This window comes from Panthera tigris, chromosome X (genome assembly GCF_018350195.1).
Source record: "Panthera tigris isolate Pti1 chromosome X, P.tigris_Pti1_mat1.1, whole genome shotgun sequence".
Classification (NCBI taxonomy): Eukaryota; Metazoa; Chordata; class Mammalia; order Carnivora; family Felidae; genus Panthera; species Panthera tigris.
Genome location: NC_056677.1, coordinates 51,792,347 through 51,864,435, shown reverse-complemented (window position 1 = coordinate 51,864,435; position 72,089 = coordinate 51,792,347).

Here is a 72,089-nt window from a genome sequence, read left to right as displayed (position 1 = left end):
AAAAAACAGATGAACATAAGGGAAGGGAAGCAAAAATAATATAAAAACAGGGAAGGGGACAAAACATAAAAGACTCTTAAATATGGAGAACAAACAAAAGGTTCCTGGAGAGGTTATGGGAAGGGGGATGGGCTGAATGAGTAAGCGGCATTAGGGAATCTACTCCTGAAATCATTGTTGCACTATATGCTAACTAATTTGGATGTAAATTTAAAAAAAAATAAAAAATAAATAAACAAACAAACATTAAAAACATTTAAAAAATAAAAAAAAACGTGATGGGAAGGGAATGGCCCCAAGGAGGGCCAATGTTCTACATTTCGAAAGGGAATTGAATCAATCTGGAAAGATGTCTAACTTCATTTCCACTCATCCCAGAAAAGAGGCCAGCTCCCTTCCAAAACCTTTTCCACACGGAACCTTCACATTCCCTAGGCCTCTGGATGTCCATATTGTTCTTAAACAGAATTATTTTAGTCCTGTGCAGCACCTATCCCACAGTGACAAGGACTTCACCAGACTCCCCACTTCCAAGCAGAATATTTTCCTGGGAGAGCCCAATTCTGAATGGACCCTAGGGATAAACTCGTTTGAAAATTGAGCAATGTGATTAAAATGGATACATGGAAGAACAGTGTTCTTTATGAGAGATGAGAATTGGAGAATGTTGAGAATGAAGGGACTCTCTCAATAAGCTGGCTGTCTCAGGAATTGCATGAAAGATACTTAATGAGCAGTGTAGCTTCAGGAAGTTAAGGACAAAGCCCTTTCTTGGGTTTAAACATAGGGGTTAAGAATACTTTTTACTACATTCATCCAAAATGCTCATTGACACCTGCTTTAAGCACAGTATAGTTCAAAGCATTTAAGACAAGGCATTTCTAGGACACCTGGGTGGTGCAATCAGTTGAGCCTCTGACTCTTGATCTCAGTTCAGATCATGATCTCACACTTTGTGCGTTTGACCCCTACTTTGGGCTCTATGCTGATGGTATCAGGCTCTGTGCTGATAGTGTGGAGCTTGCTTGGGATTCTGTCTCTCTTTCTCTCTGCCCCTACCCCATTGTTCTCTCTCTCTCTCTCTCTCTCTCTCTCCTCTCTCTCTCAAACTAAACAAATAAAACTTTAAAAAAGACAAGACATTTCTATAATGTTTATGGATTACATTTATGAAGCACTTTTTATTAAATAGCAAGAGGTCCATGCAAGTGGCATGACAAACAGTATAGTTTTAGGCACTTAAGTACATGGCTATTGTCTATTTCTAATATATAGTGTATCAAAAAAGTTTCCTATGAGATAAATGTGAAAACTAATAAAGAATGTTTGAGGTACACTGTATTGTAGGCAGTTAAATGGAAGGCCCTTCCTTATTACTGCACTAAAGCAGTTCAAGAACATTTGCACTTAGGAGTCATTTGGAAACATCATCGAGAACACAGGTATTTCAGGTAGTTAAACAAACACATGGGCATTCCCTAGTGCTTACCAGGAGTTAACCACACTTCTTACTGTATAAATCCAAGAAACTAACTCAAAAATTCTTTAAGTACAGTCTTTTGTCTTCATTTAAACACGAGAATTTAAGGCTAAATAGACAGGGTATAAACAAAAGTTTATCTTAGATGGCCATTAGTAGTTACATGAAAGATGCATTAACCCATGTAGCTTTGAGCAATGGAATTTCCAGTGCTTCTATACTAGAGTCAGAATAGTTCTGACGGTGCATATCCAAAAATCCTTTTTAAAAAAGTGTTAAAGCACAGCATAGTTAGGCAGAGAAGCACATGGCCATTCCCTTCGATAATATAGTGTTTCAACGAATGCTCCTATGAGACTTATGTAAAAGACTACATGAAGAACACCTAAAGCACCAGGTAGTTTTAGGCAGTTAAGAACATGGTCATTTTTTACTGCAAATAGAGTGTTTCAACAAAAATTCCTATGATTGATATGTGATGGCTACATGAGTGATGCTATAGGCACAATGTAGTTTCAGACACTTAAGCCCAAGGCCCCTCCCTAGAGTTTACAGAGAGAGGTTAAGAACACTTTTTACCACATTTATCTGAAACACTAATTAACATATGTTTTAACCACAGTGCAATGTTAGGCTCTTATAATCATGGCCATTCTCTAGAGCTTACACAGAATGACCAGGGAATACTTCTTGTTCCAATGTCTAAGTGGTCCCTCAAGACACTTTAAACAGTTTATTTTTAGGGAGTTAAACATAAAGTCCCTCCATTCTATTTATTTGAAGATTTTGGGAAGATTTGCTACCACATGAACTTAAAATGTAATGAAATACTCGAACACACAGCTTTTTCAGGCAGTTAAGCACATAGGCATTTCCCACTTCTTATACAGAATTATTTAATCACACAACTTACTCGAAAAATCTAACAAGCTAACTGAAAGATTGTTCAGGCAGAGTGTTGTTTCAAGGCTGTTAAACATATGGCCTTACTATATTGCTAACATATTTTTACAGAGAAACAGGAACAGGGACTTAGAGAAAGTGAGAAGACAGAGGAATTTATCCCAAATGAAAGAACAGGGCCAGACCAAAGCCTGAGACCTAAGTGAAACAAATGTAAATATCATGCAAAGGAGAAAGAAATAGAGAGACAAATCCAGAAATAGGCTCTAAATTATAGAGAACAAACTAATAGTTACCAGAGGGGAAGGGATAGTGTGGGAGGCTGGGCCCCGGTGCCAGGCTGAGACCCGGTCAAGCAACGGCTCCCTGTTGACTGAGCCAACCCGGTGGTTCCCCCTCCCATTCCCCCACTTGCAAGGGCATACAAAAGCCTGTCAAGGCTGAGAAAGTTAATTCCTGAAGCCTGTGGTCTGTGGGTGTTGGCAGTAATGTTACCCCCCTTTTTCTACCCCAGGTCAAATAGAAACAAACATGGGAACTCTGTTTTGCTAGCAATCTATCAACAAGGTCTTGTTGTGACCCATTTAGAAAGTTCACAAGGTACACAGAACTAAATGTTTTGGCTGGCAGTGATCATGTGAAACCTGTTTATTCTTAGAATGACCTGATCCATAAGAGTCTCATATTATAAAAGATTGTGTACAGCAACAATAAAGCTGTCACTTGGGCCATCAGCCCAGGGGACCCTCCTGTTCCCAAACTGGCTTCTCTTCTCTCTTTTTTTCTTGCATTCCCCTACCCTCAGGACCCTGATCTCGGTGTTTGTTGCGCCGGTCGCAACAGGATAGGGGATGGGTTAAATTGTTGTTAGGGATTAAGTAGTGCAATTGTCATGATTAGTACTGGTCGGTGTATATGGAAATGTTGACTCTATAAGACACTTGAAACTAATATAAAACTGTATTTTAACAAAATGGACTTAAAGTAATAATAAACTAATGAAGAAAATTTTAAAAAGGGAAATTAAAGCCATTTGAAGCACAGTTTTAGGCAGTGAAGCACATGACCATTCCTATTGCTAATATACACTGTTTCAACAAATTTTCCAATGAGATGTATGTGAAAAGCTACATTTAAGACACTTTCAGCAATGAGTAGTTTTAGACAATCAAGCAGTATGCCCTTCCTTCACCTGTACACATGGGTTAGGAGCACTTCTTCCTACATTTACCTAAAATGCTAACTGAATTTTAGCACACTTCTTAATTCAGGGAGTTAAGGCCATGTCCATTCTCTAGTGCTTTACTATAAGCACTTTTCTGTGTAAGAGGTCTATTAGCATAAGCCACTTGAAACACAGCCTTACCATTACCCATGGCCATGGCCATGCTTTCAAAAATATGGAGTATTAAAACAAATGGTTCTATTACATGTACATGATATCCTACATGAAAGCCCTTTGAAGAACACTGTACTTTTAAGTAGTTAAGCATTTGGCCATTTTCTATTCCTCATATAGAGTGTTTCAACGAGCTTATTTGCATATATTGAAAGTCATTAATCAGTCTTCAAATAGGGTAGTTTATTTTAATTTTTTTTTAATTTTTAACGTTTTTTTTTGAGACAGAGAGAGACAGATCATGAATGGGGGAGGGTCAGAGAGAGAGGGAGACACAGAATCCGAAGCAGGCTCCAGGCTCTGAGCTGTCAGCACAGAGCCCGATGTGGGGTTCGAACCCATGAACTGTGAGATCATGACCTGAGCTGAAGTCAGACACTTAACCTACTGAACCACCCAGGTGCCCCAGTTTCTTTTAATTTTTAAATGTTTTTTTTTATTTATTCTTGAGAGAGGAAGGGAGACAGAGCATGAGCGAGGGAGGGACAGAGTGAAAGAGGGACACAGAATCTTAAGCAGGCTCCAGGCTCTGAGCTCTCAGCACAGAGCCTGATGTGAGGCTTGAATTCGCAAGCCATGAGATCATGACCTGAGTCAAAGTGGGACGCTCAACCAACTGAGCCACCCAGGCACCCCTCAAACAGGTTATTTTAAGCCATTAAGTATAAATGTTTATATAGAGAAATTTAAGAACACTTGTTACTCCATGTATTTTTAAAATATTTGGAGATTTTCTGAGCACATGGGTATTTCGAGTAGTTAAGCCCCTGCACATTCCCTAGTGATTATTTACAGGTAAGCACACTTATTTGGATGAATCTAAGAAGCTAACCCAAAGATGCCTTAGCCACAATGGTGTTTGTGGCAATTAAGTGCACAGCCACACCCTTTTGATAATAAAGAGATTTTTTTTATTTCTTTAATGTTTACTTATTTTTGAGAGTGAGAGAGAGAGAGAGAGAGAGAGATGGAGTATGAGCTGGGGAGGGGCAGAGAGCATGGGAGACACAGAATCTGAAGCAGACTCCAGCCTCTAAGCTGTCAGCACAGAGCCTGACATGGGGCTCAAACTCATGGACCTTGAGATCATGACCTGAGCCGAAGTCAGTTGCTTACCTAAATGAGTCACCCAGGTTCCCCGTAAATAAATTTATTTTAAACAAAATATTCATCTGGATGCATGTTGAAAGCCAAATGAAAGACATATTAAGCACAGTGTAGTTAGGCAGTTAAATAGAAATCCCTTCCATAACGTTTATACAAACAAGTTTAAGAACACCAACAATAGCCAAATCATGGAAAGAGCCTAAATGTCCATCAATGGATGAATGGATAAAGATGATGTGGTTTATATATACAATGGAATGCTACTTGCTAATGAGAAAGAATTAAATCATGCCATTTTCAGCAACATGGATGGAACTGGAAGGTATTGTGCTGAGTGAAATAAGTCAGTCAGAGAAGGACAGATATCATGTGTTTTCACTCATATGTGGATCTTGAGAAACTTAACAGAAGACCATGGGGGAAGGGATGGGGAAAAATTGTTACAAACAGAGATGGAGGGAGGCAAACCATAAGAGACTCTTAAATACAGAGAACAAACTGAGGGTTGATGGGGGGTAGGGGAGAGGGGAAAGTAGGTGATGGGCATTGAGGAGGGCACTTGTTGGGATGAGCACTGGGTGTTGAATATATATTGTATGCATGGTGTATGTGTGGTGTCCATGTGGTGTATGTGTGGTATTTTTGTGTGATTTGTGTGTGGCACATATGTGTGGAAGTTTGTGTGGTATATGTGTTCTGTGTGTGGTGAGTGTGGTTGGTATGTTGTGTGTGGTTTATGTGTGGTGTGTGTATATACTATATGTGGTGTGTGTGGTATCTTTATGGTAAGGATTTGTGCATGTGAGGTATTTGTATGTGGTATATGTGTAATGTGTATGTGTTGAAATTGTGGTTCACGTGGTGTAAGTGTTGTATGTATTTTGTGTATGTGGTGTGTGTTACTGAAGTATGTGTCTAATATGTTTAATGTACGTGTGGTGTGTGTGGTGAAAGTGTGTTGTATATGTTATGTGTGCAGTGTATGCTTTGCTTGACTTGTGTGTGCATGGTACACACAAGCCACAACATGTGTTGTTTGTGTGTTGTGTGTGTGATATATGTGAAGTGTGTGTTGCATGTGGTTCACATGGGTGTGTTGTCTTTATGTGGTGTGTGTACAGTGTGTGTGTACTATGTGTGTGCTATATGTGCACTGTTACTTAGTATGTGGGTTCAGGTTGTGTGTTTGGCATATATGTGTTGTGTGCATTATTATAGTTCTGTATGTGTGCAGGGCATGTGTGTGATACATGTGTTATGTATGAATAGTGTAGCTATGTTGTGTTTGGTGCATGTATCATCTGTGTGAGTGTTGTGTATGTGTGTTGTGTGAGTGGTGTTTGTGTTGTGTATGTATGTGTGTGGAATACATGTCATGTGTCTGTGGTGCCTGTGTGGGGGCTGTGTTTTGTGGCAGTCTTTGTGTTAGTGTGTGTGTATATATATATATTTTTATATATTGTCTGTGGTGTATTTGTAGTTTGTGTGGTACACATGTGATCTGTGTGTGGAATGTGTAGTATATTATCATTGTGTGTATGTTATATATGTGGTGTGCATTTAGTGTGTAGTGTGTGTGTACATTGAGTGTGGCATACACATGGTAATGGTGGTTGTCTCCTTGGTATGTATGTGATTTATGTTTTATGGTATTGTTTCTGGAATGTCTTGTTTGTGTTGTGTGTGTGTGTGTGTGTGGTGAGTACATACAGTCTTTGTGGTGTGTATGTGGTACATGTTGTGCTTCTGATGTGTGTGTAAGTGGTTTGCGTGGTGTATTTGTCAAGAGTGGGTTGTGTTGTGTGTATTGTTATTTTATGTGTGAGGGTTGTGTAGTGCATGTGTCATGTATGTGTTTTGTGTGTGTGTGTATTATAGGTGTGGTCTCTGAATGGTATATGGATGGTTTGTGTGGTATATGGGTGGTGTGGCAGTGCTGTATGTGTTCTCTGTTGATTTGCAAGTGGTAGATGTGTGTGTGGTATATTTTTCACATGGAGGTGTGGTACGTGCAGTTTTGTGTGGTTTATGTATCATGTGTGTGCTTTCTGTGTGGTGTGGGTGTGTGTCCACAGTATATGTTTTAGAGTATGGTGTATGTTTGGTGTGTGGGTGAGAGTATGTGTGGTGTGTGTCTGATGTGAATGTGGTGTGTGTATCTGTGTTTGGAATGAGTGCTTGTGTGTGGTATATGTGGGATGTATATGTGCTGTATGGGGTGTGTGTGTGGTATATGTGTGGTGTATGTATGTGTTGTATGTGTTTTGAGTGTGTGGTATCTGTGGAGTGTGTGTGGAATAGTGGTGTGTTTGTTGTATGTGTGTGGTGTGTCTGTGTTATTTGTGTATGTGTGAACTGTGAAGTTTCTGTGTGGACCTATGTAAATATGTGGTTATTGTGGTGTGTGTGTGTGAATGTGGTAAGTACACAGTTACTGTATGGTGACTGTGTGGTGTGTTTGTGGTACCCATGAGTAGTGTAAGTGTGTTGCATTTGAGGTGTGTGAAGTGTGTGTGAGTGTAGCATACATGTGCTGTACATGTGGTGAGGGTGAAATATGTGCTGTGTGTGTGATATTTGTGTGGTGTGGTGTGGTATATAAGCAGCATATGTGTTTGGTATATTTGTGGTGTGTATTGTGTAAAGGCAGACTGTGGTGTGTGTGGTATATGCAAGGTATATGGGTACATTTTGTGTTGTGTGTGTGGAATGTGTATGTGTGAAATAGAGGTGTGGTATATATGTGATATGTGTGGTGTGTCAAGCTATATGTACAGCATGTGCAGGGTGTGCTGTGAGTGTGGTAAGTTTATTGTGTGCATTGTACATGTGGAGTGAGTGTTCAGTATGTGTGGTTATCATGTGACATATGTGTGGTGTGTCTGTGTGATATCTCTTGTATGGTGTATGTGTGGTGTGTGTGTGTTTGTGTGTGTGTGTGTATTTGGAATGTGTGTGGTATGTATGGTATCTGTTTGAAGTGGTTGTGATATAAGTGTTTTTTGTGTGTTTTGTATGTATGATATGTGTGGTATATATGTGGTGTGTGTGGATATGCTTTTTTTGTGTGGTGTGTGTGGAGTGTGTGTGGTGTGTCAGTAGTATATAGGAGGTTTGTGTGTGTTCATGTGTGCTGTATGGTATATGGGTTGTGATTATAGTATGTTTGGTGTGTTTGTTCTCCATGTGTAGTGTGTATGTGGTATGTGTTGGCACACGTTGTGTGTAGTGTTTGTATGGTGTATGTGTTATTCATATGTGGGGTATATGTGTGGTGTGTGTGTTTGCATGTGTCCTATGTATTGTGTGTGCTTATGTGTGGTGTTGATGTTTGTTATAAATATTTGCTGGTGTGAAGTGTGTATAATATATGTGCAGTGTGATTTGGTTTGTATATTTGGTGTTTGTGTGTTATATATCTCATGAATGGCAGAGATGTGATATGTATGTTGTATATGTGCTATGTGTGCTATATTTCTGGTGTGTATGTGTTATGATTGGTGAGTGTGTGATATATTGTGGAGTATGTGTGTGGTAAACATTGGTGTGTTTTTGGTATATGTATGGTATGCCTGTATGTGTGCTGTATGTGTGGTGGTTATGAGTGAAAATGACTGTAATATACGCATGGTGTATGTGATATATGTTTCATATGTGAGGTGTGTGTGCTATCTATGTGTTGTGTGTGTGATTGTGATAAAAATGTGATGTTCATGAGTTATACTTCGGGTGTGGGTGTGGTGTATGTGTGTATCTGTGTGCCCTATGTATGGTTTGGGCAGTGCATGTGTGATGTGTGTGTGTGTGTGTGTGTGTGATATAGATAGAGTGTCTGTGGTGTGTGTGGTGTGCATATGGTATATTTGTGGGGTGCGTGTGGTTTGGTGTATGTATTGTGTGTGTAATTTTTGTGTTTTTTGGTGTTTATTGTGCATGTACTTTGTGTGCTTAATATAAGCGACATGACATGCTGTGTATGTGTGTTTTATGTGAAGTATATGAGTGATGTGGGTGTGGTTTATGTGTAGTTTATGTACAGTGTGTGGCATATGTGTGATATTTGTGTGTTTTATTGTGATGTGGGCAATACGTTTTTGTGGTGGTATGTAGCATAAGGGTGGTGGGATGGAGTGTAAGTGGTGTATGTATGGGTTGTAAAGTGTCTTGTGGTGTGCACGGTGTGTACTTTGTGTGTATTGTGTGGTATAAGTGTGGCATGTGTGCAGTTAATTTGGGTTGTCTGTGTGTGTTGTATATGTGTGTTATGTCTGTGATGTGTGGGTGTATGTGTGGTATGAGTTGTGGTATATGTGCAGTGTGTATGAAGTATGTGTGGAGTTTCTGTGTATGGCATCTGTTTTTTATACATGTGGTATATGTGTCATGTATCTGAATGTGCTTGCAGTATATGTGGCCATATTGTTTTTCTCATGTTTGATGTGTATATGTGGTATATGTGGTGTGCGTGTGTATTTGTGTGTGTGTGTGATGTGCGTTTGATGCATGTGAGTGTGGCATATGTGCATCAAGTGTGGTGTATGTGTTGTGTATATGTAATGTGTGGTATGTATGGTGTATTTTTGATGTGTGGACTATGTGTGGTGTATGTGAATAATGTGTGTGCTCTATCAGTTGTTTGCATTGTGTGTGTTTTTTTGTGTGTGGCATATGTGCAGTGTGTGTGTCATTTTCCTTTGGTTTTATTTGTGGTGTTTGTGCAAGTGTTATATGTGAGGAGGCTGGGAGAATCTATTTTGTGTGTGTTGATGGTATATTTGTGGAATGTGGGATGTGTGTGTGTGTGTGTGTGTGATGTGTGATATGTGTCTTTGGTGTGTGTGTTGTATGTGTGGTGTGAGTGTGAGAGATGTATGTGTGGTTGTGTGTGGTATATGTCATGTGTGTGTGGTATATGTGTGGTGTGTGTGTTTGCATGTGTCCTATGAATTATATGTGGTTATGTATGGTATTGATGTTTGTTATAAATATTTGCTTGTGTAAAGTGTGTATAATACCTGTGTGGTGTGCATTTGGTTTGTATATGTGGTGTTTGTGTGCTATATATCTCATGAATGTTTGGCATAGATGTGATATGTGTGTTGTATATGTGCCATGTGTGCTATATTTCTGGTGTGTATGTGTTATGATTAGTTAGTGTGTGGTATTTGTGGAGTATGTGTGTGGTACACATTGGTATATTTCTGGTATATGTATGGTATGCCTGTGTGTGTGCTGTATGCATGGTGTGTATGAAGGAGAGTGTAATATATGTGTGGTGTATATGTGATTTATGTTTGATATGTGAAGTGTGTGTGGCATGTATGTTGTGGTATGTTTTGCACATGTGTTGTATCTTCGGTGTTTATGTGTTACAAAGGCACTGTTGAGATTTATTTGTGGTGCTTGTGGCATGTAAGTGGTATGTGTGTGGTGTGTGTTGCATGTATAGATTTGAGTGGGTGGTTGGCTATGTTTGCTATTGTGTGGTATATGTGAAACAACATGTTAGTTTGGTGTGTTAGTTGAAACAATGTTTCTCCAAGGTGTTTTATCACAGAGTTGAGTATATGGCACTTTCCTTATAGTTCCCCTCACAGGATTTCAAACACTTCTAAATTAGTGAAACAAGATGTTAGTTGAAAGATTATCTCTCCACAGTGTTGTTTCACAGAGTTGACTCTACGGCACTTATATTACTAGTCCTAAGTTCTAAACATTACTAACTTAGTGAAACAAGAGGTTATTTGAAAGATTGTCTCTCAACAGTGTTGTTTCACAGAGTTGAATATATGGCACTTTCCTTATAGTTTCCAACTTAGGTTTTCAAAGACTTCTAACTTACTGAAATAAGCTGTTGAAAAATGGTCTGTCGGGGCGCCTGGGTGGCTCAGTCGGTTAAGTGTCCGACTTCAGCTCAGGTCATGATCTCACAGTCCATGGGTTCGAGCCCCACATCGGGCTCTGTGCTGACAGCTCAGAGCCTGGAGCCTGCTTCGGATTCTGTGTCTCCCTCTCTCTCTGACCCTCCCCTGTTCATGCTCTGTCTCTCTCTGTCTCAAAAATAAACATTAAAAAAAAAAAGAAAAATGGTCTGTCGACAGTGTTGTTTCACAGAATCGAGTATATGGCACTTTCGTTTTACTTCTAGGCCTAGGTTTTCAAACACTTCTAACATAGTAAAACAAGATGTTAGTTGAAATATTGTCTCACAACAGTGTTATTTCAGAATTGATTTTAAGGAACTTTCATTATAGTTCTCCATGCAGGCTTAAAATCACTTCTAATGTGGTGAACCAAGATGTTAGTTGAAAGGGGGTTTCTAAATGGTGTTGTTTTTAAGAGTTGAGTATATGGCACGTTCCTTATACTTTCCTGCAAAGGTTTTCTAACATAGTGAAACAAAATACTACTTGAAAGATTGTTTCTCTACAGTGTTGTTTCACAGAGTTTAGTATAATGTACTTTCCTTGTAGTTTCCTCCACAGATTTTTAAACATTTATAACTTAGTGAAACAGTATGTTTGTTGAAAAATGGTTTCTCCACAGTGTTGTTTCACAGAGTTGAGTCTATGGCACTTTCATTATAGTTCCATGCATTTATTTTCAAAGGCTCTCTGCTCCTTCCCTGCTCACATTCTGTCTTGGTTTCTCTCTCTCAAAAATAAGTAAATATTAAATTTAAAAAATAAATAAATAAAATACTGCAAACTTACTGTAACAAGATGTTAGTTGAACAATGGTTTCTTCAAAGTATTGTTTCACAATGTTGAGTATATGGCACTTTCCTTATATTTCACCTCATAAGTTTTCAAACACTTCTAAATTAGGGAAATAAGATGTTAGTTGAGGATGGTTTCTCTGCAGTTTTGTTCCACAGAGTTAGGTATAATGCACTGTACATATAGTTCTCTCAAATGATCTCAAACACTTCTAACTTAGTGAAAAAAGTTGTTCCTGGAAAACAGTTTTCCACAGGGTTGTTTCACATAGCTCAGTATATGGCACTTTTGTTATCATTCTAGTCCTATGATTTCAAACAGTTCAAACATAGTCAAACAAGATGTTAGTTGAAAGATGGTCTCTCAAAGTGTTTTTTCACAGAGTTGAGTATATGACACTTTTGTTATAATTCTAGGCCTAGGTTTTCAAAAAATTCTAACATAGTGAAACAAGATGATAGTTGAAAAATGATTTTTACTGAGTTATCTCAAAGATAAGTATCATATACTCAACTATGGGAACAACACCATGGAGAAAAAGTCTTTCAACTAACTTCTCTCACTGAGTTAGAAGTGTTTGAAAACATATGAGGGAAGTATAAGGAAGGTGACAATTACTCAAGTCTGTAAAGCAACACTGGAGAAACCATCTTTGAACTAAAATTTGATTCACTAATTTAAAAGTGTTTGCAAACTTATGTGGGGAAATATAAGTACTGTATACTCTACTCTGTGAAAGAAAACTTTGGATAAATCATATTTTAACTAGTATCTTGATTCACTAAGTTAGAAGTGTTTGAAAACTTATGCAGGGAAGTATAATGAAAGTGACCTATACTCAACTCTGTGAAAAAACATGGTGGAGAAACAATATTTCAAGTAACATTTGATTCACTAAGTTAGAGTTGTTTCATAACTTAGGTCTAGAAATATAATGAAAGGGCCTTGTACTAAACTCTGTGAAATAACATGGTGGAGAAACCATCTTATAACTAACTTTTTAATTTCCTTAAGATTGAAATGTTGGAAAACGTATGTAAAGAAGTATAAGGAAAGTGTTGGATATGTGTGTGAAACAACACTGAGGAGAAACCATCTTCAACTAACATCTTTTTTTTTTCACTAAGAGAGAGTGTTTGAAAATTTATGTGGGGGGACTATAAGAAGACAACTATATACTCAGCTCTGTGAAACAACACTGTGGACAAATCGTCCTTCAATCAATATCTTGTTTCACTAAAAGTGTTTGAAAATCTAGGGCTAAAAGTAAAACAAAAGTGCCATATACTGAAGTCTGTGAAACAATACTGAGGAGAAACTATCTTTCAACTAACTTCTTGTTTCACTAAGTTAGATATTTGATAACTTATGCATAGAGTATAGGAAAATGTCATATTCTCAACTCTGTGTAACAACACTGGAGAAACTTTCAACTAAAATCTTATTTTTTTCAAAATTTTTATGTTTATTCATGTTTGAAAGACAGAGAACAAGCAGGTGTGGGCCGGAGAGAGAGGGGACACAGAATCTGAAGCAGGTCCAGGCTCTGAGCTGTCAGCACAGAGCCCAATGAGGGGCTCGAACTCACGAACCGCGTGTTCATGACCTGAGCCGACATCGGACGCTCAACCGACTGAGCCACCCAGGCACCCCTCAACTAACATCTTATTAACCAAAGTTCAAAGTGTTAGAAAAACTATGCAGGGAAATATAAGGAAAGTGTGATGTACTCAACCATGCAAAATAACACTGATTTATTGTTTCACTCAGTTAGAAGTGTTTGAAAACCTATGTGGGGAACTATAAGGAAAGTGCCATATCTCATTTCTGTGAAACACTATGCAGAAACCCTCTCTGAACTAAATTCTTTTTTCATTAAGTTAGAAGTGTTTGAAAACCTGTGTGGAACTGTAAGGAAAGTGTTGTATACTCAACTAGTTTAAACAAATCTGTAGACAATCCATCATTCATCTAACATCTTGTTTCACTAAGCTAGAAGTGTTTGAAAAACTTTGCAGTGTCCTATAAGGAAAGTGCCATGTACTCAACTCCGTGAAACAAATGTGAAATAACATGGTGCAGAAACCCTCTTTGAACTATCTTCTTATTTCATTCAGTTAGAAGTGTTTGAAAACCTATGTGGGGCAGTAAAGGAAAGTGTCATATACTCAACTCTGTGAAAGACCACAGCGGAGAAACCATCTTTCAACTAACACCTTGTTTCACTGAGAATTGTTTGCAAACCTCTGAGGGGAATTACAAGGAAAGTGCCCTATACTGCACTCTGTGAAACACTATGCAGAAACACTCTTTGAGTGAATGTCTTATGGTTTTATGTTAGAAGTGTTTGAAAATCTATGTGTAGAAGTCTAATAAAAGTGCTGCATACTCAAATAGGTTAAGCAAATCTGTGCAGAATCTATCTTTCTTTTAACATCTTCTTTCACAAAGCTGGAAATGTTTGAAAACCTTTGTGAGGACCTATAAGGAAAGTGCCACGTAATCAATTCTGTGAAATAACACATGGGGAAATGGGTTCTTCAACTAACTTCTTATTACCCTGTTAGGAATGTTTGAAAACCTCTGCTTGGAACTGTAAGGAAAATACCATAAACTCAACTCCGCGATGAACCCAGTGGAGAAACCATCCTCAAATAACATCCTGCTTAACCAAGCTAGAAGTGTTTGAAAACCTATGCATGGAACTATAAGGAAAGTGTCATGTACTAAACTCTGAGAATGGACACTGTGCAGGAACCCTCTTTCAACTAACTCTTGTTTCATTATGTTAGACATGTTTGAAAACCTATGCTTGGTAGTATAGGGAAAGTGCCATATATTCAGCTCTGTTAAAAAATACTCTGTAGAGAAACCATCTTTCAACTAACATCTTGTTTCATTAAGAAGTGTGTGAAAACTTGTGCAGTGAGGTTCAAGGAAAGTGCCCTATACGGCACTTTGAAACACACTATGCAGAAACCCTCTTTGAACAAACTTCTTGCTTTAAATTAGAAGTGTTTGAAAACCTATGTGTGGAATTATAAGGAAAGAGCCATATACTCAACTAGCTTAAGCAAATCAGGTAAGAATCCACGTTTCATTTAACATCTTGTTTCATGAAGCCAGACATGTTTGAAAACCTTTGCAGGGACCTATAAGGAAAGTACCATGTAATCAACTCTGAACGAACACACTGGGGTAAAGGGTTCTTCAACTAACTTATTACTCTTTTAGAAGTGTTTGAAAATCTCTGTGTGGAACTATAAAGAAAGTTCCACAAACTCAACTCTGCAAATGAAACCAGTGGACAAACCATATTTCAACTAACATCTAGTTTCATGAAGTTAGGAGTACCAGAAAAACTATGTGGCATTATAATGATAGCACATTATACTCAACTATTTTATTTTATTTTTAAATTTTAATGTTTATTTATTTTGGAGACAGAGAGAGACAGAGTGTGAGTGGCAGAAAGGCAGAGAGAGAGGGAGATACAGAATCTGAAGCAGGCTCCAGGCTCTGAGTCGTCAGCACAGAGCCCGATGAAGGACTTGAACCCACAAGCTGTGAGATCATGATCTGAGCCAAAGTTGGACGCTTAACCAACTGAGCCACCCAGGTGCCCCTATACTCAACTATTTTAAAGAAAACATTGGAGAAACCATCATTCCAGTAACATCTTGTTTCACTAAGCTCAAAGTATTTGACAACCTATGCACGGAACTATTGGGAAAGTGCCATGTGCTTAACTCTGTGAATGAACACTGTGCAGAAACCCTCTTTCAACTAACTTCGTGTTTCATTATGTTAGACGTGTTCAAAAACCTATGCTTTGTGCTAAGGAAAGTGCCATATACTCAATTATGTTAAACAACTCTATGGAGAAACCATCTTACAAATAACATCTTGTTTCACTAAATGAGAAGGGTCTGAAAACTAATGTGGGGAACTATAAGAAAAGTGCCATGTACTCATCTCTGTGAAACAACACTGGGGAGAAAGACTCTTCCAACTAACTTTTTGTTTCACTAAGTTATATGTGTTTTAAAGCCTACATGTGCAATTATAAGGAAAGTGTCATATACTCAACTCTGTGGAAGACCACAGTGGAGATACCATCTTTCAACTAATGTCTTGTCTCACTATGTTAGAAGTGTTTAAATCGATAGTCCTAGAAATATAACGAAACTGCCATATACTCAAATGTGTAAAGAAACCATCTTTTAACGAACATCTAGTTTCACTAAGTTAGAAATGTCTGAAAAACTATACGAAGCCCTATAAGGAAAGTTCATTATACCCAACTCTTTTAAAGAACACATTGGAGAAACTATCATTAAACTAATATCTTGTTTCACTAAGCTCAAAGTATTTGAAAACCTATGTGCAGAACTATAAGGAAAGTGCCATGTTCTCCACTCTGTGAATGAACACTGTACAGAAAATATCTTTCAGGTAACTTGTTTCATTATATTGGACATGTTTGAAAACCTGCTTGGTAGTATAAGGAAAGTGACATATACTCAACTATGTTAAACAATTCTGTGGAGAAACCATCTTTCAACTAACATATTATTTCACTGAGAAGGGTCTGGAAACCTATGTGGGAAACTATAAGAAAGTTGCCATGTACTCAACTCTGTGAAAAAATCCTGGGGAGAAACGCTCTTTCAACTAACTTCTTATTTCACTAAGTTAGAGATCTTTTAAAACCTATGTGTGTGATTATAAGGAAAGTGCCTTATATTCAACTCTATGAAAGACCACAGTAGAGAAAACGTGTTTTAACCAACATATTGCTCCACTAACTTCGAAGTGTTTGAAAACCTCTGCAGGGAAGTATAATGAAAGTGCCATATATCAACTGTGTGAAATATCATTGTGGAGAAACTCTCCACAATGTTAGTTGAAACTAATATCTTGTTTCACTAAAGTAGAAGTTGTTCTTTTGTCTGTCCTAGATGTGGGTTCCCATTGATAAAGAGCCTGAACTAGGGTTAGGGTTAGATTCCTGAAGGTGTCAGGGACAGAGTCACTGGAAGTTCAGTGATCTCCCTGGTGGGCTGAATGGAGGGCACATGTAAGGCTGCATTTCAGGCTTAAGGATTGTGTTCAGGAGTCAGAAGATTGGGCAAGTGTTAAGTTTAGGCTCAAAATTCCCTCCTTTAGCTCCATCCTGGTGTGGTGGAAATGTCATGGAGAAATTCTGGCTACCACACTGAAATATACCCTATTGGACTTTGGCCCAAATACTTTCTTTTCTCAGACCTCAATGGCGTGCTCCTCAAGGTCAAGGCTCTGCCTAGGACTAAGATTTCGTGCTAGGAAGCAACAGGTGCTGAGCACCCAGCAGAGCAGTGGTCTCCCCAGAGGGCTGAATTGAGGGTGCAGGTTTGGGTGTGTGTCAGGCTTAGTGTTTGAGTTCAAGGGCTGATCTATGGTATGGGCCAAGCTTAGGTTTGGCCTCTGTATCCCGTTTGTGCAACTCCATCCTTGCTTTGGAATCAGCATGGCTACTTTCTAACCTCAGTGTTGAATAATCCTGTACTGATTTTGGGCTCCCGATCCATTCTGTTCTCAGACCTAGGAATAGCACCCACGTAGGGAAAGAGGCTTGGCTAGGGTTAGGATTAGGTCCTGGGAGGTTTCTGGGGCTGAACCAGTACAAGTCCAGTGATCTCCCTGAAGAATTGAGGTGAGGGCACCAATTAGGGTGTGGGAAAGACATAAGGTTTTGGATGCACTGGACACCCGATGGTGTGTTCCAGGCTTAGGTTTTGGCCCCAAATATACTTCAAAGCTCCACTCAGGTCCTGGAAATATTGTAGTCAACCCCTTGAATCCTCGCTGAATATTTCAGCACCCATAATGGGTTCCAAGTCTGTTCATCTCCCAGCCTAGGAGGTGGGCCCCCTTAAAACCAGAGCCATGGCTAAGGTTAAGCTGATCTCCCAGGAAGTTCCAGGGACAGAATCACCAAAGGTGCAGTGATCTCCCTGGAGGGTTCCGTTGAGGTTGCAAGGTCGGGTGCACTTTAGCCTTAAGGTTTGATTTCAGGAACCAGAAGATTGTGTGTGCCAGCGATAGGTAAGTTCTCACGATGTCCTCCTACAGATCCATCCCAGCCCTGGAAATGTGGTGAAATGCTGATCTCCAAACTGAAATATTCCACATTGGTCATTGGCCCCATATCCGTTCTTTTCTCCAACCTGAATGGTGGGCCCTCCTAGGGCCAGAGCTCTGGCTAGGTTTATGGTCAGGTCCAGGGAGGTTCCAGGGGCTGAACTTCCAGGAGCACATGTGTCTCCCTGGAGGGCTGAGTGTGGGATACCTGTGAGGGTGAGGGTCAGGCTTGGGCTTGAGATTATAGGGACAGCCAGTGGTGTGGGCCAAGCTTGTGTTTGACCTCAAGATCCCCATTGTGCAGCTCCATCCATGTCTTGGAAATGTGAACGTGATTATCTGGATTCCTTGCAGATCAATCCTGTATCAGACATGGGCACCACATGCATTCTTTCCTCACACCTATGAGGTGGGCCTGGGCCCCTTGAGGACAAAGCCTGGGTTAGGGTTAGGGTTAGGTGCCTGTAGGTAACAGGGCCTGAATCGACACCAGTTCAGTGATCTCCTTGCAGGGTTGAGTTGAGGGCACCTGTTTGGGTATGGGACACTCTTAGGGTTTGTGGGCAGGAGATGGTCAATTATGTGTTCCAGGCTTAGGTTTTGGCCCTGGGTCTCCTTTGCAGCTCCATTCTGACCCGGGAAATGTCATGACCAATTCCTGGGTTCCTTGTTGAATAATTCTGTGCTGCTCATGAACCCTAAAGTTGTCCTTCTCACTGTCTTAGGAATTGGGTCCCCTTTGATAAAGAGCCTCAGCTAGGGCTAGGGTTTGGTCCCTGGAGGTAACAGAGGCAGAGTCACAAGCAGTGAAGTGCAGAGATCTCCCTGGTGTGCTGAGTTGAGGTGCACAGTAGGCTGTGATTCAGTCTTAGGGTATGGGTTCAGGAGTTGGAAGATTGGTTAGGTGAGGGTTACGTATGTTCTCACAAACCCCTCCTGCACCTCCATCCCAGCCCTGGAAATGTCTTGGTGAAATTCTTGCCTCCACGCCAAAATATTCTAGGTTCTTCATTTGCCCAAAATGTGTTCTTTACTCAGGCCTCAATGGTGGGCCCCTTAGGGCCAGAGCCCTGTCTAGGCAAAGGTTAGGTTCCAGGAGGTGTCAGGGCCTGAACTGACACTTGTTTGGTGATCTCCTTGCAGGGTTAAGTTGAGGCTGGCTGTTCAGGTGTGGGACACCCTTAGGGTTAGTGGGCATGGGACAGCCGATTGTGTGTTGCAGACTTAGGTTTTGACCCCAGGTCCCCTTCTGGAGCTCCATTCTGACCCCGGAAATGTCATGACCAACTCCTGGGTCAGGAGTCAGAAAATTGTTTGGGGAAGGGTTATATTTAGGCTCAGAATCTCCTCTTCTTGTTTCATCCCAGCCATGGAAATGTCATGGTGAAATCCTGGCTTCCATGTTGAAATATTCCCCATTGGTCTTTGGCCCCATATCCATTCTTTTTCCATACCTCAATTGTGGGCCACCTTAGGGCCAGGGCCATATCTAGGGTTAGGGTTAGATCCCAGGAGGTGCTGGGGCAGAATCCCCTGCCAAGCAGTAGTCCCTGGAGGGCTGAGTTGAGGTCACATGTTTGGGTACAGATTAGGCCTCATCTTGGGGTTGAAGGGCTGGCCTAAGATGTGGGCCAAGCTTAGGTCTGGCCTCACAATCCCCCTTGTGCAGCTCCATCCCTGCTTTGGAAATGGCATGCTGAATAATCCTGTACCAGCTCTGGGCTCCAAATCCGTTCTGTTCTCAGACCTAGGAGTTGGGTCCCTAACTTTACCTTGGGTTAGGGTTAGGTCCCAAGAGGTTTTGGAGACTGAGCTAACACCAGTCCAGTTATCTCCCTGGAGAGATGAGTTTGATGCACTTGTCAGGGTGTGGGACAGGAATAGGGTTTGGGTGCAGTGGACACCCGATGGTGTGTTTCATGATTAGGTGTTGGCCCCAAATTCACTTCTGAAACTCCACTCAGCCCCTGGAAATATCATCGTCAACTCTTCAACTCCTTGCTGAATATTTGGCGCTGATCACATTTCCCAAGTGTTTGTATCTCAGTCTTAGAAGTTGGGCCCCCTTAAAACCAGAGCCATGGCTAAGGTTAGGGTTAGCTCCCAGGAAGTTCCAGTGGTAGAATCACCAATGTTGCAGTGATCTCCCTGGTAGGCTGAATTGAGGGCATAAGGTCAGGTGTGCTTCAGGGTTAAGGTTTGGTTTCAGGAGCCAGAAGATTGTGTGGGTCAGGGATAGGTAAGATCTCACAATTCCCTCCTGTAGCTCAATACCAGACCTGGAAATATTGTAGTGAAATGCTGATCTCCATGCTGAAATATTCCATGCTAGTCATTGGCCCCAATCTGTTCTTTTCTCAGACCTCAATGGTGGGCCCCATTAGGGCTGGATCCCTGGCTAAGGTTAGGGTTAGGTTCTGGGAGGTGCCAAGGGCTGATCTGCCAGCAGTTCAGTCATGTCCCTGGAGGGCTGAGTGTGGGGATCCTTTGAGGGTGAGAGTCAGGGTTATATTTGGGGTTATAGGGCCAAACAATGGTGTGGTCCAAGCTTTGGTTTGGCCTCAGGATTGCCCTTGTGCAGCTCCATCCCTGCCTTGGAAATATCATGGTGATTATCCAGGCTCCTTGTGGATTAATCCTGAACTAGTCATGGGTCCCACATGCATTCTTTCCTCAGACCTATGAGGTGAGCTCCCTGAGGACAAAACCCGAGCTAGGGTTAGGGTTAGGTCTCTGTAGGTGCCAGAGCCTGAACTGGCACCTTTTAAGTGATCCCCCTGCAGGGCTGAGTTGAGGGTGGCGGTTCAGGTGCAGGACACCTTTAGGGTTTGTGGGCAAGGAACTGCTGATTGTGTGTTCCAGGTTTAGGTTTTGGCCCCGGGTCCCTTTCTGCAGCTCCATTCTGAAACTGGAAATGTCATGACCAACTCGTTGGTTCCTCCCTGCACCACTCATGGGTCCCAAAGTTGTTTTTTTCTCTGTCATAGGAGGTGAGCCCCCTTCTGGAAAGAGACTGAGCTAGGGTTAGGGTTAGGTTCCTGGAGTGTCAGGGGCAGAGTCACCAGCAATGCAGTGATCTCCCTGGTGGACTTAGTAGAGAGTGCATGGTAGGCTGCCCTTCAGGGTTAAGGATTGGGTTCAGCAGTCATAAGATTGTTTGGGCGAAGGTTAGGTTTTGGCTTAGAATCCCCTCCTGCAGCTCCATCCCCACTGTGCAAATGTCATGATGAAATTATGGTTTCCATGCTGAAATATTCCCCATTGGTCTTTGTCCCCACATCCATTCTTTTCTCATACCTCATTTGTGGGCCACCTAAGGCTCAGGGCCCTGTCTAGGGTTAGGGTTAGATCCCAGGAAGCGCCAGGAGCAGAACCCCCACAGGAGCAGTAGTCTCCTCAGAGGGCTGAGTTGAGGTCATGTATTTGAGTGTGGGTCAGGCTTCGTCTTGGGGTTTAACAGCCAGCCTAGTATGTCAGCTAAGGTTAGGCTTGGATCCCCTTTGTGCACCTCCATCCCTGCTTTGGAAATGGCATGGTGATTTTCAAAGTTCCATGCTGAATAATCCTGTACCTGTTTTTGTCTCCAAATCCATTCTGTTCTCAGACCTAGCAGTTTGGCCTTCATAGGCAAAGAACCTTGGCTACGGTTAAAGTTAGGCCCCTGGAGGCTTTAGGAGCTAAACCGACACCAGTCCAGTGGATTCCCCTGGAGACCTGAGTTGAGGTTGCCTGTTAGGGTGGCAGGACAGGCATATTGTTTTGGCGCGGTGGACACCAAATGCTGTGTTCCAGGCTTATGTTTTTCGGAGTTAGAAGATTATATGGGCAAGGTTTTGGTTTAGGCTAAGAATCCCCTCCTGCAGCTCCATCCTAGTCATGGAAATATCTAGGCAAAATTCTGGCTTCCACTCTGAAATATTTTCCGTTGGTCTTTGGCCCCAAATCCATTATTTCCTCAAAACACAATGGTGAGCCCATTTATGGCCAATGCCCTGGCTAGGATTAAGGTTAGTTCCTGGAATGTGCTAGGGACGGATCTGCCAGCAGTCCAGTCACCTCCCTGGAAGGCTGAGTGGGGGATACTTGTGAGGGTGCAGGTCAGGGTTAGGTTTGGAGTTATAGAGCCAGCCACTGGTGTGGGCCATGCATCAGTTTGGCCTCAGAAGTCCCCATGTGCAGCTCCATCCCTGCCTTAGAACTGTCATGGTGATTACTGGTTTCCTTGCAGATTAATCCTGAACCAGTCATGAACCCCACATGTGTTCTTTCCTCAGATCTATGAGGTGGGCACCCTGAGGGCAAATTCCAGGCTAGAGTTAGTGTTAGGACCCTGTAGGTGCAAAGGCCTGAACTGACACCAGTTCAGTGATCTACCTGCAGGTCTGAATTGAGGGTGCCTGTTAGGGTGTGGGGCACCCTTAGGGTTTTTGGGCAAGGGACAGATGAATGTGTGTTTCAGGCTGGGGTTTTTTCCCCCTGTCCCCTTCTGAAACTCCAGTCAGGCCCTAGAAATCTCATGGTCAACTCCAGGGTTCCTCGCTGAATATTTGGTGACCCATCATGGGCCTCAAGTCTGTTCTTTTCTCAGACCTAGGAGGTTGGCCCCCTCAGAAGCATGCAATGTCTAAGGTCAGGATTGGGCCCCAGGAAGTGCCAGCAGCACAACCACCAACAGTGCCCTGATTTCCCAGGAGGAATAAGTTGAAGCCATATGTTTAAGTGTGAGTCAGGCTTCGGGTTGAGATTCAGTAACCAAAAGATTGGGTGGGCCAGGGTTAGGCAAGGTCTCAGGATATCCTCCTGAAGGTCTATCCTGGCCATGGAAATGTCATGGAGAAACTCTAGTTTATATGCTAAAATATTCCCCGTTGGTCTTTGGTCACAAAGTCATTCGTTTCAAAGACCTCAATGGTGGGACTCCTTTGAGCCAGAGCTCTGGCTAGGGTTAGGGTTAGGTCCTAGGAGGTGATGGAATGAACCCCCAGCAGCTCAGTGGTCTCTCTGAAGGTCTGAGTAGAGGATTCATGTTAGGGTGCTGGTCACACTTAGACTTTGGGTTCAAGGGTCAGCCTACAGTGTGGGCCAAGCTTAGGTTTGGCCTCACGATCCTCCTTGTGCAACTTCATCCCTGCTTTAGAAATAATATGACAATTTTCCAAGTTCCATGATGAATAATCCTGCAGCTCTTATGGGCACCAAATTCGTTCTGTTTTCAGTCCTAGGAGTTGGGTCCCCATAGGAATAGAGCCTTTGATAAGGTTAAGGCTAGGTCCTGAGAGGTTTCAGGGACAGGATTGACACCAGTATGATGATCTCCCTGGAGGGCTGAGTTGAGGGTTCCTGCAAGAGATGGAAAAGGCATAGGGTCTGGATGAAGCAGATGGCCAATTTTGTGTTCTGATTAGGTTTGTCCCTAGATCCCCTTCTGAAGCTCCAGCCAGGCCCTGGAATTTTCATGGTCAAATGCAGGGTTGCTCACTGAATATTCTGGCACCCATAATGGGCCCCAAGTGAGCCCTCTTAGAAGCAGAGTCATGGCTAGGGTTAGGGTTGGCTCCCAGGAAGTCCCAACAGCACAACCACCAACAGTGACATGATCTCCCTGCAGGTCTGAGTTTAGGGTATATGGTCAGGTGCCTGTCAGGATTAGGGTTTGGATTCAGGAGCCAGAAGATTGCGTACTAAAATTCTGGCATCCACAATGAAATACTTCCCATTGGTCATTGGTCTGAAATTCGTTCTTTTCAAAGAACTCAATGTTGGGGCCACTTAGGGCCCGAGTTCTGGCTAGGGTTTGGGTTAGGTCACAAGAAGAGCCAGCTACTGAAACCAGATCTGCTCAGTGGCCTCCCCAGAGGGCTAAGTGGAGAGAGCATGATAGGATGTGGGCCAGGCTTAGTCTTTGGGTTCAAGGGCCGGCCTATGGTGAGTGCCAGCCTTAGGTTTGGCCTCAGGATCTCCCTTGTGCAGCTGCATCCCAGTCTTGGAAATGTCATGGCAATTACAGATTAGCCCTACGGTGGTCATGGACCACAATGCATTTTTCATCAGAACTGGGAGGTGAGCCACCTGAAGAAAAGAGCCTGGTCTAGAGTTTGGGTTGCATACCTGGAGCTGTTAGGGCCTTAACCAACACCAGGCAGTGTCCTCCCTGGGGGTATGAGTGGAGGGCGCATGGTAGGCTGCTATTCAGGCTTAGGGTTTGGGTTCAGGAGTCAGAAGATTGTTTTTGGTGAGAGGTTTAGGTGCAGAATCCCCTCCTGTAGCTCCATCCAGGCCATGGAAATGTCATGGCAACATTCTGGCTTCCATGATGAAATATTCCCTGTTGGTCATTGGCCTCAAACCCATACTACTCTTATACCTTAGTTGTGGGCCCCCTTAGGGCCAGATCCCAGGTAGGGTTAGTGTTAAGTCCCAGGAGGCACCAGGGACTGAACCCCCTACAGCACAAGAGTTTCCCCGGAAGGCTGAGTGGAGGGCGCATGTTAGGGTGAGGGTCAGGCTTAGTCTTTGAATTCAAGGGCCAGCCTATGATGTGGGCCAAGCTTAGCTTTGGCCTCAATATCCCCCTTGTGCAGCTCCATGCCTTCTTTGGATATGGCATTTCAATTTTACAAATTCAATGCTGAATAATCATGCAGCTCTTATGGGCTCCAAATCCGTTCTCTTCTCAGACATAGGAATTGGGCGCCCATAGGGAAAGAGCCTTGGCTATGGTTAAGATTAGGTCCCAGAAGGTTTCAGGGGCAGGACTGACACCAGTGCAGTAATCTCCATAGAGGGTTGAGTTGAGGATGCCTGTTAGGGGGTGGGACAGTCATAGGATTTGGATGCAGTGGACAGCTGAATTTGTGTTACAGGCTTAGGTTTTGGCACCAGATCCCCTTCTGAAGCTCTGGTCAGGCCCTGGAAATCTCATACTCAACTACAAGATTCCTCGTTGAATATTTCAGCGCCCATTATTGGCCCCATAGCTCTTCTTTTATCAGACCTATGAGGTGGGAGCACCTAAAAACAGAGCCATGGGCAGGGTTAAGTTTGGATCCCAGGAAATGCCAATGGCATAACCACCAACAATGCTTGATCTCCAAGGAAGACTGAGTTGAGGGCACATGGTTGGATGGGAGTCAAGATTAGGGTTTAGATTCAGGAGCCAGATGATTCTGTGGGCCAGTTTTAGGCAAGGTGTCAGGATCTGCTCTTGCAGCTCTATCCTGGCCTTGGAAATGTCATGGAAAAATTCTGGCTTCCACACTGAAACATTTCCCATTGGTCATTGGTCCCAAATTAGTTATTTTCAAAGACCTCAATGGTGGTGCCCCTTAGATCTAGAGCCCTGGCTAGGGTTAGTTTTAGGTTCCAGGAGGTTTCAAGGGCAGAACGTATACTTGTGCATTGATCTCCCTGGAAGGCTGTGGTGAGGGCACCTGTAAGAGTGTAGGACAGGCATAGGGTTTGGGTGCAGTAGACCACTGATTTTGTTTTCCAGGCTTAGGTTTGGGCTCCAGATCCCCTTCTGAAGCTCCAATAAGGCCCTGGAAATTTGATTGTCAACTCCAAGGCTCCTTGCTAAATATTTCAGTACCCATTGTGGCCCCAAGACTATTATTTTTCCAGACCTAGGCCATGGGCCCACTTAGAAGTGGAAAATCCATCTTTCAGGTAGCTTCTTGTTTCACTAAGTTTGAGTTGTTTGAATACCTATGTAGGATTTTATTTTTTTAAAAAAGATCGATACTCTCAATTTTGTGAAACAGTACTGTCTAGAAACAATCTTTATACTAAATTCTTATTTAACTAAAGTAGAAATTCGTAAACCAATATGGGGAAATATAAGGGAATTCCCCTATACTGCATTCTGTGAAACAACACTGTGCAGAAACCCTCTTTCAACTAGCTTCTTGTTTCATTAAGATAGATGTGTGTGAAAACCTATGTATGGAACTATAAGGAAAGAGCCACATACTCAAATCTGTGAAACAACACTGTGTAGAAACAATCTTTCAACTAAATTCCTGTTTGGGAAAGTGCCCTTTACTGCACTCTATGAAACGACACTGTGCAAAAAAAAAAAAAAAAAAAAAAAGTCTTTCAATTAAATTCTTGTTTCAGCAAGTTAGACCTGTTTGAATACCTATACGTGGAACTACAAGGAAAGTGCCATATACTCATCTATGTTAAACAAGTCTGTGGAGAAACCATCTTTCAACTAATATCCTGTTTCACTAAGTTAAAAGTGTCTGAAAACCTATGCAGGGAACTATATGGGAAGTGCTGTATACTCAACTATGTTAAACAAATCTGTGGAGAAACCGTCTTTTAACAAACATCTTGTTCCACTAAGTTAGAAGTGTTTGAAAACCACTGTGGGGACGTATGAGGAAAGTCACCTATACTGTACTCTGTGCATTCTATCAAGAATGCCCCTTCAACTAAATTCTGGTCTCAAGTTACAAGTATTTGAAAACCTATGTGTGGAAATATAAGGAAAGTGCCACATACACAGTCTGTAAAACAAGTCTATGGAGAAACCATCTTTCAACTAACATCTTGTTTCACTAAGCTAGAAGTGTTTGAAAGTTATGTGCAGAACTATAAGGAAAGTACTCACCTCTGTCGTTGAAAAAGGTGGAGAAACCCTCTTTCAACTTACTTCTTATATGGCTACATTAGAAGTGTTTGAAAAACAATGTGGAAAACTATAAGTAAAGTGCTGTATACTCAACTCTGTGAAAGATTACAGTGGAGAAACCATCTTTCAACTATCTTCTTGTGTCACAATGTCATAAGTGCTTGAAAACCTGTGGAGGAACTATAACTAAAGTATCATATACTCAACTCTGTGAAACAACACTGTGTAGAGACAATCCTTCAACTAAATTCTTGTTTGGCTAAAGTAGAACGTTGAAAACTTATTTTGGGAAGTATAAGGGAAGTGCCCTATACTGCACTTTGTGAAACAACACTGTGCAGAAACCCTCTTTCAAATGACTTCTTGTTGAATAAAGTTAGACGTGTTTGAAAACCTATGCTTGAGGTGTAAAGGGGAAGATGGAGGCGTAGGAGGACGCTGGGCTCACTGCGTCCTGCAAATCATTTAGATTCCACCCACACCTGCCTAAATAACCCAGAACATTGCCAGAAGACTAGCAGAATGGATTCTCCAGAACCAAGCATAGACAAGAGGTTCACAGAAGAGGGTAGGAAGGGAAGAGAGGCAGTGTGCACTACACGGACTGGCGAGAGGGATGCGGGGTGGAGGGGCAGCCCGCTGGCACACCAGAGCCCCTGAGTCTGGCTTGCAAAAACGGAGGGGCTGGATGGAGTGTGTTCTGACAGCAAGCGGGACATAACAACTGGAAGGATATAAGTTAACAGATTTGCTCGGAGAACGGGAGGGATGGAGGACAACGGGAGGGAGAGTTGTTCACCCCTGCACAACAGAGCGCAGCTTGGCAGGGAACAAAGGCACTTGCCAGTGCCATCTCCCTCACCCATCCCCCAGCGAAAATCCAAGAGGGAACCATCTCCTGTCAGGAAACTTCCTTGCACCGCGCAAACACCCAAGGCTGTGCTTCTGTGGATCTATCCCTCCGGTGGCGAGTCTGACTCCATCCCAGTGACACAAGGCCCCTCCCAAAGCAGATCTCCGAAGGAAAAGCAAGCTGAGCCTGCCCCTCCCGCCCCTGTGCACCTTGCCTATCTACCCCAGCTGATATGCCAGATCCCCAACACCACAAGCCTGGCAGTGTGCAAGCAGACCAGACGGGCCACGCCAGCCCACAGTGAATCCTGACCCTAGGAGAGGGGAAGAGAAAGCACACACCAGTCTGACTGTGGCCCCAGCGGTGGGCTGGGGGCAGACACCAGGCCTGACTGCGGTCCCGCCCACCAATGCAAGTTATTCAAGACAGCACAGGGGAAGTGCGCGGCAGTTCCTCACCACTCCAGGGACTATCCAAAATGACCAAACGGAAGAATTCCCCGCAGAAAAACGTCCAGGAAATAACAACAGCTAACGAACTGGTCAAAAATGATTTAAACAATATAACAGAAAGTGAATTGAGAATAATAGTCATAAAATTCATCGCTGGGCTTGAAAACAGTACAAAGGACATCAGAGAATCTCTTGCTACAGAGATCAAGGGACTAAGGAACAGCCAGGAGGAGCTAAACACTGCTATCAATGAGCTGCAAAATAAAATGGAGACGACCACAGCTCGGATTGAAGAGGCAGAGGAGAGAATAGGTGAACTAGAAGATTACATTATGGACAAATAAGAAGCTTAGAAAAACAGAGATAAAAAAATCCAGGAGTCTGAGGGAAAAATTAGAGAACTAAGTGATGCACTAAAGAGAAATAATTGATGCATAATTGGTATTCCAGAGGAGGAAGAGAGAGGGAAAGGTGCTGAAGGTGTACTTGAAGAAAAAATAGCTGAGGACTTCACTGATCTGCGGAAGGAAAAAGGCATTGAAATCAAAGAGGCACAGAGAACTCCCTTCAGACATAACTCGAATCGATCTTCTGCACGACATATCATAGTGAAACTGGCAAAATACAAGGATAAAGCGAAAATTCTGAAGGCAGCTTGGGATAAACATGCTCTAACATATAAAGGGAGACTGATAAGACTAGTGACGGGTCTCTCTACTGAAACTTGGCAGGCCAGAAAGAAATGGCAGGAAATCTTCAATGTGTTGAACAGAAAAAATATGCAGCCGAGAATCCTCTATCCAGCAAGTCTGTCATTTAGAATAGAAGGAGAGATAAATGTCTTCCCAAACAAACAAAAACTGAAGGAATTCATCACCACTAAACCAGCCCTACAAGAGATCCTAAGGGGGACCCTGTAAGACAAAGTACCAGAGACATCGCTACAAACATGCAACCTACAGACATCACAATGACTCTAAACCCATATCTTTCTAGAATAACACTGAATGTAAATGGACTAAATGCGCCAACCAAAAGACATAGGGTATCAGAATGGATAAAATAAACAAGACCAATCTATTTGCTGTCTACAAGAGACTCATTTGAGACCTGAGACGCTTTCAGATTGAAAGTGAGGGAATGGAGAACTATCTATCATGCTACTGGAAGTCAAAAGAAAGCTGGAGTAGCCATACTTATATCAGACAAACTAGACTTTAAATTAAAGGCTGTAACAAGACATAAAGAAGGGCATTATATAATAATTACAGGGACTATCCATCAAGAAGCACTAACAATTATAAATGTCTATGCGCCCAATACGAGAGCCCCAAATATATTAAACAATTCATCACAAACATAAGCAACCCTATTGACAAGAATGTAGTAATCGCAGGGGAATTTAATACTCCACTTACAACAATGAATAGATCGTCTAGACACACGGTCAATAAAGAAACAAGGGCCCTGAATGATACATTGGATCACATGGACTTGACAGATATATTCAGAACTCTGCATCCCAAAGCAAGAGAATATACTTTCTTATCAAGTGCACAAGTAACATTCTCCAGGGTAGATCACACACTGGGTCACAAAACAGCCCTTCATAAGTATACAAGAATTGAGATCATACCATGCATACTTTCAGACCACAATGCTATGAAGCTTGAAATCAACCACAGGAAAAAGTCTGGAAAACCTCCAAAAGCATGGAGGTTAAAGAACACCCTACTACAGAATGAATGGGTCAATAAGGCAATTAGAGAAGAAATTGAAAAATATAAGGAAACAAACAAAAATGAAAATACAACAATCCAAATGCTTTGGGATGCAGTGAAGGCAGTCCTGAGCGGAAAATACATTGTAATCCAGGCTTATCTCAAGAAACAAGAAAAATCCCAAATACAAAATCTAACAGAACACCTAAAGGAAATAGAAGCAGAACAGCAAAGACACCCTAAACCCAGCAGAAGAAAAGAAATAATAAAGATTACAGCAGAAATAAACAATATAGAATCTAAAAAATCTGTAGAGCAGATCAATGAAACCAAGAGTTGTTTTTTTGAAAAAGTAAACAAAATTGATAAACCTCTAACCATGCTTCTCAAAAAGAAAAGGGAGAGGAGCCAAATAGATAAAATCATGAATGAAAATGGAATTATTACAACCAATCCCTCAGATATACAACCAATTATCAGGGAATACTATGAAAAACTATATGCCAACAAACTGGACAACCTGGAAGCAATGGACAAATTCCTAAACACCCACACTCTTCCAAAACTCAATCAGAAGGAAATAGAAAGCTTGAACAGATGCATAACCAGCGAAGAAATTGAATCAGTCATCAAAAATCTCCCAACAAGTAAGAGTCCAGGACCAGATGGCTTCCAGGGGAGTTCTACCAGACGTTTAAAGCAGGGATAATACCTACACTTCTCAAGCTATTCCAAAAAATAGAAAGGGAAGGAAACCTTCCAGACTCATTCTATGAAGCCAGCATTACTTTGATTCCTAAAGCAGAGTGACACCCAGTAAAAAAAGAGAACTACAGGCCAATATCCCTGATGAATATGGATGAAAAATTCTCAATAAGATACTAGCAAATCGAATTCAACAGCATATAAAAAGAATTATTCACCATGATCATGTGGGATTCATTCCTGGGCTGCAGGGCTGGTCCACCATTCGCAAATCAATCAACGTGATACATCACATTAATAAAAGAAAAGATAAGAACCATATGATCCTGTCAATTGATGCAGAAAAAGCATTTGACAAAATTCAGCATCCTTTCTTAAAAAAACCCTCGAGAAAGTCGGGATAGAGGGAACATACTTAAAGATCATAAAAGCCATTTATGAAAAGCCCACAGCTAACATCATCCTCAATGGGGAAAAACTGAGAGCTTTTTCCCTGAGATCAGGAACACGACAGGGATGTCCACTCTCACCGATGTTGTTTAACATAGTGTTGGAAGTGCTAGCATCAGCAATCACACAACAAAAGGAAATCAAAGGCATCAAAATTGACAAAGATGAAGTCAAGCTTTCGCTTTTTGCAGATGACATGATATTATACATGGAAAATCCGATAGACTCCACCAGAAGCCTGCTAGAACTGATACATGAATTTAGCAAAGTTGCAGGATACAAAATCAATGTGCAGAAATCAGTTGCATTCTTATACACTAATAATGAAGCAACAGAAAGACAAATAAAGAAACTGATCCCATTCACAATTGCACCACGAAGCATAAAATACCTGGGAATAAATCTAACCAAAGATGTAAAAGATCTGTATGCTGAAAACTATAGAAAGCTTATGAAGGAAATTGAAGAAGATATAAAGAAATGGAAAAACATTCCGTGCTCATGGATTGGAAGAATAAATATTGTCAAAATGTCAATACTACCAAAAGCTATTGAATGCAATCCCAATCAAAATTGCACCAGCATTCTTCTCGAAGCTACAACAAGCAATCCTAAAATTCATATGGAACCACAAAAGGCCCCGAATAGCCAAAGTAATGTTGAAGAAGAAGACCAAAGCAGGAGGCATCACAATCCCAGACTTTAGCCTCTACTACAAAGCTGTAATCATCAAGACAGCATGGTATTGGCACAAAAACAGACATATAGACCAATGGAATAGAATAGAAACCCCAGAACTAGACCCACAGAAGTATGGCCAACTAATCTTTGACAAAGCAGGAAAGATTATCCAATAGAAAAAAGACAGTTTCTTTAACAAATGGTGCTGGGAGAACTGGACAGCAACATGCAGTAGTATGAAACTAGGCCACTTTCTTACACCATTCACAAAAATAAACTCAAAATGGATAAAGGACCTGAGTGTGAGACAGGAAACCATCAAAACCCTAGAGAAGGAAGCAGGAAAAGACCTCTCTGACCTCAGCCGCTGCAATTTCTTATTTGACACATCCCCAAAGGCAAGGGAATTAAAAGCAAAAATGAACTATTGGGACCTCATGAAGATAAAAGTCTTCTGCACTGCAAAGGAAACAATCAACAAAACTAAAAGGAAACTGACAGAATGGGAAAAGATATTTGCAAGTGACATATCAGACAAAGGGCTAATATACAAAATATATAAAGAGCTCACCAAATTCCACACCTGGAAAACAAATAATCCAGTGAAGAAATGGGCAGAAAACATGAATAGACACTTCTCTAAAGAAGACATCCGGATGGTCAACAGGCACATGAAAAGATTCACAATATCGCCCCTCATCAGGGAAATACAAATCAAAACCACACTCAGATATCTCCTCAAGCCAGTCATAGTGGCTAAAATAAATCAGGAGACTATAGATGCTGGAGACGATGTGGAGAAATGAGAACACTCTTGCACTGTTGGTGGGAATGCAAATTGGTGCAGCCACTCTGGAAAACAGTGTGGAGGTTCCTCAAAAAATTAAAAGTAGACCTACCGTATGACCCAGCAATAGCGCTGCTAGGAATTTACTCAAGGGATACAGGAGTGCTCATGCATAGGGGCACATGTACACCAATGTTCATAGCAGCACTGTCAACAATAGCCAAATTATGGAAAGAGCCTAAATGTCCATAAACTGATGAATGGATGAAGAAATTGCAGTTTATATACACAATGGAATACTACTTGGCAATGAGAAAAAATGAAATATGCCCTTTTGTGGCAACGTGGATGGAACTGGAGAGTGTTATGCTAAGTGAAATAAGTCATACAGAGAAAGACAAATAAAATCTGTTTTCACTCTTTTGTGGATCCTGAGAAACTTGACAGAAGACCATGGGGGAGGGGAAGAAAAAAAAGAGTTTAGAGAGGGAGAGAGACAGAGCATAAGAGACTGTTAAAAACTAAGAACAAAATGAGGTTTGATGGGGGGTGGGAGGTAGGGAAGGGTGGTTGATGAGCTCACCTTTTTTATGAGCACTGGGTGTTGTATGGAAACCAATTTGACAATAAATTTCATATTAAAACAACTAAAACAAAAAATAAAAATATAAAAAATAAATCAACAGCACAGTAAAAAAAATTACACTGTGGAGAAACAATCTTTTCACCAAAATTATGTGTCACTAATTTAGAAATGTTTGAGAATCTCCGTGGCAAACAATTAGTGTTATATACTCAAATGTGTGAAAGAACACTGTGGACAAACCATATTTCAACTAACATCTTGTTTAACTAAAGTAGAAGTTTTGGAAAATCTATGTGGGGAAGTATAAGGAAAGTGCTCTATGCTCAACTCTGTGAAAGAACACTGTGGAGAAAACCTCTTTCAACTAAATTCTTGTTTCAATAAAGACGTGTTTGAAAAACCTATGCAGGGAAATATAAGGAAAGTGCCCTACGCTGCATTTTGTGAAACACCACTATGCAGAAACACTCTTTGAATTACCTTCTTCTTGCATTATGTTAGAAATGTTTGAAAACCTATGTAGGGAACTGTATGGAAAGTGCCATATACTCAAATCTGTGAAACAACACTGTGGAGAAACTTTCTTTCAACTAACACACCAAGCTAACATCTTGTTTCACATAAATCATACAATAACAAACATGTAGCCAACACTCAGTAAGATCTACACACCAAACACACATCACATACATACCATTTATACACTATAATCCTCATACATAAACCTCACACAGTGCATATATAACACATAAACATCAAAAATATAACACACATAAAAACAAACCACAACATACCTAAAGTAGCACACACATTCATACCTCATACGTAGAACCCACATGTGTTCCTTCTTATATTGTTCTTAAATCACATAAGGACACATGTCACATATACAGTACATGAACAATTTACATGTAACATACACAACACAAATACTTCACATACACAAAATATAAATCACATAGACCAAACTCCATTCATATACCACAGTATATACACAACACACATTCCACACACAAACTTCACATATACCACTCACAGAAATACACACAGCACACATACCCCTGAGACATACTGCTTATAAACCACATAACTACACGCACGCCACCCTTACACCACACACGTAACAAATACAACCTTACACACAGTCCATATATACCATAATTCTGTACTACACACCTACACACACACACACACAGCACAGATACCACAAATACAAAATCTACCTATACAACACACATGAAACATGTGTATCACGTCACACCCACAACACATACACAATTATATAGCATGCCAACAAACAAACCAGACCTTCAACACACAAATATCACACATATATTACAGACATACCACATATATACCATATATACACCATACATTTAGTACCTGTACACATACAATACACACCACCAAACTCATAATCACCACACACTCACCAGATATACATTAAACACACACCACATAGAACACATATACTACACATATCACACACACATCACACTCAGACCACAAACACCAAACATACATAAACCAACAACCATACATATAACAACCACACAAACTCAATGAACATCACACACAACACTTCTACCACACATACTCACAGCCACCACTCAAACACTACCCACACACCAAACATATCACACAAACATACACACATAAAAAATATACCAACAACACATATATCAAGTAAAAACACAACACATGCATTACAAACAACACACATCACACATACCACACTGTACCACATACACATGTTGAATATACAACACACGTAGAAAACAGATTGACACCACACATACAGTATAGATATAGGGCATACTCACACCAAATATACACCTTAGACACACAATATATAAATCACAATTTCCTGTACACATACCACACACACCCTATATGCATAACACTTACAAACATATTCAAAAACACACCATGCACACACACACACCACAGATACATAACATGTACACCACACACAAGGAACAGATAACAGTGTCACCAAACAGCATTACACATATATCATAAACACACACACAACACACACAACACACATGTACCACACATGACACACACACATCACACATACCACATATACCATATATTTATACCACACCAACAAACCCACCACACATTTACTGAATATGCTCCTCACACACCACACATTTATTACAGGCACAGTACACATCTACCACACATTCACTAAGCATGTAACACATGTACACATATAACACACACAATGCCACAATCTTCAAACAGCACACACTCCCACCACCTCCACTCCACCCCACCAGCCATATGCTGCATACCACCAGAAATATATATGACACACATCACAAATAACACACAAAAACACCACCCAACACATATAACACATACTTCACACAAGCTACACTTACACCACCTATCCCCAATACTGGCACCACTCATATGCTGCACATAACAGACACATACACATCACATGATGACACTTATACTAAACACCACACAAAGTACATACACAAAAAACACATGAAAATCCTAAATTACACAAACACACACATACACACACTACATACACCACACCACACATGCACTACAAATATAACATATGCACACCACACACACCATAGACAATCCATATATACAACACACACACATACACACACCACAAATGTGCTGCTCATACCACACTAGGTTGCATAGAAACACACACACACCACATACACACCAGACTTATACCTAACCTACATCACATAGACACCACACACACACCAGGCATACATGCCACACCACCTTTCATATCAATCATAAATCACATATACAGCACACACATTTTACACACACTCTCACTCATACACACCACACACACAGCGCACACACAGGCATACCTTACATATACCAGAGACACACCAATGTATACCACACACCTATTCCATATTCAACTGCACCCTCAGCAATTATTGCACATTCTCACTGGAAACATAGCATACATAGTACATACACAACACATACCACATACATACCAAATGTTCATGAGATATATAAACACACAAACACCACAGATACACACCAAATGCACACCACACAAATACTATGCACAATTCACAGCAGCAAATTGGTATAACAAACATCAACACCACACACAACCATGCACAATACATATAACACACACAAACACACATACTACACATATACTACACACATAAACAACACATATAACAAACACAACACATACAACACACATGCCACACAAATACCACATAAACACACTCTACACAGGGAGAACAAGCACACCAGAGATATGCCATAATTACAACTCATATACCAGATATACATCACACATGAACCTACACAAACCACCTGTATACTGCTGACACACCACACAGAACCCACACACAACACAAATACCATAATCACACAAACCCACACATATACCACACATATCATACATACAAAACACACAAAAACACTCTTCCCACAACCAGTCCAAACAGATACCACACATAAACAAATACACCCACATACCACACATACACCAAACAAGATATATCACACAGACACACCGCACATATGTCACACAACAACCACATTCAGAACATTTACTCTGCACGTGCAACTTACACAATAACCTTACCACACACATATCATACATGTGCCTAGACACACCACACATATAACACACACACCACACTTACATTTCACACAAACATATTACACACACACACACACACACACACACCAGAATGAGAACCCTTACACCAGGCACATACCACACACACACCACATAGTCTGCCTTCGCATGACACACAACAATAATATACCAAACACACAATCTGCTTATAGACCACAAACCACAACATATAGCCTACACACAGTACATATCCCACCATCAAAATATGTACACCACATATTCCACACACACAAACACACATACAAATACACACCTCACACATGTCAAATATAACATACTTACACCACACAGAGATACCACAAACACACAACACATTCACCACAAAATAACCACATACTAACAATATTCACACACACACACCCACACTCACCACACAATAGCCACATATTTACATAGATCCACTCACATACACCATACATGCCAACATACATAGTGCACACAAACCAGCCATACATACACCACAAACACATCAAAACTAGTCCACACACATTCCACAGATATGCCACACTCTCACACACATACAACACATGCACACACAACACATACACCACACACACACACACACACACACACACACACAACTTATATACAATAGACACCCTGTAGAGCACATAAATGTCTCACATATACCACACATAAGGACTCATTCTAAACACAGACACACATACCACATTGACATCAGACACAGACCACAGATATTACACCCACTCCAATCATGCACAACACTCTTCAAATATATCTTGAGAACACACACCCATGTTGCACAGAAAGCACACACATAATACATACACCCCACACAACTACACATGCCACACTTCCATAAGGAAAATATGCCACACATATCTACCACATGCAGAACAACCCACAACACGTACAGCCCTGTGACACCACCCATAATCACACACATGGCCCATATACCATTCACAGATCATACCTGTAATACACACAAAAAGACAAATACAAGACACATGCACTACACAACCCCCACACATAAAATGACAATACATGCAACACTACTCACATTCGACAAATACCCCCCACACACACCACTTACACATCAGACACAACACGTACTACATACACACCACAGAGACTGTACCCACTCCCCCCCACACACAACACAAGCAAGAAACACTATCACAAAACACAAAAGCAATGCACACCATGGAGACCACCACCATGGTCATTCAGATGCCACACTCAATGTACATATAAATTGCACACAACACACATATGCCAAATGTAAACCCCATGTATAATATACATACAACAGACATACTACACCTTCCATACACACCACACTTTTACCACACACACAAACAACACATACACCACACATTATATATATATACTACACAAACACAAAGCCTGCCACAAACACAGCCCATTCCACAGACACCACATACCCACTACCCTTATTCTACACACATACTTACAGCACTCAAAAATCACTCAGAAACCACACATAAACAACACACAGATACTTGCCCCAAACAGAAGATAGCTACAATAGTCATACACAACACATGTATCACACACATGCACAGCACACAGCAATAGAAATATAATAATGTACAGGTCATATATAAATCAGAGCAACCACCTGAACCAATGCACCAAGCTACACTACAATTACTGCCCACAGACACTCCACACACAAAACCCACAAACACACATAGACAACACACCCATATAGAACACATGACACACACACTGCCCATTTACAACATACAGCACACAGAAAAACACACATGTAATGTACACATACAAGTCAAGCAGACACCACACTCAGAGCACATACAACACACATTGACACACATACATTAAACATATAAGATCCATATCTTAGGGACACACACCACACCAAAAAACATGAAAAATTTACCCCACACACAACATGCACCACAATTTCAACACATACATGGTACACATATATCACACACACGTCTCACATTCACCAATCCTTTCCATACAGATACCACACACCACCACATATGCCGCATACACACACTACACATAAACCACACATATGACATACAAACCACACTCACCATACACATATTCTACACAAACTTCCACACATAATTGTCATACACAAACTAGACATAACCACACAAACACCACACATACCCCACTGGACACCACATATACACCATGTCTGTATTACCCACATGCACCATGCACAACTCACAAAATGTACAAACACCACACACTCATCATACACACCACACTCACAACACACACAACAACTAGAAGGCACACAGAAAACATCACACATACACTGCACCCATGTTCATACCACACACAAAACATAGACCAGCTATTAACCAAAATTATACTGCAGAACCACAGTTAACATGCACACACCTCATATACACCACAAAGTCCACACATGTCACACTCACCACACACACACACACACACACACACACACACACACACAAAGCATATACCACACACACAGCACACATATACCTGATACATGCCACACATTTGCCACTCAAACTCTACACGCACATGACAGGCCAACCACACATATATCCCACAAATACCACACAAACTCCACACACACATCACACATACATAACTCATGAATCATGCTTATATTACACTCACACACGACACACAAATATACACACCACACAATGCATACAACACATGGAAATCATGTACTAACCACACATACCAGCCCCACAAAATGCCTACTACACAAATACAAGCATCAACCACACATATAACACACATACAGCACACACACTCCACACCCACACACCACACAAACACTACACCAGTTGCAAAAATACCAAGCAAACACACACACCAGATATACACCACACACACATAACATACACCACACAAACCCACACACACATATAGTATACACATAAACATGCATAACACACACAAAACAGACACATAACACACATAACACACACATACCCTACACCACACACAACCACACATATGTCTCTCACACTCACACCACACATACAGCACACACACCAAAGATACACAGCACAAATACAACATGCACACACAAACACACACACACATGCACACCACACCACAAATATACCAGCAACACACACAAAACTGATACTTCACAGACTCCTCACACATGACACACACATAACACAAGTAGAACCAGGGGTAAATGACACACTCACACATATACCAAATACACACCACACATACCACACATACACAGAACATTTGACCCACAAAGTCCACACATACACCATATTCATAGAACACATTCACCAAAACACCATACACTCATCATCTGCATATGTACCAAAGTGATACAATACAAACACACAGAAAGATCTACCAATATGCACCATCATACAACACACACAGATATCACACAAACACCATATATACACCATGTATACCACACAGAAATAACACATCCATGCAATGCATACAACACACAAAACACAAAAATTACACACAAACAGTACACATATGCCACACATACCACAAGCCACAATCACAATAAACAAACACAAAACATTTCTGAAAATTACACCACACACATCCACACATACAATACACTCAAGGCACTTCTTGCACATACACAAGCACACACACACCTTGCATTAGCACACATAACATACTCCACATTAGCCACACAAATACTGCATACACGCTTCCATCACACATACACAATGCACACCATACATACATTACACAAACCACATATACACCGCATACTCACCTAGCATATACACAAACATATCCAACATATATCATACATGCCCCATACACCTACAGTTATAGCACTTCAAACAGTATTACCACACTCACAAAAAATGGATTGTTGTCAAAGGGGAGATGGGTGGGGAATGGGTTATATAGGGGATGGGATTAAATAGTGCACTTTGTGATGTGCACTGGGTGTTTTATGGAAGGGTGGAATTACTGAATTCTACACCTGAAACTAATATTACACCGTATGTTAACTAACTAGAACTTAAATAAAAACTTTAAAAAAATATTCTATACTAGCCATAGGGAAAGGCCCCATGCTGAAGTGCCTAAAGCATCATTGTGTTTCAAGTGACATTCTTGTCCCTCACAGACATATATAGTAACACTTTCCCCATGACCCCTCTGTGTAAACGCTTGAGCTTTACTGATCCAGGAGCGTTTTACTGCTCCAGGAGTGTTTTAGAAAGCTTCTTGGGGATATGTAGTCAGAAGTATTCTTAAACTCTTATATAAAAGCACTAGGAAATGGTTTAGTGATAGGTGCCTCAAAGTACAATGTGATAGTACATTCTTCACGTAGATTTGAGTGTATATCTAGTAGAACTTTTGTTTAAACCCTCTATATTTGCATGAGGGAATGTACATGTTTTTAACTCTCAGAGAAATGCTTTTCTTAAAGCATTTGTCAATTAGCTTCTCATAAATATCCAGTGAGAAGTGTGCTTACATCCATCTGTATAATGTCCATTGTGCTGAATTGCCTGAAATAGCTGTGTTCAAAATGTGGATTTCAAATTCCATTTAAATACATATAATCATTAGTCTGGTTTCTCTTCAGATCGTATAACTCTTTTGCCTTTTAAATACATATAATCACAAGTGTTTGTAAACTTGTTTGTATAAAGTATATGGAAGGGGCTTATACTGAGGTGCCTTACTACACTGCTTTTAATGCATCTTTCATTTGGCTATTCACATACATCTGGATGGGTATTTTGCTTAAAATCTCTTTATATCAAAAGGGAATGGCTATGAACTTAACTGCCAAAAACACCACGTGTGTAAGTCATCTTTGAGTTAGCTTCTTAGATTCATCCAATAAGAAGCATGCTGAAATCCTGAATAATAACTAGGCAATGTATAGGTATTTAACGGCCTGAAACAGCCATGTGCTCAGTAAAATCTCCAAATATTTTTATTTTTATTTTATTTTATTATTTTTTGGAATATAGTTTGTTGTCAAGTTAGCTAACATACAGTGCATACAGTATGTTCTTGGCTTCTGGAATAGATTCCCATGATTCACTTACATACAATACCCAGTGGTCATCCCAGCAAGTGCCCTCATCAATGCCCATCACCCATTTCCCCCTCCCTCTCCAACCCCATCAACCGTCAGTTTGTTCTCTGTATTTAAGAGTCTCTTATGGATTGCCTCCCTCTGTAACTATTTTCTCCCCTTCCCTTCCCCCATGGTCTTAAGTTTCTCAAATATCACATATGAGTGTAAACATATTATATCTGTCTTTCTCTGACTGACTTATTTCATTTGGCATAATACCTCTAGTTCTATCCACATTGTTGCAAATGGAAAGATTTCATTTTTTTCATTGCCAAGTAGTATTCCATTGTGTATATATGTTTTTTTAATATGAAATTTATTGTCAAATTGGTTTCCATACAACATCCAGTGCTCATTCCAACAGGTGCCCTCCTCAATACCCATCACCCACCATCTCCTCCCTCCCACCCCCCATCAACCCTCAGTTTATTCTCAGTTTTTAAGAGTCTCTTATGTTCTCCAAATATTTTTAAAATACATGGAGTAACAAGTGTTCTTAATCTTTTTGTATAAACACCTATGCTTAATGGCTTAAAACTATCCTGTTTAAAGACTGGTTAGTGACTTTCAATACATGCAAATGAACTCATTGAAATGCTCTATATGAGAAATAGGAAATGGCCAAGTGCTTAACTGCTTAAAAGTACAGTGTTCTCTGAAAAGCTTTCATGTAGTATTTCATATACATGTATCAAGACCACTTGTGTAAATACTCCAGACTTGTGATAAGGTAATGGTCATGCGTTTAACTTCCTAAAACTAAAGTCTGTGTTTCAAGTGGCGTGCATAGGCCTCTTACACATAAAAGAAGTGCTTAGATAAAGCACTAGAAAATGGACATGGCCTTAACTCCATGAATCTACAGAGTACTTAAATTCAGTTAGTGTTTTACTTAAATGTAGGGAGAAGTGCTCCTAACCCCTATGTATACAAACTAGGGAAGGTCCTACTGCTTGATTGTCTAAAATTACTCATTGATGAAAATGTCTTACATGTACCTTTTCACATACATCTCATTGGAACATCTGTTGAAACAGCATATATTAGCAATAGAAATGGCCTTGTGCTTCACTGCCTAAAACCACACTGTACTTCAAGTGGTTTTCATTTCCCTCTTTAAAGTTTTTTTTTCACTGCCTAAAACCACACTGTACTTCAAGTGGTTTTCATTTCCCTCTTTAAAGTTTTTTTTTTCGTTCTTTAAATTATTCCTCAAATTACCTTTAGTGTAAATGCAGTGTTATGTTAGTTTCAAGTGTACAATAGAGTGATTCAACAATTCCATATACACAACCCAATGCTCATTATTCTAAGAGCACTCCTTAATCCCCAGCAGTTATTTAACCCACCCTACATCCCTTCCCCTCTGGTAACTAGTTTGCTCTCTATAATTTAGATTCTATTTCTTGATTTGTCTCTCTCTTTCTTTCCCCTTTGCATGTTACCTATATCAGTTTCACTTAGATCTCTCGCTGTGGACTTTTTCTGTTCTTTCATTGGGAAAAATTTTCTCTGTCTTCCCACTTTCTCTCAGTCTCAATGCTTGTTTCTGTGTCTAATATATTTTAGCAATTCAGAACGACCATGTGCTTAACTGGCAGAAGCAACACTGTACCCAAAGCATCTTTGAGTTAGTTTCTCAGATTTTTCCAGTAAGTAGTGTGCTTAAGTAATTCTGTATAAGAAGTAGGAAATGCCTCAGTCTTTAACTGCCTGAAAGAGCTGTGTGTTCCATGAGGATTTCATTAACTTTTAAGTTCATGTAGTAGTGAGTCCTCCTAAACTTCTTCATGTAAGTAGAATGGAAGGGATTTATGCTTAACTGCCTAAAACGACACTGTGTGTAAAGGGTCTTGAGGGACCACTTAGACATTGGGACAAGAAGTCGCCCTTAGCCTTTCTGTGTGAACTCTAGAGAATAGCCATGATCATAAGAGCCTGAAACTGCACTGTGCTTAAAGCAGATGTCAATTAGTGTTTAGTATAAATGTAGTAAGAAGTGTTCTTAACCTCTCTCTCTGTAAACTCTAGGGAGGGGCCTTGGGCTTAAGTGTCTGAAACTACATTATGATTATAACATCATTCATCACATTGCCATCACATACATATCATAAGATCTTTTTGTTGAAATGCTCTGTATTATCAGTAGAAAATGACTATGTTCTTTTTTAAATATAATTTATTGTCAAATTGGTTTCCATACGACACCCAGTGCTCATCCCAACAAGTGCCCTCCTCAATGCCCATCACCCACTTTCCCCTCTCCCCCACCCCCCCATAAACCCTCAGTTTGTTCTCAGTACTTAAGAGTGCTTATGGTTTGCCTCCCTCCCTCTCTGTAACATTTTCCCCCTTCCCCTCCTCCATGGTCTTCTGTTAAGTTTCTCAAGATCCACATATGAGTGAAACCATATGGTATCTGCCTTTCTCTGACTGACTTATTTCAATTAACATAATACCCTCCAGTTCCATCCACATTGCTGCAAATGGCCAGATTCCATTCTTTCTCATTACCAAGTAATATTCCATTGTATATACAAACCACATCTTCTTTATCCATTTGTCAGTTGATGGACATTTAGGTGAAAATGACAATGTTCTTAACTGCCTAAAACCACTTGGTGCTTCAGTTGTTATTCATGTAGTCTCATAGGAGCTTTTGTTGAAACACTATACTAGCAAAGGGAAAGGCCATGTGCTTCTCTGCCTGACTATGCTGTTCTTCAAGCTAGTTCAAAATGATATTTGGATACACACAGTCATAACTCTTCTGACTCTGGTGTAGAATCAGTGTAAATGTCCTTGCTTTTAAGTATCTAAAAGTACACTGTGGTCAATACATCTTATGTGTCACTTATAATGGACATCTAGTATGCACAAAAGTGTACCCTGTCAATATTACTTAGGAAATGCTCTTGCGTTTAATTGAAGACAAAAGACTTAGTGCTTAAAGCAATTTAGCGTTGTTTTCTAGGGTTATCTAGTAAGAAGTGTGTTTAAATCTTGGTACCACTAGGAAATGCCCATATGTTTGTGTAAGTACCTGAAAGACCTGTGTTCTCCATGAGGTTTCCAAATGCCTCCTAAATACAAATGTTCTTAAACTTCATTAGATCAGAAATAGGGAAGGGCCTTCTGTTTAAGTGCTTAAACTACCATGTTCTTCAAACATTCTTTATTATCCTTCACATTTATCTCATAGGAAACTTTATCAAAACGCTATATATTAGCAATAGACAATGACCATGTTTTTAGTCCCTTAAACTATACTGTTCTTCATGCTGCTTGCATTGACCTCTTATCATTTAATAAAAAGTGCTCTTTAAATGTACCCTAGGGGTGCCTGGGTGGCTCAGTCGGTTAAGCGTCCGACTTTAGCTCGGGTCTGTGAGTTCGAGCCCCGCATCAGGCTCTGTGCTGTCAGTTCAGAGCCTGGAGCCTTCTTCAGATTTTCTGTCTCCCTCTCTCTCTCTTCCACTCCCCCACTTATGCTCTGTCTCTCAAAATATGAATAAACATTAAAAAATCTTAAATGTACTCCATAAACATTAGAGAAATGCTTTGTCTTTTTTAAAACTTTATTTATTTATTTTGAGAGAGAGAAAGAAGGAGGGAAGTGGGGGGAGAGCACAAGTGGAGCAGGCACAGAGAGGGAGAAACAGAATCTCAAGCCAACTCCATGGCATCAGCACAGAGCCTGATGCCTTCAGCACTGTAGGTATGCACTGAAGATAAAATTCTCAGACACTCATACTGAGTGGGCATGCAGAGCTGTTCTGCTAATGAAACAGCAGTGGCAGCAAACAGCACATAGTCTTTATTTCATGTCCATTTTCTGTAAACATCAAAGAATGCAAAGCATGGAAGGAAAACACAAAGAGCCTGCAGACATGTACCAAACACACATCTGGTGTTTATGTGAAAGCATGCAAGGAAAGATGTACAATCTCAAGGACGGCTAGATAATTACAGTGGGTCTGTTCCCTAACTGGCTCCTGGGAGATCATGGGGCTCTGGATCTTATAGTGCTGTCACAGTCAACAGTCTTGAGACCAGCACATCATTGATGTATCATCAATTACTACATTCACTTTCGCAGGGCTTACAATCCACTCTCTAAAAAGAACTCCACACCCCCATTTTGTTTTTCATTAGCAGAACCAGGAGTTGTCATGCAGGTGGTGTGAGCATCTGGGTGCTGGTGAAAAACACCTTGGATGACATGTTAGAGTAGCAAAGAGACATCATCATTTGGACAACTGTGACAAAAAAACAAAAACAAAAACAAACAAACAAAAAAACAAGATCATTAGCAATATTACAATAGTATTAAACCAAGAGTGTACGTTGAACCCTGAGAACCAGGTTTTGGTTTGATCCAGTTGGAAATATCATTGAGAGTGTTAATTGTGGCCTGTTGGCCTTCTTGTTGAAGCTCTTGTAACTGTTTTTGCAATCTGATTTTTGGGTTATCAATGGAGACATAAATTTTCTTTGATCAAATGACAGGCCAATGCTCTAAGAGGAAGTTCTAACAGAGGAATAGGTAATAATGGAGTATTTGAGTCTAAGTATCAGACCCACAAATCCGGGATTCCATATGGGGTTAGAAGTGTTGCAATGGAAAGGAAGTGACCAATTTCAGACACGTACTTTCTATGTTCTATTATTTTTCATCACCGTTAGTTTCTTGGGGTCTGCAATTTTCAAGGGTTCTTTGTGAAATTGGGATATTTGGGTAAAATTACAAGAATAGTAGAGGACCCATGAGAAGCCATTAGAGAACTCCATCTCCAGCCACGGTCTAGTACATGATGGCATTGGAGGTTTTGGTACTTGCTTACTTTTAGTTAGGTTTCCTCTTATGCTTATTGTGAGAACAAAGTGTTGATATTTTATAGCACTTATCCAAGATTCATCTTCTGGTGTTTTAAGTATTCTTTTCATATATCATTGTTTGTGAAGAAGGACACATAGGCTTTGGTTAGTATTGCGAGCATTAGGATTATAATAGAAACATAGAGGGATACCCAAGGGAGAAAAAGTCCAATTTATTGAGAGATTATGGGATGGAGAGTTAGATGAATCATCACCATTAACAGGAACCCAGTGCCCTCTGGTAATAGAGGAATCATTAGAAGAGGTAGGAATTTAAGGATCTTCCCAGGAGACTAAATCAAACATAGGAGGGCCAAGAAGATGAGCCCAATAGGCAAAAGTAGAGTGTGGGTGAGTAGAAGCAACAGGTAAAGAATGCATACACAATAGCAGGAGTATTACCTTAGCTGAGTTGGAAGTAGGTCAAAAGGTGATGGACAGAAACATATTTTTTAGGGGTCATGGGCATGCCTGTGTTGATTAAAACCTCTTTAGCTTGTGAGGTTAATTTTTTAAATCACCCCAGGAGATGTCTCTGTTGGCTGTGATCAATCTTCCACTTCTTTGGATTTGACATCCCGCTGGGAGGGGCCACTGTCAACAGTTTGAAGTTGGGCATTGGATTTTTGAGTCCCTTGTGTCAGCTCATGATGTGGTTTTATTAACCCACGTGGGACCTTGAGGAGAAAGCACCACAGCAAATCCTCTCCTCTAGGTTCACAATTGTATTGGACCCTTCCAGATTGGCCCCTCATTGGGCAATGTTTACTCTATACCATAAGTTGCATTTTGGGAGTTCCTGCTCCATTTGAAAATGCTTGAGCATTGTGTATTGAAAATTTCTGTCTAATTGTAAATGATTTCATGTAAATAGTGCTTTCATTAATCTCGCCCTATGGGTGGCATTTCCCCCTTTTTGTTTTAATAAAAATAATTCTAGGAGGTCTTTTGCAAGTTTCATGAAGGATTGACCCTGTGGGTTATAAGGAATTCTAGTGGCGTGGTGTATATTCCATTGTTGTAAGAACAGTTGTAATTGTTGTGAGGTGTAATTTGGGGCATTATCAATTTTGATAATTTTGGGTATACACATCATTGTAAAACATTCCAATAAATGAGAAATAACATGTGAGGTGAATGCCCCCTGGGAAGAAGCCCATACATATCCAGAAAAAAGTGTCTATAGACACATATATCCATGGAGTTTTACCAAAAGATGATAGGTGTGTAGCATCCAATTGCCATAATTGATTGGCTATTAGACCCCGAATATTTCCTCTGTGGGACAAGAAAGTAGGGGAAAATTGTATACATTTTGGGCAGGAAAGAATGACGTTTTATGTTTGAGAGAGAGGAATAAGAAATTTGTTTGAATAGAGAGTGTATGTTTTGGTGGAAAAGGGAAGGAGAAGTGATATTGTTTAGTTACCGGGTAAGGTTGTTGGGATATTTATGAGCAAGGTATTAGGCCATTATTTTTATAAGGGGACTTATTGGCTTTAAGTTTTATAAAGGTAACAGGTTTTTTTCCAATTGTTTGGTTATATTTGAGTTTATGTACATCATTTTTAAATATGACATTTTAGTTAATGTTTTGGTAGAAGAGCTAGTATGTTTGATGGTGTTCCGTTTGAAGGAGAATCAATTTTTATTAAACTTATATAAATGACCTTAATAGTTATGAAAAAAGATAACTTACTATGAGATTTGAATTTTAGAGGGATTGAGTAGAGACAAAAGATAAATGTTTTAATTTGTTTATAAATATTTTATTAAAATTCTGTATATTATGGGTAATTTAAGAGAAAGTTTTCTTAATCTCAAAGAGCAAACATTTGAGAACCAGCAATAGTTTTTTTTTATTTTTATTTTTTTCAATATATGAAGTTTTTTGTCAAATTGGTTTCCATACAACACCCAGTGCTCATCCCAAAATGTGCCCTGCTCAATACCCATCACACACCCTCCCCTCCCTCCCACCCCCCCATCGACCCTCAGTTTGTTCTCAGTTTTTAAGAGTCTCTTATGCTTTGGCTCTCTCCCTCTCTAACCTCTTTTTTTTTCTTCCCCTCCCCCATGGACTTCTGTTAAGGTTCTCAGGATCCACATAAGAGTGAAACCATATGGTAACTGTCTTTCTCTGTATGGCTTATTTCACTTAGCATCACACTGTCCAGTTCCATTCATGTTGCTACAAAGGGCCATATTTCATTATTTCTCATTGCCACGTAGTACTCCATTGTGTATATAAACCACATTTTTTTAATTCATTCATCAGTTCATGGACATTTAGGCTCTTTCCATAATTTGGCTATTGTTGAAAGTGCTCCTATAAACATTGGGGAACAAGTGCCCCTATGCATGAGCACTCCTGTATCCCTTGGGTAAATTCTAGCAGTGCTATTGCTGGGTCATAGGATAGGTCTATTTTTAATTTTCTGAGGAACCTCCACACTGTTTTCCAGAGTGGCTGCACCAATTTGCATTCCCACCAACAGTGCAAGAGGGTTCCCATTTCTCCATATCCTCGCCAGCATCTATAGTCTCCTGATTTGTTCATTTTGGCCACTCTGACTGGCGTGAAGTGATATCTGAGTGTGGTTTTGATTTGTATTTCCCTGAATAGGAGTGATGTTGAGCGTCTTTTCATGTGCCTGTTGGCCATCCGGATGTCTTCTTTAGAGAAGTGTCTATTCATGTTTTCTGCCCATTTCTTCACTGGATTATTTGTTTTTCGAGTGTGGACTTTGGTGAGCTCTTTATACATTTTGGATACTAACCCTTTGTCCGATATGTCATTTGCAAATATCTTCCCATTCCGTTGGTTGCCTTTTAGTTTTGTTGGTTGTTTCCTTTGCTGTGCAGAAGCTTTTTTATCTTCATAAGGTCCCAGTAATTCATTTTTGCTTTTAATTCCCTTGCCTTTGGAGATGTGTCAAGTAAGAAATTGCTACGGCTGAGGTCAGAGAGGTCTTTTCCTGCTTTCTCCTCTAATGTTTTGATGGTTTCCTGTCTCACATTCAGGTTCTTTATCCATTTTGAGTTTATTTTTGTAAATGGTGTCAGAAAGTGGTCTAGTTTCAACCTTCTGCATGTTGCTGTCCAGTTCTCCCAGCACCATTTGTTAAAGAGACTGTGTTTCTTCCATTGGATATTCTTTCCTTCTTTGTCAAAGATTAGGTGGCCATACGTTTGTGGGTCTAGTTCTGGGGTTTCTAATCTATTCCATTGGTCTATGTGTCTGTTTTTGTGCCAATACCATGCTGTCTTGATGATTACAGCTTTGTAGTAGAGGCTAAAGTCTGGGATTGTGATGCTTCCTGCTTTGGTCTTCTTCTTCAACATTACTTTGGTTATTCGGGGCCTTTTGTGGTTCCATATAAATTTTAGGATTGCTTGTTCTAGTTTCGAGAAGAATGCTGGTGCAATTTTGATTGGGGTTGCAATGTTTGTGTAGATAGCTTTGGGTAGTATTGACATTTTGACAATATTTATTCTTCCAATCCATGAGCACGGAATGTTTTTCCATTTCTTTATATCTTCTTCAATTATCTTCATAAGCTTTCTAGAGTTTACAACACACAGATCTTTTATATCTTTGGTTAGATTTATTCCTAGGTATTTTATGCTTCTTGGTGCAATTGTGAATGGGATCAGTTTCTTTATTTGTCTTTCTGTTGCTTCATTATTAGTGTATAAGAATCCAACTGATTTCTGTACATTGATTTTGTATCCTGCCACTTTGCTAAATTCATGTATCAGTTCTAGCAGGCTTCTGGTGGAGTCTATCAGTTTTTCCATGTATAATATCATGTCATCTGCAAAAACTGAAACCTTACCTTCATCTTTGCCAATTTTGATGCTTTTGTTTTCCTTTTGTTGTCTGATTGCTGATGCTAGCACTTCCAACACTATGTTAAACAACAGCGGTGAAAGTGGACATCCCTGTCGTGTTTCTGATCTCAGGGAAAAAGCTCTCAGTTCTTCCCCATTGAGAATGATGTTAGCTGTGGGCTTTTCACAAATGGCTTTTATGATCTTTAAGTATGTTCCTTCTATCCCTACTTTCTCGAGGGTTTTTATTAAGAAAGCTTACTGAATTTTGTCAAAGTCCTTTTATAAACTGATTGACAGGATCATATGGTTCTTATCTTTTCTTTTATTAATGTGATGTATCACATTGATTGATTTGAGAGTGTTGAACCAGCCCTGCATCCCAGGAATGAATCCCACTTGATCATGGTGAATCATTCTTTTTATATGCTGTTGAATTCGGTTTGCTGGTATCTTATTGAGAATTTTTGCATCCATATTCATCAGGGATATTGTCCTGTAGTTCTCTTTTTTTACTGGATCTCTGTCTGGTTTAGGAATCAAAGTAATACTGGCTTCATAGAATGAGTCTGGAAGTTCTCCTTCCCTTTCTATTTGTTGGAATAGCTTGAGAAGGATAAGTATTATTTCTGCTTTAAACGTCTGGTAGAACTCCCCTGGGTAGCCATCTGGTCCTGGACTCTTATTTGTTGGGAGATTTTTGATAACCGATTCAATTTCTTCACTGGTTATGGGTCTGTTCAAGCTTTCTATTTCCTCCTGATTGAGTTTTGGAAGTGTGTGGGTGTTTAGGAATTTGTCCCTTGCTTCCAGGTTGTCCAGTTTGTTGGCATATAATTTTTCATAGTATTCCCTGATAATTGCTTGTATCTCTGAGGGATTGGTTGTAATCATTCCGTTTTCATTCATGATTTTATCTATTTGGGCCATCTCCCTTTTCTTTTTGAGAAGCCTGGCTAGAGGTTTGTCAATTTTGTTTATTTTTTCAAAAAACCAACTCTTGGTTTCGTTGATTTGCTCTACAGTTTTTTTAGATTCTATATTGTTTATTTCTGCTCTGATCTTTATTGTTTCTCTTCTTCGGCTTGGTTTAGGCTGCCTTTGCTGTTCTGCTTCTATTTCCTTTAGGTGTGCTGTTAGATTTTGTATTTCGGATTTTTCTTGTTTCTTGAGATAGGCCTGGATTGTAATGTATTTTCCTCTCAGGACTGCCCTCGCTGCATCCCAAAGCGTTTGGATTGTTGTATTTTCATTTTCGTCTGTTCCCATATATATTTTGATTTCTTCTCTAATTTCCTGGTTGACCCATTCATTCTTTAGTTGGGTGTTCTTTAACCTCCATGCATTTGGAGGTTTTCCAGATTTTTTCCTGTGGTTGATTTCAAGCTTCATAGCATTGTGGTCTGAAAGTATGCATGCTATGATTTCAAGTCTTGTATAATTATGAAGGGCTGTTCTGTGACCCAGTATGTGATCTATCTTGGAGAATGTTCCATGTGCACTCGAGAAGAAAGTATATTCTGTTGCTTTGGGATGCAGAGTTTCAAATATATCTGTCAAGTCCATCTGATCCAATGTATCATTCAGGGCCCTTGTTTCTTTATTGACCGTGTGTCTAGATGATCTATCCATTTCTGTAAGTGGAGTGTTAAAGTCCCCTGCAATTGCCACATTCTTATCAATAAGGTTGCTTATGTTTGTGAGTAATTGTTTTATATATTTGGGGCTCCTGTATCTGACGCATAGACATTTATAATTGTTAGCTCTTCCTCATGGATAGACCCTGTGATTATTATATAATGCCCTTCTTCATCTCTTGTTACAGCCTTTAATTTAAAGTCTAGTTTGTCTGATATAAGTATGGATACTCCAGCTTTCTTTTGACTTCCAGTAGCATGATAAATAGTTCTCCATCCCCTCACTCTCAATCTGAAGGTGTCCTCAGGTCTAAAATGAGTCTCTTGTAGACAGCAAATAGATGGGTCTTCTTTTTTTATCCATTCTGATACCCTATGTCTTTTGGTTGGTGCATTTAGTCCATTTACATTCAGTGTTATTCTACAAAGATATGGGTTTAGAGTCATTGTGATGTCCGTAGGTTTCATGCTTGTAGCGATGTCTCTGGTACTTTGTCTCACAGGATCCCCCTTAGGATCTCTTGTAGGGCTGGTTTAGTGGTGACAAATTCCTTCAGTTTTTGTTTGTTTGGGAAGACCTTTATCTCTCCTTCTATTCTAAATGACAGACTTGCTGGATAAAGGATTCTCGGCTGCATATTTTTTCTGTTTAGCACACTGAAGATATCGTGCCAAACCTTTCTGGCCTGCCAAGTTTCAAAAGAGAGATCAGTCACGAGTCTTATAGGTCTCCCTTTGTATGTTAGAGCACGTTTATCTCTAGGTGCTTTCAGAATTTTCTCTTTATCCTTGTATTTTGCCAGTTTCACTATGATATGTCGTGCAGAAGATCGATTCAAGTTACGTCTGAAGGGAGTTCTCTGTGCCTCTTGGATTTCAATGCCTTTTTCCTTCCCCAGATAAGGGAAGTTCTCAGCTATGATTTCTTCAAGTACACCTTCAGCACCTTTCCCTCTCTCTTCCTCCTCTGGGATACCAATTATGCATCGATTATTTCTCTTTAGTGCATCACTTAGTTCTCTAATTTTCCCCTCATACTCCTGGATTTTTTTATCTCTCTTTTTCTCAGCTTCTTCTTTTTCCATAATTTTATCTTCTAGTTCACCTATTCTCTCCTCTGCCTCTTCAATCCGAGCCGTAGTTGTCTCCATTTTATTTTGCAGTTCATTGATAGCATTTTTTAGCTCCTCCTGGCTGTTCCTTAGTCCCATGATCTCTGTAGCAAGAGATTCTTTGCTGTCCTTTATACTGTTTTCAAGCCCAGCGATGAATTTTATGACTATTATTCTAAATTCACTTTCTGTTATATTGTTTAAATCATTTTTGACCAGTTCGTTAGCTGTTGTTATTTCCTGGACGTTTTTCTGCAAGGAATTCTTCCGTTTGGTCATTTTGGATAGTCCCTGGAGTCGTGTGGACCTGCAGGGCACTTCCCCTGTGCTGTGGTGTATAACTTGCATTGGTGGGCGGGGCCACAATCAGACCTGATGTCTGCCCCCAGCCCACCGCTGGGGCCACAGTCAGACTGGTGTGTGCCTTCTCTTCCCCTCTCCTAGGGGCGGGATTCACTTTGGGGTGGCGTGGCCCCTCTGGGCTACTTGCACACTGCCAGGCTTGTGGTGCTGGGGATCTGGTGTATTAGCTGGGGTGGATAGGCAAGGTGCACAGGGGTGGGAGGGGTGGGCTCAGCCCACTTTTCCTTCAGGGATCCGCTTTGGGAGGGGCCCTGCGGCACCAGGAGGGAGTCAGAACTGCCGGAGGGATGGATCCGCAGAAGCACAGCATTGGGTGTTTGCGCGATGCAAGCAAGTTCCCTGGCAGGAACTGGTTCCCTTTGGGATTTTGGCTGGGGGATGGGCGAGAGAGATGGTGCTGGCGAGCGCCTTTGTTCCCCGCCAAGCTGAGCTCTGTTGTCCCGGGCTCAATCACTCTCCTTCCCGTTGTCCTCCAGCCCTCCCGTTCTCCGAGCAGAGCTGTTAGCTTATGACCTTCCAGATGTCAAGTCCCGCTTGCTGTCAGAACACACTCTGTCCGGCCCCTCCGCTTTTGCAAGCCAGACTCGGGGACTCTGCTTGGCCGGCGGGCCGCCCCTCCACCCCGGCTCCCTCCCGCCAGACCGTGGAGCGCGCACCGCCTCGCCGCCCTTCCTATCCTCTTCAGTGGGCCTCTCGTCTGTGCTTGGCTCCAGAGACTCCGTTCTGCTAGTCTTCTGGTGGTGTTCTGGGTTTTTAGACAGGTGTAGGTGGAATCTAAGTGATCAGCGGGTTGCGCAGTGAGCCCAGCATCCTCCTATGCCACCATCTTCCCAGGATCAACCTAGTGTTGCCTTTCTACTTTTTCTTCACTAAGCACTAGATCTCCAGTGTTTCCTTTTGGTACCAAATTGTCTTCGGATATCAGGGAGCAAACTTCAGGGATCCAGGCCTGTGACTGTCCAAGTTCCTGGGATGCAGGTGAGGAAGCCCAGGCTGCCTCCGCCGACCTCGTGACTGCCCCAGAGCCTGGTGCGCAGTCTCCAGCGACCACGGGCGGCCCTGGGGCTCCCCTGAAGGCAGGGCCAGGTGCAGGGCCTAGGTGACCCAGGAGTCGGGCTCGAAGCTTTCGGCGTTTCGACTAGCCTGATCCACTGCGCGGGGAGTGGCCCAACCTATTCTGTTGTCACAAGAACTCGTCCAGAATCCCCAATTAAAATCATAAGGAATTGCTCCTAGGGCCCTGATTGGCCCATGGGAGGATCTGGTTTTAAAAAGAGGAAAAGGATGAGATGCCTGTGTGGCTCAGTCAGTTAAGCATCCAAGGTTGGCTCAGGTCATGATCTCGTGGTTCGCAAGCTCAAGCCCCACATGGGGTTCTCTGCTGTCAGCGCAGAACCTGCTTTGGATCCTCCATCCCTCTCTCTCTGCCCCTCCCCTGCTTGCGTGCTGCCTCCCTCTTCTCTCTTTCTCTCCCTCCAAAATAAAAGAAAGGTTAAAAAAAGAGTAAAAGGACAGAAATAGATACACCGAGGGACAATGTTCCTTATGTGAATGGGGTAAATCTGAGGATGAAATGACTAGTACAATCCCCTGGCAAGCTGATGGTCTCAGGAATAAGAAACACATATATAAGAAACACATATGGGCTAGGGCAAAGGGAAACCTCCATCATCTACAGTGGGAGCCTGAAGGAAAGATGCCTGTATTCTTCAGAAAGAGAGGGAAAGCTTCTGGAATTCACTGTTTTCCCTTCCCATCCTATCAGTGGATAGAGGCAGTGGTGATTCAAAGGTAGCATGTTTGTGCTCTGGGCTAATTCTCAAGTGTTTGAAACTGGGCTGTGGTGCCGTAGTTCTTGAATGGTCTCTTTCTGTGCTAAGCAGGTCCTCAAGAATACTGCACCTGGGTGAACCAACTCCTCTTCAAAGTGAAAGTATCTTTAATGGCCAGGGAGGGAAACAAGTTGGCTAACCATCATTTCTTATATCAGCCAGCCATACACCAAGTACTCCCAGGAAGGCAATCTTTCCTTTGGGATATCAGAAACTGATTGCTCTTGGTTAGCACAGACCAGAGTCAGAGCTCATTAGGAATGGCTGGGCACTCACTATGTGGGTGACAGCCTCATTGCCCTTGCCCGGGACCCAAGACATAGTTATCAATACAGCCAGGGAATTGGAATGGCTACACACAGGGCCAAAGGTTTTCATTTCATCTGAGAATGGGATCAAGGTGAGAATGAAATGTCTAGCCCCACGGTCCCCTTGTCCCAGAGTGAAGATAGCTCCCTCCAATATCAGTGACCCTGACCACACACGAGCATTCCTGCTGGGCACTTTGAAATGCCCCGGGCTTACCTTTGTCAACATAGTACTGAAAGGCAATTTTTGAAGGACTCTGTGGCCCAACGTATCCTGGACTGACAAGAATATGGCCTGACACCCAAGTTAAAAGTAGAAAAAAAATGGCTCTGAGGCACTGTCCCTGAATGGACAACAGGGAGAATTTTGTTGGAAAAGAGCAACAGGATGGAGAAGGATATGGAGAAGGCCAAAGTTCTGTCTTAACAGAAGAGAATGCGATAGAGCAAAAAATGAAGCGACTAGCACAGTCTCCTGGCAAGATGATTGCCGCAGGAGTAAGAACAATGTGTGGGCTAGGACCGAGGGAAACCTCCTGCACTGTGTCCTTCAGAAAGAGGTGGAAACTTTCTGGCACCAGCTTTTTTTGCCCTGTCCTTTGAGGCCAGTAATGACTCATAGTTATCAAGTTCTGGCTTGTGGCTTACACTCAGGTATTTGGAAAGTGGCTCTGGTGCACTAGTCCTTGAATGGGCTGTTTCCTGCACATAGCAGGTCCTGAAGAAGACTGCGAATGGGTGAACTGTCTGCTTTTCATAATGAAGGCATCTGTAGCAGCCAGTGGTTGGAGTTCTGTCGAACTGATGACGTTTGGGGCTGATGGTGGGGGTGGTCCAGAGCCGACGACCAAGAAAGATTTCTTGAATACATCTTTGGTGCAAAAAAAGGTGATTTTATTAAATCATGGGGTCAGGACCCATGTGCGGGAAGAACTGCACTGGGGTCCTGACGGGTAACTCATTATTATATACCCTCGGGTTGGCAGGGGGTCAGGATAGAGTATGTTTCTAAGGAACTTTGGAAGCAAGGTTTTGGGGACCTTGATGGGCTTGCTGTCGCTAGGGAAATGCCATTTATTACCGCTTAATAAAACCTCAGTCACGAGACCCATTAGATGTATATCGGGGGGCCATAAGCTTGGAGTATGATTGCCAGCATATATCTTGGGGCAGTTGAAATAAAAGAAGTTGAGCTACAGGGTCCTCGAGGTTGGGGTAATGTTAAGCTAAGGTTCTCTTTTGCCCCTAGAAAAGTGTCATCATTGAGGCAGCTGGGCTCCTAGAGGGAGGTCACTCTGCCCGTTTCAGGGACTTGTCAATGGGATACAGGCAGTAAGGGAATTTAATTTTTCCTTTGCCTTAGTTTCCCACATTACCATGGCAAGCACCTAAGCCCCTTTTCTTTGCTCTTGGGTAGTCAAGAGTGTCCAAGGAATAACACTCAGATCCCGGGGGTGGGAGTGGGGTGGGGGGCGGGGTGGGGGGCGGGGCTAGCTTGTGCTTTACCCCTCAGCCGGCCTCATGCTCCCTCATCATATGCCACCTGAGCAATGTTGACCCTTAAATCTTTAAGGTTGATGAAGATGGAAGGTCTCATCTTCCGTAGCTTCTTTCTGCTAAGTAGGGGCGTAGAGTTTTCCCTACCTATACAGGTCACTGTTGGTCTGCTGGAGAACATGTAGAAGAGTTACAAAAGGTGAAGGCCACCAAATCCAAGGTGGGCCTTCTTGAGTAGCAAGGCTCATCTGTTGGCTTGAAGTTATCGTAGTGATGGAGTCTTGGCACCAGGCAGAGGCATGGGAGAAAACAGCAAAAACGTAATTAGAATAACAAGAGAGAAGCCCCAAGAAAACTCCTTTGGTTAGTTGACAAAAATCCTCCAGTCCAGGAGTTTAGTCAATCACTAAAGGAAAGAGAGGGATTGTTTATTTTTTTTAATATGAAATTTATTGTCAAATTGGTTTCCATACAACACCCAGTGCTCACCCCCAACAGGTGCCCTCCTCAATGCCCATCACCTACCCTCCCCTCCCTCCCACCCCCCCATCAACCCTCAGTTTATTCTCAGATTTTAAGAGTCTCTTATGGTTTGGCTCTCTCCCTCTCTAACCTTTTTTTTTTCCTTCCCCTCCCCCATGGTCTTCTGTTAAGTTTCTCAGGATCCACATAAGAGTGAAAATATATGGTATCTGTCTTTCTCTGTATGGCTTATTTCACGTAGCATAACACTCTCCAGTTCCATCCACGTTGCTCCAAAAGGCCATATTTCATTCTTTCTCATTGTCAAGTAGTATTCCGCTGTGTATATAAACCACAGTTTCTTTATCCATTCATCAGTTGATGGACATTTAGGCTCTTTCCATAATTTGGCTATTGATGAAAGTGCTGCTATAAACATTGGGGTACATGTGCCCCTATGCATGAGCACTCCTGTATCCCTTGGGTAAATTCCTAGCAATGCTATTGCTGGATCATAGGGTAGATCTATTTTTAACTTTTTGAGGAACCTCCACACTGTTTTCCTGAGCGGCTGCACCAGCTTGCATTCCCACCAACAGTGCAAGAGGTTTCCCGTTTCTCCACATCCTCGCCAGCATCTATAGTCTCCTGATTTGTTCATTTTAGCCACTCTGACTGGCGTGAGGTGGTATCTCAGTGTGGTTTTGATTTGTATTTCCTTGATGAGGAGTGACGTCCAGCATCTTTTCATGTGCCTGTTGGCCATCCGGATGTCTTCTTTAGAGAAGTGTCTACTCGTGTTTTCTGCCCATTTCTTCACTGGGTTATTTGTTTTTCAGGTGTGGAGTTTGGTGAGTTCTTTGTGGATTTTGGGTACTAGCCCTTTGTCCGATATGTCTTTTGCAAATATCTTTTCCCATTCCGTTGGTTGCCCTTTAGTTTTGTTGGTTGTTTCCTTTGCAGTGCAGAAGCTTTTTATCTTCATGAGGTCCCAATAGTTCATTTTTGCTTTTAATTCCCTTGCCTTTAGAGATGTGGCGAGTAAGAAATTGCTGTGGCTGAGGTCAGAGAGGTTTTTTCCTGCTTTCTCCTCTAGGGTTTTGATGGTTTCCTGTCTCACATTCAGGTCTTTTATCTATTTTGAGTTTATTTTTGTGAGTGGTGTAAGAAAGTGGTGTAGTTTCATCATTCTGCATGTTGCTCTCCAGTTCTCCCAGCACCACTTGTTAAAGAGACTGTCTTTTTTCCATGAGATATTCTTTCTTGCTTTGTCAAAGATTAGTTGGCCATACTTTTGTGGGTCCAATTCTGGAGTCTCTATTCCATTGGTCTATGTGTCTGTTTTTGTGCCAATACCATGCTGTCTTGATGATTGCAGCTTTGTAGTAGAGGCTAAAGTCTGGGTTTGTGATGCCTCCCACTTTGGTCTTCTTCTTCAATATTGCTTTGGCTATTTGGGGTCTTTTGTGGTTCCATACAAATTTTGGGATTGCTTGTTCTAGCTTCGAGAAGAATGCTGGTGCAATTTTGATTGGGGTAGCGTTGAATGTGTAGATAGCTTTGAGTAGTATTGACATTTTAAACATATTTATTCTTCCAATCCATGAGCATGGAATGTTTTTCCATTTCTTTGTATCTTCTTCAGTTTCCTTCATAAGCTTTCTATAGTTTTCAGCATACAGATCTTTGACATCTTTGATTAGGTTTATTCCTAGGTATTTTATGCTTCTTGGTGCAATTGTGAATGGGATCAGTTTCTTTATTTGTCTTTCTGCTGCTTCATTATTAGTGTATAAGAATCCAACTGATTTCTGTACATTGATTTTGTATCCTGCCACTTTGCCGAATTCATGTATCAGTTCTAGCAGATGGTGGTGGAGTCTATTGGGTTTTCCATGTATAATATCATGTCATCTGCAAAAAGTGAAAGCTTGACTTCATCTTTGCCAACTTTGATGTCTTTGATTTCCTTTTGTTGTCTGATTGTTGATGCTAGCACTTCCAACACTATGCTAAACAACAGTGGTGAGAGTGGACATCCCTGTCGTGTTCCTTATCTCAGGGGGAAAGCTCTCAGCTTTTCCCCATTGAGGATGATATTAGTTGTGGGCTTTTCATAAATGACTTTTATGATGTTTAAGAATGTTCCTTCTATCCCGACTTTCTCGAGGGTTTTTATTAAGAAAGGATGCTGAATTTTGTCAAATGCTTTTTCTACATCAATCGACAGGATCATATGGTTCTTATGTTTTCTTTTATTAATGTGATGTATCACATTGAGTGATTTGTGGATGTTGAACCAGCCCTGCATCCCAGGAATGAATCCCACCTGATCATGGTGAATAATTCTTTTTATAAGCTGTTGAATTCGATTTGCTAGTATCTTATTGAGAATTTTTGCATCCATATTCATCAGGGATATTGGCCTGTAGTTCTCTCTCTCTCTCTCTCTCTCTCTCTTTTTTTTTTTTTTTTTTTTTTTTTTTTTTTTTTTTTTTTGCTGGGTAAGAGAGGGATTGTTTAAAGAGCCAATTTAAGTATTCATGTCAGTTAGAAATCCAGAAATATTTTTGTGGTAATCTGGGATGTATACACAGCATTTTGTTAGAGCAGATTACCAACCCAATGTCTACCAGTGCTGCCAGTGGGGTTTTTAGATGTCAGGCTTGAAGCATCCTCTGATGGGAGTGGGGAAAGGCAGCAGGAGTCAGATTGGTCTTTCCAGTTTATAACTCAAATGTCCGTGGTGATCCTCTGAATGGCCCATCATAAGAAGGAACTGTTATTATAATTTGGAAAAGTAAAGTGAAAAAGAAAGGTACAACCATCATAATAGAGGTTTGAGGTCTTACACAGGTTCCCGGGAATAAGAAGGCACAATATTTTGCTCATTGAATTCCTGTAAAGGGGGTACAGGTTTTATTTAGATACAGGAGTCCGTGAAGAATGCCCCTGTCACTGCATTGGGAGTACATAATATGACCCAGTGAGGGCCCTTTCATTTTGGAGTTAAGTCCCTTGTTGCATGAGATTTCCCATACTTTGAACAAACCAGGTCTTTGGGGTTTATATGGGGTGGGTTTCTAGTAACTGTCAGATCAGGTTTAGGTTGGACATGGGTTGCATACTTAGAGATTTATGAATTAACCCAGACTCAAGCAAATAATAAAGCACTATCGTCTTTATCTCTTGATAGGTCTACAGTGATAAGAGTCCTTGCCTACAGTTGTTGGGGGAATCCATCCCACTTTCCAGTTGTTTAAATAATATACCCATGGGGTCCTATTACTATCCCTTCAGGGTAACCTGTGCTATTGTGACAGGATCCCTCAAGTTTAATTCAAGTTGTCTAGTTTAGGCAAACATTTAAAGACAACTAGGATTTAGCATCCATAAATGTGCATTATTTTTCTCTCTAAAAACCCTCATTTCCAGAGATAGCCAAATCAAGATGAATTCACTTGTAAAACAAGTCCAGTCTTACCAAACTTGGCCTCATTATTTTACATAAGCTCAGCAAGAATAGTAATTTATCATAAGGAAGGATCTTTTAAAGTTTGCTTTGCTGGAAGCCTTTATAAGGAATCTTCAGGCTGAATTTCTGTAGCTTCTATGGGCCAGAAGCTAAGCCAACTACTTCCCGTCAGACGGGCCTGCAATACCTGTGGAATTGGGCGAATTCCTCTTCACGAGGTCCCCAAGATATCCTGAGGTTCCCGCACCTGCCAGGAAATGACATTCTTTACTCACCTGGTAAGGCTGCTGGGAACTCTGTAAGCAAGGTATGCGGCCAACATTTCCAAGGGGCTTTATTGGCTCCATGTTTCATAAAGTCAACCTCAGTTCCTTAAAGCTGTGGGGTCATTTCTGAGTCTATGCATGTCTCTCTCTCTCTCAGATAGGACATTCCAGTCCAAGCCTTCGTAAAATAACGAGTATTTCCAATGGTGTCCTGTTAAAAGGAGAAGATTCTTACTGCACTTATGAAAATAACTGCAATGGCCATGAAAGAAAGAATACTCACTGAGAGTGTTTGAATTTCAGAGGGTTTAGGTAGAGAGAAAAGTTCAATGCTTCAGTTTACAAGTGAATATTTGATGACATCTCTGTATATTATAGATATCTGAAGAGAACGTTTCCTTAATCTGGAAGAGCAAACAGGAGAAAACCAGCAATATTTCCAACAAGAATCCCAAAACTATATTCTTCCTCAATTCATTTAGTCCCATGTTCCTAATTCTTGTTCAGTTTGAATGCAGCTTTTTAGTTCTTGAAATTCTTACTCATCTGGGTAAGAATTGAATCTGAAAGACTTCAAAACCTCTATTTGCCCTAAAAGTCCTTTTTTTTTTTTTTTTGTGAATCTCCTAGAAGATTAAGTATGTTTTCTGAGAGAATAAAAGCAATTATAAATGATGAAATCTCAGAAATGGACATTGTTAAACATCTGATGAGAGTTCATTATGACGCAATTGACAAGGGAATTCAGTTATTTCTGTGGCGCATAACACTTTGATAATCAGAATATCAAGGGAGGACCTTAGCAGAAAAAAAAATTAAAACTTTAGGAATTGCATGTATCTCTGAGCGGTTACAGAATTTACCCAAGCAATAGAACCTAAGGTTTACCATTGTTTGACAATGCTTCTCCAAGTAACTTAGCATACCACATAAAAAGGCCTAATTGGTCAAAAAGACTTCATTTACAATTGAAATCTTGGGAAAGTTTGTTCAAACCTTAGGAAGTGATGGAGAACATTCTAAATAGGATTACAGATCATTACAAATCTTAAACTTTAAATTATTTGTGTAACCAAGATGGCAATAAGAGATTCTAAAGGCAAATAAAGTATGTAACATTATATAGTTGTTAGCAAAACCTAGCTCCCTTACCATTGAGAAGTTTTAACTTTAAGTAATCAAAGACTTGATAAAGATGAAACCTAAAGCTTTGGTTTTCCTGGCAGACAAAAGACAAACAAAACAAAACAAAAGAAAACTTTGTTTACATTTTCTTATCAAGAGCAGATCAACAATCCAAGAAAACTTTGTCTTTCCAAAAGGGAGAAAAGCAGACTTTTAACCTTACACCCGTGTAGCGTTAAAATCCATCCATGGCAACCTCAGTCCATCCTTACCTCGCATAAAATTCCTTTTTGAAGATTTCCTTTCACAAACCTTCTACAACTTTCCTTTGCCTTCAGATTTTGTCCAAAGCCATTTCTCCCCAAACAACCTATCTGATTTAGCGCAAAATTACTTTCTTTTACCCTCAACGAAAAATGTATTCCCATTCCCTATATCTTTCTTACATACCTCCTACTTTCCTACATAAAGAGTTGCTTTCCTTATTTCCATCAGCCTTCACTACACTTAGCAGAGTTTTAACTGCTAGAAACCTTTGTCTCCAATGAAAACTTAGTAACCAGTTGGTAACTGTTTACACCAGAAATCTTTAGAGGGAAAATTCATGAATCAGTTAAGCACAAAGCATGTTTTCCAATAGACCGAAATAGCCCTAGTTTTTCGGCAGTAAGAAGTTAAAAGCACAAACCGATGTTCAGTAATCAAAGCTTTGCATTGCATTCTATTTGGAAAAGACCTAGATGTCCCATAAATGTCATCTCATTGGTCACGCAAACTTTAAAGCAAAACTTTAAAGTTTCAGGTTACCAAAGACTTTGAAAGCTATCTTAACAATTACCCATGATCACTTTGAGACAGTCAAAATTAACCATTATATCAAGTTCCCGTTTTGCTAACAGATTGCAACCGAGATAAAATGAGCTCACTTGACCTTTAGTAAACCTTGGTAGAATAAAAGTTTCAAATTTAATGCTGATAACTCTAAAGACAGGTCTATCTTAATTAAAACAACAAACTTAAATTAGCCTAAGTGGTGCATAAAGCACCAAATTGTTTCTCCTAGTCCACTTAAAAGACAATCCATTTGTTTCCCATTATCAGTTTTTACCTGGGGCGCCAGTGGGTTCTGATGTGGGTGGGCCAAGGGGGTGCTCTTTGCTCCTTGACATTTAGGGTGGGAAGAGGAGCCAAAGGTGCCTGAGGCACTGAGGATGGTGTAGGAACCAGTTATGTATGCCACACCCACCGTTGTGCAGAAACAGGAGGAGGGGAAGGGGAAGGGGAAGGCAGAAGAGGTGAGGTGCCGGCAGAAGGCAGAGAAGGAAAATTTCCCAGTTCTAACCTTGTCAGCTGGGACAGAGGAGCAGACGCCATGTCTTTTGCTCCACCAAAGTGGAATTAGGCAGTTCACGTCAGGCCGGAGAAGACAGGGAATTTCCCCAAAACAAGTGGAATCTTGGCAGCTGTTTGGGAATATTCCTTAAAGTCCCTGTCTTGAGGTAGACTAAGCATGGTTGGCTCCAATTATAGCCCTTAACACAGGAAATGAATGAGGGAGAGGCCCTCACATCTATTAGGCAGAGGAACAGAGAGAAAGAGTCAGTGTCCCCTTTTCAGGGATGGCCTGTGTTTCCTTCAGCGACTGAGTTGTATCAGGAGGAGGCCTGTCTAGACATCAGTCATCTAATATATATCAAGAGGGAGCTTACTGGCCTGGTCACTGACCAAACACATTCTTTAAGAGGCCCCTGGGTCCGGATAGCCATGAAGGCCTGGACCTAGGATAACCTCTGTCCATTTCCTCTGTTTACTAAGTTCAGGCACTGTTACAGGATCAGTCCTTTCTACATTTTGCAATCCAAATTGTTTCCGGTGGGTTAAGAAGGCATCCCAGGGGAGAATCCTTGGGGACCAAAGAGGAGCTCCTATGTTCCACCTAGAGATAAAAGGAGAGAGAGAGAAGGTCCACTACCCCTAGAATCCATCCCGACTCCCCAGTAGCGTCCCAATGCACAGGATATGTCAGAGGTTCCTGAGGTGTCAACGTGACCCGAGGCATGCCTCGAACAAAATCGCTATGACCACCAACCAGCTGACTAAGGGCTCCTGAAGGAGGGATGCTAGCATCCCCCCGCTTCCCTGTTGCATTCTAGAGTACAGATGAGTGCCTGACATATGGACCTGAGTCTGCCTTGCTGAGAAGGCAGAGAAGAAACTGCCATTTTGAACCTGTGGAAAACACTAGAAAAGTTTGACAATGGGGAATTCCTCAATTGTAAGTAGTAGTTAGTAGAGGACATTGATGGAAAACAGTAAAGACAGAAATCCGTCATGATCTAAGCGACATTCCAAACCATATAGTCTTTATCGCCAACTTCCCTAGGAAATGGCGCCCAGGTGGGTTTTAATTCAGTCGGGCACTGGTTTCCGCCAGCTCTCATGGAGGTCTCGTGGCCAGAAGGGGCTAGACCAGAGATGTGGAGGGGATCACGTTAGACCAATGAGGAGGGAACTTCACACGGGAGTCAAGATTGGCAGCCATGCTAGTCACTTAGGTGAATGTCCCCTGCCCAAGACAGACAACTTTATATAAGGACAGGAATAAAGAGAGGGCATCAAGTTTCTAGATCTTACTACCATTCTGGCCAAGGTTCTAACTTCCAACCAAAAAGCAGGCTTTCTCCTCCCGGTAGAGTAGCCACAGGCTAGAGGATTGCAGCCTGAGCAATCCACATGAAAGTGTTCCAATAAGACCATACTCTTCAAAAATTCCCTGAAATGAGGGGAAAGGAGGAAAGAGAAAGCATACCCACAATATTTGCACTGAAGCAGAGAGTCCAGATGAAAAGACTCGAAGCCCCACATTTGGACACCAAAATGATGAAGTTTTGGAATGATGGTGGGGTGATCCAGAGCCGACAACAAAGAAAGAATTCTCGAAGACGTCTTTGGTGCAAAAAGGTAATTTTATTAAAGCATGGAAGAGCTGCACTGGGGTCCTGGTGGGTAACTCACCATTTTACACCCTCAGGTTCGCAGGAGGTCAGGGATAGAGTGAGTCTCTCAGGAATTTTGGAAGCAAGGTTTCCAGCACATTGAGCGGCTAGCTGTTTCTAGGGAAACACCATTTATTACCCTTTAATAAAACTTCAGTCATGAGACCTTTTAGATGTATATCAGAGGCTTGGAGTATGATTGCCAGCATATATCTTGGGGCAGTTGAGATAAAGGAAGTTGACTTACAGGGTCCATGAGGTTTGGGTAATGTTAAGCTAAAGTTCTCTTTTGCCCCCAGCAAAGTGCCATCATCCAGGCAGCTGAGCTCCTAGAGGGAGGTCACTGCTGGTTTCAAGGACTTGTCAATGGGCTATATGCAGCAAGGGAATTTAATTTTTCATTCGCTTTTGTTTCTCACATTACCACGGCAAGGACTTAAGCCCCTTTTCCTTTGTTCTTGGGTAACCAGAAGTGTCCATGGGATGTCACCCCCCCCCCCCGGGGCGGCAGGGGATGCCAGCTTGCACTTTACCCCTCAGCCTGTCTCATGCTCCCTCATCATAACTATTACCATGCCAACTCCAGCCTTTCGAGCACCAAGTCACCAGTGACAGGTCAATGGATCCTTTTGTATATCAGAAGCTGATTGCTTTCAGGTAGCATGGGAGCAGGGTGGGAGTTTTCCAACAATCCCTGGTTTTTCACTGAGTTCTTGACAGGCCCAATGTGCCTGGCAGGAACCAAGATATAATTAGAAAAACAGCAAGGGATGGGGCGCCTGGGTAGCTCAGTGGGTTAAGCGGCTGACTCGTGATTTTGGCTCAGGTCATGATCTCACAGTTCCTGAGTTCCAGCCCCATGTGGGGCTCTGGGATGACAGCTCAGAGCCTGGGGCCTGCTTCAGATTCTGTGTCTCCCTCTCTTTCTCTGCCCCTCCCGCACTCATTCTCTCTCTCTCTCTCTCTCTCTCTCTCTCTCTCTTCCTCTCTCTCTGTCACTCAAAAAGTAAACATTAAAAAAATTAAATTTGAATTTCCCTGTGAGCTGCAGCTCATTGACAAATATTTGAGGCTGGCAGAGTAAAATGTTTCTCCAGGAACTCCTTACTGTCTTAATGTTAATGCTTTGCTAGAGGGGAAAAACAACCTTAGCTTGACAATAGCTATGCCTCCAGTGATCTGTGTGTCTTTAGCATATAAAATCCTCCTTGGAAACTTCCCTTTGGACTTTACCTTCCCAAAGCACAAAGTATATAACCAGTCACTCTTCACAACCCCAGTGCAGGCAGCATTTCCTGCTCACAGGTCCTGTCCCACTGCTTTAATAAAATCACCTTTTTGTCACCAAAGAATTCTTCAAGAATTCTTTCCTGGCCATCAGCTCTGAACCCCACAAACCTCACCATCATCCCCCAAAACTTTATCATGCTAAATCTGAGAGCTCTGTCTGCAAGCTATGTACATTCTTACCTCAGATAGGTCAAGGAGTCTTTTGGCCATCACCTTTTTTCCAGCCCTTTCCTTCAATGGATAGAGGCAGTGGTAATTAGGTGATGGTGGTGTTGGCTCACAGCTAACACTTAAGTGTGTGGAACGGGGCTCTGGTCTTGTACACTTTGATCTTTTTCTTGGCAGACCAGCTCAGGGATTGCAATGTGCATAGGCAAAATGCAGGCATTTCACGCAGCAGGGGGGGAAGGTCCCAGCAGGGTGACCATTGTCATGCCAACCACAGCCTGCCAAGCACCATCTTCTCAGTAAGAAGATGACAATGTTTCCTCAGTGATACTGTTGGGAAAATGAATAAAGTTTTACACCGTAAGATGGCCGATGGACTAAAACAAGCTCTGGTGTCTACCTTAGAGACTCCTCTTCCAGGTTCTTCTTGCCCTGTTTGCCACGTGCGCAGAAACCCCCACAGATATGGAAGCTGACAACTATAAATTACCCTTCCCACTTGCATTCGGCGCTCAGATCTTTGGAGAAACGGTCTCCTCTGAGCCCGCCGGTGTTAAATCTCCGATCCACCAAGATCTCCGAGCGCCGCTTGGTTTTTCCGCCAGCGTTCCAGCCTGGTTCCGTAACAATGTCAGAAACAGATTTGTCCAGATTGGCACAGAAAGGGAGTGGGAGCTTGCTGCCAATTACTGGGAGATTGCTGTCTAGGTGACAGCTGCATTGCCCCTGACTCCTTACTGCTGTTGTATTCGCTTTGCCCTAGAAGTAAGGCAGGCTGCTTTCAACACCACCCTTTGTCTACAGGCAAGCCTCTTGTGCTTAATGCTTTCCAACACCCTAGGGCTCCTGCTTCCTGTTGCCAATGTAAGTTTGGCAGGGAAGCCGATGAGGCACCCATTGTCCAAGCTATCCCAAAATCAGGGAACTTGCTATAAAAGACTTGACAATTAAAATCGGAGGAGAGGCTTGCCTCCCAAAGCCCCACAGGGAAGAACTGGTTAACAGCAACAACAACAATAATAATGTTTCTGCTGATTTAACAATAGTAAATAATAATATTAATACTAATAATAACATTATTATTATTATTATTAAATCAGAATAAACACACTGAGGGCCAAAGTTGTTCACCTCAGATGAAAATGGAATGAAGCTGGGACTTCTGACATGAGCACTATTTCCTGGGCAAGCTTGGTGTCCTGAGAGTAAGAAGGGAACACCTTTGGGGTTGGGATGAAAGGAAGCACAAGCCCCAAGAACACTGTATCCTGACCTTGATAGGGCAGGAAGTCTTCTGGGTCTTGCTTTACACTTCCAACCAGTGGGCAGAGGCCCTCGTGATCTAACATAATGTTGGCTTCTTTCTGCTGGCTGGCAGCCATGTCTGTGGAATTGGGTTCTGGCCCCAGAGTCCTTGAATGGACTCTCTTCCCTGACCATCTGGGGAAGAACAATGTTCATGCTCAAACTTTGATCTTTTCAGAATGCAGGAATGTCACAGGGGCCAGTGGGATCAGGGTAACCAACCCCCCCCCCCCAGGCCAACAGAAGCATACCAAGCACACAGGTCTCAGGAAAGGAGGGCAATATGTCCTTAGGAATCACTATGTGTTAGCTGCTTGTGAATGCTAGGCACTCTCTGAGTCAAAGCCACATGGTTCCTGACTCTGACCTCTGATCTCCATCTCCCCTTGCACAGAAGTAAGGATGGCTCCCTCCTAATAACACTTGTGCCTTCCCCATGCTTTTTGCCTTCTGTTGCCAAGATAGGTCTCACAGGTGAGACCCATTGCCCACGTTCTCCTCGATGTAGGTGAACTTAGCAGGACTCCACATTAAAGTCAGAGAGAAATACTTCCAGGCTCGGACTCTCCCTCACTGGAAAACCTGGTTAGAAAGAGACCAGGGGAGTTGGAAGGGATGCACTTGGGTCCAAATTCTTTGTCTCAGATGATAATGGAATAAAGCTGTGAATGAAGTTACTTGCACGATTCCCCAGGGAAGCTGGGTGTCCTATGTCTATGGAAAACCTGTGGGCTATAGTGAAATGGAACATATTTTAGCTACACCTGGGAGCCCCAATGTAGCATAAAAACCCTACATTTGACCTCAAACAGTGTAGGAGGGCCCTGGACTCTTGCCAGCTTTGCAGCATTTCCTGTCAGTGGGTAAAAGCAGTGGTGACTTGGAGCACAGAGTCCCAATACGGGCTGATGCCCACGTCTGTGGGACTGGGTTCTGATTTTGTTTAGTTTTTTGAGTTGTTTCTTTCTACCTTCACCTGATGGCAAAACGACTGGGCATGCAGGATCCCTTAGAGTCTCAGAAAGCAGGATGTTCAGGCAGTCTATGGCGGGGGCAGAGAGCATAGTAATAGTCACTGCACACACATCAGACTTCGATGCCCCAAGTTTCTGGGAGGGCAACATGTTTTCCTTGATATCAGAAATCAGTTGTTTTGGGGGTAGAAAACAACCTTCATGTATGCTCACTGGGAGTTAATCGGCCCTATCTGCAATGAGAAAGCACGGAATCATACCATTTGCAGCAACGTAGATGGAACTGGAAGGTATGCTGAGTGACATGTCAGTCAGAGAAGGACAGATATCATATGTTTTCACTCATACATGGTTCTTGAGAAGCTTAACAGAAGACCATGGGGGAAGGGAAGGGGAAACAATAGTTACAAACAGAGAGGGAGGGAGGCAAACCACAAGAGACCCTTAAATACAGAGAACAAACTGAGGGTGAATGCGGGGGTGGGGGAAAGGGAAAATGGGTGATGTGCATTGAGGAGGGCACTTGTTGGGATGAGCACTGGGTGTTGTATGTAAGCCAATTTGACAATAAATTATATTAAAAAAATAATAATCAACCCTATCTGTATGACTTTTACTTTTACTACTGACTGTGGCCCTGAAGGCCACAACTCCATCAGCTTTTGCCAAAGAAGTGAGGCCAACTGTCTCCCAATACCACCTGCCCCTACCCACAAGCAATCCTCTTGTGCTTAACACATTCATGTCCCCAATACCTCTTCTTCCAAGTTAGATCTGGAAGACACCCCGAGGGCACTTGTTCCTCAAGCTATTCCAAATTGATGGGAATTTTGCAAGACTCCACAAATAAAATTGGAGAAAAAAGGCTGCCAGACTCCGGCATGGAAAGTCTTCCAGTGAACACACGGTTAGCATAAGTGTAAGGGAATTGAAGAGGATACACTGAGGGCTAAAGTGCTTCATCTCCGATGAGAACAGAATGAAACTGTAGACAACGTTACTAGCACAATTCCCTGGGCAAGTTTGTTGTCCAAGGAGTAAAAAAGACCTGTGGCCTGAAGAGAAATGGAACATCCACTAGATATACCAGGGAGTCCTGTGGGCAACATCAAGCACCCCAACATCAATAAGGTCAGGAATATGTCGAGGTATCATCAGATTTCAAGCCCTTCCCATCTGTGGACAGAGGCAGTTGTGACTCACAAGGTAGGTTCTTGCCCCTGGAAAGTCGGCAGATCTGGGCTCTGGTATTTTAGTCTTTGAGTATCTTTGTGCCCTAACCTGCTCGGTGAATGGACTTTACATGCAGGAACGCTGAGTGTCTCAGGAGGTAGGGAGCTCAGGCTTTCCTGAAAAGGGTGGATAGAGAGAAGGGCAATGGTCCCATGCCAACAGAAACCAGCCAAACAGAGAGTTCTTACTGGCAGGAGGTCTACCTTTCCTTTTCCATATCAGAAAATAATTGTTATGTGATGCACACGGTGTGAGTGCAGGCTCCCCGGGAAAGACTGGGCGCTGTCTGAGGGATGGCCCTGTAGCTCCTGAATTTGACCCTAGGCCCTTGCTCCAGAAATGAGATAGGATCCTTCCCAACATCATCTGACCCTGTACACATGCAACCTGCTTGCGCTGAACAGTTTCCAATGCCCTATGACATCTTTTGCCAAAGTAGGTCTTGTAGAGGAGCTCCATGAACTCATATTGCCCAGGCTATCCAAGATTACTGGGAACTAGTCACAACTCCATGATTTACATCAGAAAATTCTCCCAGATGATGTCTGTGAATGTCCCCTAATAAAATCCTCATTAATGAAAGAGCAAGGGAATCTGAAGGGATGCACGGAGGGCCAAATGTCTTCATCTCCGATGAAAATGGTATAAAGCTTCAAATGAAGTCACCAGCACTTTTCCCTGGGCAAGGTTGGTGCCATCACCAACATCAGTGGGCCAGGTCTAAGGGGAACACCCATTAGCTACACTTAGGAGCCCTGTGTGCAAAAGGGCTATCACTATTTTCCACTCATTTCCTTCAGTGATAGAGCAGTGCTGATTTAGGGGCTCTTGTCTGGCTCCTGGCTGAAACCCAAGTCCACGGAAATGGGCTCTGACTTTTAGTTATGCAGTTTGTTTTTTTCTATCCTCACTTCTTCAAGGCATGGACTTTGTGTGGATAAACCGTTAGTATCTCAGAATGTAGAAAGCGCAGGCATTCCGGGAGGTTGGTAGAGAGCAGGAAGTGACCATCTGGGCCAACACAATCCTGCCATGCACTGAATTCTCAGTAACAGAAGGACAACCTTTCTTCCCCAACATCAAAAACGAATTGCTGTGTCGTAGCACACCACCAGAGTGGGAGCTCGCCTAGAGTTTCTTGTCACTGTCTGAGGACAGACCAGTCAGTCCTGACTCCAACCCCTGATCTCAGTCTCTTTTTGCCACCAAAGTGAGCGAGGCTCTTTCCAGCACCACCTGTATTGAAGTGCATCGGGGTTTTACATTCTATACTCTATTTAACATCTAACCTGATTGCTTTGCAGCGTGATACCTGTCTTTGGATTGTATTAAACACATAAGGGCACATCACTCTTTGTTTTTATTTCTTTGGCTATATAGACATTATAATAACATATATGACTAAAGTGGGAAGCCTTTCAGAAGTTGAGGTTTGAGTAAGTCTGTGTGATCTCTGAACAGGTATCTGATATCTGACACAAATATAGAAATATCTAAATTCACTTGAAAGACAGCCTGCCATTTGTGGTTCCTGCATTTTGTCAAATTCTATTAAGTATCACCTATAAGTGAGGAGTTTGAATATTTTGAAACACTTCTGGTTAGGAAATGTCATAAAGAAACATTGAAATTTCATGACAACACATTCTGCTTTCATGTTTTTCTTCACTTATCCTAAATATCTGAGTGGAAACATTTTATTTTATTCTATTCGTGCTGAACTATAAGCATAAAGACAAAATAAAAGCAAGCATTCTTGGAATAAGTCAGTAGGGTCACAATAAACCATTAGGGTTCTTTTTTTTTTTTTCTTTTTTTGTTTGTTTGTTTCTTTTAAGTGCTCTTTGGAATATGTTCAAAATGATGCCTCCGGCTTTGCTTTACTTTTTCAGGATTGCTTTCGCTACTTGGGTTCTTTTGTAATTCCATACAAATTTTAGGATCATTTGTTCTGTGAAAGATGCCAGTGGTATTTTGATAGGGTTTGCGTTAAATGTGTAGATTGCTTTG